A 72,089-nucleotide genomic window follows, 5' to 3' on the forward strand; every position below is an offset into this window, starting at 1 on the left:
CACGAATTATCGTCCCTTTCGCTCTAGGACGCATATTTAAGGAGATATGGCCAAAAGAAGTTTTTCATATAAAAATTTAAATTTTTTTAGGTTTTGAGTGGATTTTTCAATTTTTTGAGGGTGGTCACGAATTATCGTCCTTTTCGCTCTAGGACGCTTAGTTTAGGAGATATGGCCAAAAGAAGTTTTTCATATAAAAATTTAAATTTTTTTAGGTTTTGGGTAGATTTTTCAATTTTTTGAGGGTGGTCACGAATTATCGTCCTTTTCGCTCTAGGACGCATATTTAAGGAGATATGGCCAAAAGAAGTTTTTCATATAAAAATTTAAATTTTTTTAGGATTTTGGTAGATTTTTTAATTTTATTGAGGGTGGTCACGAATTATCGTCCTTTTCGCTCTAGGACGCTTAGTTTAGGAGATATGGCCAAAAGAAGTTTTTCATATAAAAATTTCAATTCTCTTAGGATTTGGGTAGATTTTTCAATTTTTTGAGGGTGGTCACGAATTATCGTCCTTTTCGCTCTAGGACGCATATTTAAGGAGATATGGCCAAACGAAGTTTTTCATATAAAAATTTCAATTTTTTTAGGATTTGGGTGGATTTTTCAATTTTTTGAGGGTGGTCACGAATTGTCGTCCTTTTCGCTCTAGGACGCTTAGTTTAGGAGATATGGCCAAAAGAAGTTTTTCATATAAAAATTTCAATTCTCTTAGGATTTGGGTAGATTTTTCAATTTTTTGGGGGTGGTCACAAATTATCGTCCTTTTCGCTCTAGGACGCATATTTAAGGAGATATGGCCAAAAGAAGTTTTTCATATAAAAATTTCAATTTTTTTAGGTTTTGGGTGGATTTTTCAATTTTTTGAGGGTGGTAACGAATTATTGTCCTTTTTGCTCTAGGACGCTTAGTTTAGGAGATATGGCCAAAAGAAGTTTTTCATATAAAAATTTCAATTTTTTTAGGTTTTGGGTGGATTTTTCATTTTTTTTGAGGGTGGTCACGAATTATTGTCCTTTTCGCTCTAGGACGCTTAGTTTAGGAGATATGGCCAAAAGAAGTTTTTCATATAAAAATTTCATTTTTTTAGGATTTGGGTGGATTTTTCAATTTTTTGGGGGTGGTCACGAATTATCGTCCTTTTCGCTCTAGGACGCATATTTAAGGAGATATGGCCAAAAGAAGTTTTTCATATAAAAATTTCAATTTTTTTAGAATTTGGGTAGATTTTTCAATTTTTTGAGGGTGGTCACGAATTATCGTCCTTTTCGCTCTAGGACGCTTAGTTTAGGAGATATGGCCAAAAGAAGTTTTTCATATAAAAATTTAAATTTTTTTAGGTTTTGGGTGGATTTTTCAATTTTTTGAGGGTGGTCACGAATTATCGTCCTTTTCGCTCTAGGACGCTTAGTTTAGGAGATATGGCCAAAAGAAGTTTTTCATATAAAAATTTAAATTTTTTTAGGTTTTGGGTGGATTTTTCAATTTTTTGAGGGTGGTCACGAATTATCGTCCTTTTCGCTCTAGGACGCATATTTAAGGAGATATGGCCAAAAGAAGTTTTTCATATAAAAATTTAAATTTTTTTAGGATTTGGGTGGATTTTTCAATTTTTTGAGGATGGTCACGAATTATCGTCCTTTTCGCTCTAGGACGCTTAGTTTAGGAGATATGGCCAAAAGAAGTTTTTCATATAAAAATTTAAATTTTTTTAGGTTTTGGGTAGATTTTTCAATTTTTTGAGGGTGGTCACGAATTATCGTCCTTTTCGCTCTAGGACGCATATTTAAGGAGATATGGCCAAAAGAAGTTTTTCATATAAAAATTTAAATTTTTTTAGGTTTTGAGTGGATTTTTCAATTTTGAGGGTGGTCACGAATTATCGTCCTTTTCGCTCTAGGACGCATATTTAATGAGATATGGCCAAAAGAAGTTTTTCATATAAAAATTTCAATTTTTTTAGGATTTTGGTAGATTTTTTAATTTTATTGAGGGTGGTCACGAATTATCGTCCTTTTCGCTCTAGGACGCTTAGTTTAGGAGATATGGCCAAAAGAAGTTTTTCATATAAAAATTTCAATTCTCTTAGGATTTGGGTAGATTTTTCAAGTTTTTGAGTGTGGTCACGAATTGTCGTCCTTTTCGCTCTAGGACGCATATTTAAGGAGATATGGCCAAAAGAAGTTTTTCATATAAAAATTTAAATTTTTTTAGGTTTTGAGTGGATTTTTCAATTTTGAGGGTGGTCACGAATTATCGTCCTTTTCGCTCTAGGACGCATATTTAATGAGATATGGCCAAAAGAAGTTTTTCATATAAAAATTTCAATTTTTTTAGGATTTTGGTAGATTTTTTAATTTTATTGAGGGTGGTCACGAATTATCGTCCTTTTCGCTCTAGGACGCATATTTAAGGAGATATGGCCAAACGAAGTTTTTCATATAAAAATTTCAATTTTTTTAGGATTTGGGTGGATTTTTCAATTTTTTGAGTGTGGTCACGAATTGTCGTCCTTTTCGCTCTAGGACGCTTAGTTTAGGAGATATGGCCAAAAGAAGTTTTTCATATAAAAATTTCAATTTTTTAGGTTTTGGGCGGATTTTTCAATTTTTTAAGGGTGGTCACGAATTATTGTCCTTTTCGCTCTAGGACGCTTAGTTTAGGAGATATGGCCAAAAGAAGTTTCTCATATAAAAATTTCAATTTTTTTAGGTTTTGGGCGGATTTTTCAATTTTTTAAGGGTGGTCACGAATTATTGTCCTTTTCGCTCTAGGACGCATATTTAAGGAGATATGGCCAAAAGAAGTTTTTCATATAAAAATTTAAATTTTTTTAGGATTTGGGTAGATTTTTCAATTTTTTGAGGGTGGTCACGAATTATCGTCCTTTTCGCTCTAGGATGCTTAGTTTAGGAGATATGGCCAAAAGAAGTTTTTCATATAAAAATTTCAATTTTTTTAGGTTTTGGGTGGATTTTTCAATTTTTTGAGGGTGGTCACGAATTATCGTCCTTTTCGCTCTACGACGCATATTTAAGGAGATATGGCCAAAAGAAGTTTTTCATATAAAAATTTCAATTTTTTTAGGATTTGGGTAGATTTTTCAATTTTTTGAGGGTGGTCACGAATTATCGTCCTTTTCGCTCTAGGACGCTTAGTTTAGGAGATATGGCCAAAAGAAGTTTTTCATATAAAAATTTCATTTTTTTAGGTTTTGGGTGGATTTTTTTAATTTTTTGAGGGTGGTCACGAATTATCGTCCTTTTCGCTCTAGGACGCATATTTAAGGAGATATTGCCAAAAGAACTTTTCATATAAAAATTTCAATTTTTTTAGGATTTGGGTAGATTTTTCAATTTTTTGAGGGTGGTCACGAATTATCGTCCTTTTCGCTCTAGGACGCTTAGTTTAGGAGATATGGCCAAAAGAAGTTTTTCATATAAAAATTTAAATTTTTTTTAGGTTTTGGGTAGATTTTTCAATTTTTTGAGGGTGGTCACGAATTATCGTCCTTTTCGCTCTAGGACGCATATTTAAGGAGATATGGCCAAAAGAAGTTTTTCATATAAAAATTTCATTTTTTTTAGGTTTTGGGTGGATTTTTCAATTTTTTGAGGGTGGTCACGAATTATCGTCCTTTTCGCTGTAGGACGCTTAGTTTAGGAGATATGGCCAAAAGAAGTTTTTCATATAAAAATTTACATTTTTTTAGGTTTTGGGTGGATTTTTCAATTTTTTGAGGATGGTCACGAATTATTGTCCTTTTCGCTCTAGGATGCTTAGTTTAGGAGATACGGCCAAAAGAAGTTTTTCATATAAAAATTTCAATTTTTTTAGGTTTTGGGTGGATTTTTCAATTTTTTGAGGGTGGTCACGAATTATTGTCCTTTTCGCTCTAGGACGCTTAGTTTAGGAGATATGGCCAAAAGAAAATTTTCATATAAAAATTTCAATTTTTTTAGGATTTGGGTAGATTTTTCAATTTTTTGAGGGTGGTCACGAATTATCGTCCTTTTCGCTCTAGGACGCATATTTAAGGAGATATGGCCAAAAGAAGTTTTTCATATAAAAATTTCAATTTTTTTAGGATTTGGGTAGATTTTTCAATTTTTTGAGGGAGGTCACGAATTATCGTCCTTTTCGCTCTGGGACGCTTAGTTTAGGAGATATGGCCAAAAGAAGTTTTTCATATAAAAATTTCAATTTTTTTAGGTTTTGGGTGGATTTTTCAATTTTTTGAGGGTGGTCACGAATTATCGTCCTTTTCGCTGTAGGACGCTTAGTTTAGGAGATATGGCCAAAAGAAGTTTTTCATATAAAAATTTCAATTTTCTTAGAATTTGGGTAGATTTTTCAATTTTTTGAGGGTGGTCACGAATTATCGTCCTTTTCGCTCTAGGACGCATATTTAAGGAGATATGGCCAAAAGAAGTTTTTCATATAAAAATTTCAATTTTTTTAGGTTTTGGGTGGATTTTTCAATTTTTTGAGGGTGGTCACGAATTATCGTCCTTTTCGCTGTAGGACGCTTAGTTTAGGAGATATGGCCAAAAGAAGTTTTTCATATAAAAATTTCAATTTTCTTAGGATTTGGGTAGATTTTTCAATTTTTTGAAGGTGGTCACGAATTATCGTCCTTTTCGCTCTAGGACGCATATTTAAGGAGATATGGCCAAAAAAAGTTTTTAATATAAAAATTTCAATTTTTTTAGGTTTTGGGTGGATTTTTCAATTTTTTGAGGGTGGTCACGAATTATCGTCCTTTTCGCTCTAGGACGCTTAGTTTAGGAGATATGGCCAAAAGAAGTTTTTCATATAAAAATTTCAATTTTTTTAGGTTTTGGGTGGATTTTTCAATTTTTTGAGGGTGGTAACGAATTATTGTCCTTTTCGCTCTAGGACGCTTAGTTTAGGAGATATGGCCAAAAGAAGTTTTTCATATAAAAATTTCAATTTTTTTAGGTTTTGGGTGGATTTTTCAATTTTTTTAGGGTGGTCACGAATTATTGTCCTTTTCGCTCTAGGACGCTTAGTTTAGGAGATATGGCCAAAAGAAGTTTTTCATATAAAAATTTCATTTTTTTAGGATTTGGGTGGATTTTTCAATTTTTTGGGGGTGGTCACGAATTATCGTCCTTTTCGCTCTAGGACGCATATTTAAGGAGATATGGCCAAAAGAAGTTTTTCATATAAAAATTTCAATTTTTTTAGGATTTGGGTAGATTTTTCAATTTTTTGAGGGTGGTCACGAATTATCGTCCTTTTCGCTCTAGGACGCTTAGTTTAGGAGATATGGCCCAAAGAAGTTTTTCATATAAAAATTTAAATTTTTTTAGGTTTTTTGGTGGATTTTTCAATTTTTTGAGGGTGGTCACGAATTATCGTCCTTTTCGCTCTAGGACGCTTAGTTTAGGAGATATGGCCAAAAGAAGTTTTTCATATAAAAATTTAAATTTTTTTAGGTTTTGGGTGGATTTTTCAATTTTTTGAGGGTGGTCACGAATTATCGTCCTTTTCGCTCTAGGACGCTTAGTTTAGGAGATATGGCCAAAAGAAATTTTTCATATAAAAATTTCAATTTTTTTAGGTTTTGGGTAGATTTTTCAATTTTTTGAGGGTGGTCACGAATTATCGTCCTTTTCGCTCTAGGACGCATATTTAAGGAGATATGGCCAAAAGAAGTTTTTCATATAAAAATTTAAATTTTTTTAGGTTTTGGGTGGATTTTTCAATTTTGAGGGTGGTCACGAATTATCGTCCTTTTCGCTCTAGGACGCATATTTAATGAGATATGGCCAAAAGAAGTTTTTCATATAAAAATTTCAATTTTTTTAGGATTTTGGTAGATTTTTTAATTTTATTGAGGGTGGTCACGAATTATCGTCCTTTTCGCTCTAGGACGCTTAGTTTAGGAGATATGGCCAAAAGAAGTTTTTCATATAAAAATTTCAATTCTCTTAGGATTTGGGTAGATTTTTCAATTTTTTGAGGGTGGTCACGAATTATCGTCCTTTTCGCTCTAGGACGCATATTTAAGGAGATATGGCCAAACGAAGTTTTTCATATAAAAATTTCAATTTTTTTAGGATTTGGGTGGATTTTTCAATTTTTTGAGGGTGGTCACGAATTGTCGTCCTTTTCGCTCTAGGACGCATATTTAATGAGATATATTTAATGAGATATGTCACGAATTATCGTCCTTTTCGCTCTAGGACGCTTAGTTTAGGAGATATGGCCAAAAGAAGTTTTTCATATAAAAATTTCAATTCTCTTAGGATTTGGGTAGATTTTTCAATTTTTTGAGGGTGGTCACGAATTATCGTCCTTTTCGCTCTAGGACGCATATTTAAGGAGATATGGCCAAACGAAGTTTTTCATATAAAAATTTCAATTTTTTTAGGATTTGGGTGGATTTTTCAATTTTTTGAGGGTGGTCACGAATTGTCGTCCTTTTCGCTCTAGGACGCTTAGTTTAGGAGATATGGCCAAAAGAAGTTTTTCATATAAAAATTTCAATTTTTTTAGGTTTTGGGCGGATTTTTCAATTTTTTAAGGGTGGTCACGAATTATTGTCCTTTTCGCTCTAGGACGCTTAGTTTAGGAGATATGGCCAAAAGAAGTTTCTCATATAAAAATTTCAATTTTTTTAGGTTTTGGGCGGATTTTTCAATTTTTTAAGGGTGGTCACGAATTATTGTCCTTTTCGCTCTAGGACGCATATTTAAGGAGATATGGCCAAAAGAAGTTTTTCATATAAAAATTTAAATTTTTTTAGGATTTGGGTAGATTTTTCAATTTTTTGAGGGTGGTCACGAATTATCGTCCTTTTCGCTCTAGGATGCTTAGTTTAGGAGATATGGCCAAAAGAAGTTTTTCATATAAAAATTTCAATTTTTTTAGGTTTTGGGTGGATTTTTCAATTTTTTGAGGGTGGTCACGAATTATCGTCCTTTTCGCTCTAGGACGCATATTTAAGGAGATATGGCCAAAAGAAGTTTTTCATATAAAAATTTCAATTTTTTTAGGATTTGGGTAGATTTTTCAATTTTTTGAGGGTGGTCACGAATTATCGTCCTTTTCGCTCTAGGACGCTTAGTTTAGGAGATATGGCCAAAAGAAGTTTTTCATATAAAAATTTCATTTTTTTAGGTTTTGGGTGGATTTTTTTAATTTTTTGAGGGTGGTCACGAATTATCGTCCTTTTCGCTCTAGGACGCATATTTAAGGAGATATTGCCAAAAGAAGTTTTTCATATAAAAATTTCAATTTTTTTAGGATTTGGGTAGATTTTTCAATTTTTTGAGGGTGGTCACGAATTATCGTCCTTTTCGCTCTAGGACGCTTAGTTTAGGATATGGCCAAAAGAAGTTTTTGATATAAAAATTTAAATTTTTTAGGTTTTGGGTAGATTTTTCAATTTTTTGAGGGTGGTCACGAATTATCGTCCTTTTCGCTCTAGGACGCTTAGTTTAGGAGATATGGCCAAAAGAAGTTTTTCATATAAAAATTTCAATTTTTTTAGGTTTTGGGTGGATTTTTCAATTTTTTGAGGGTGGTCACGAATTATCGTCCTTTTCGCTCTAGGACGCTTAGTTTAGGAGATATGGCCAAAAGAAGTTTTTCATATAAAAATTTAAATTTTTTTAGGTTTTGGGTGGATTTTTCAATTTTTTGAGGGTGGTCACGAATTATCGTCCTTTTCGCTCTAGGACGCATATTTAAGGAGATATGGCCAAAAGAAGTTTTTCATATAAAAATTTCAATTTTTTTAGGATTTGGGTAGATTTTTCAATTTTTTGAGGGTGGTCACGAATTATCGTCCTTTTCGCTCTAGGACGCTTTGTTTAGGAGATATGGCCAAAAGAAGTTTTTCATATAAAAATTTAAATTTTTTTAGGTTTTGGGTAGATTTTTCAATTTTTTGAGGGTGGTCACGAATTATCGTCCTTTTCGCTCTAGGACGCATATTTAAGGAGATATGGCCAAAAGAAGTTTTTCATATAAAAATTTCATTTTTTTAGGTTTTGGGTGGATTTTTCAATTTTTTGAGGGTGGTCACGAATTATCGTCCTTTTCGCTCTAGGACGCTTAGTTTAGGAGATATGGCCAAAAGAAGTTTTTCATATAAAAATTTAAATTTTTTTAGGTTTTGGGTAGATTTTTCAATTTTTTGAGGGTGGTCACGAATTATCGTCCTTTTCGCTCTAGGACGCATATTTAAGGAGATATGGCCAAAAGAAGTTTTTCATATAAAAATTTCATTTTTTTTAGGTTTTGGGTGGATTTTTCAATTTTTTGAGGGTGGTCACGAATTATCGTCCTTTTCGCTCTAGGACGCTTAGTTTAGGAGATATGGCCAAAAGAAGTTTTTCATATAAAAATTTAAATTTTTTTAGGTTTTGGGTGGATTTTTCAATTTTTTGAGGGTGGTCACGAATTATTGTCCTTTTCGCTCTAGGATGCTTAGTTTAGGAGATACGGCCAAAAGAAGTTTTTCATATAAAAATTTCAATTTTTTTAGGTTTTGGGTGGATTTTTCAATTTTTTGAGGGTGGTCACGAATTATTGTCCTTTTCGCTCTAGGACGCTTAGTTTAGGAGATATGGCCAAAAGAAAATTTTCATATAAAAATTTCAATTTTTTTAGGATTTGGGTAGATTTTTCAATTTTTTGAGGGTGGTCACGAATTATCGTCCTTTTCGCTCTAGGACGCATATTTAAGGAGATATGGCCAAAAGAAGTTTTTCATATAAAAATTTCAATTTTTTTAGGATTTGGGTAGATTTTTCAATTTTTTGAGGGTGGTCACGAATTATCGTCCTTTTCGCTCTGGGACGCTTAGTTTAGGAGATATGGCCAAAAGAAGTTTTTCATATAAAAATTTCAATTTTTTTAGGTTTTGGGTGGATTTTTCAATTTTTTGAGGATGGTCACGAATTATCGTCCTTTTCGCTGTAGGACGCTTAGTTTAGGAGATATGGCCAAAAGAAGTTTTTCATATAAAAATTTCAATTTTCTTAGAATTTGGGTAGATTTTTCAATTTTTTGAGGGTGGTCACGAATTATCGTCCTTTTCGCTCTAGGACGCATATTTAAGGAGATATGGCCAAAAGAAGTTTTTCATATAAAAATTTCAATTTTTTTAGGTTTTGGGTGGATTTTTCAATTTTTTGAGGGTGGTCACGAATTATCGTCCTTTTCGCTGTAGGACGCTTAGTTTAGGATATATGGCCAAAAGAAGTTTTTCATATAAAAATTTCAATTTTCTTAGGATTTGGGTAGATTTTTCAATTTTTTGAAGGTGGTCACGAATTATCGTCCTTTTCGCTCTAGGACGCATATTTAAGGAGATATGGCCAAAAAAAAGTTTTTAATATAAAAATTTCAATTTTTTTAGGTTTTGGGTGGATTTTTCAATTTTTTGAGGGTGGTCACGAATTATCGTCCTTTTCGCTCTAGGACGCTTAGTTTAGGAGATATGGCCAAAAGAAGTTTTTCATATAAAAATTTCAATTTTTTTAGGTTTTGGGTGGATTTTTCAATTTTTTGAGGGTGGTAACGAATTATTGTCCTTTTCGCTCTAGGACGCTTAGTTTAGGAGATATGGCCAAAAGAAGTTTTTCATATAAAAATTTCAATTTTTTTAGGTTTTGGGTGGATTTTTCAATTTTTTAGGGTGGTCACGAATTATTGTCCTTTTCGCTCTAGGACGCTTAGTTTAGGAGATATGGCCAAAAGAAGTTTTTCATATAAAAATTTCATTTTTTTATGATTTGGGTGGATTTTTCAATTTTTTGGGGGTGGTCACGAATTATCGTCCTTTTCGCTCTAGGACGCATATTTAAGGAGATATGGCCAAAAGAAGTTTTTCATATAAAAATTTCAATTTTTTTAGGATTTGGGTAGATTTTTCAATTTTTTGAGGGTGGTCACGAATTATCGTCCTTTTCGCTCTAGGACGCTTAGTTTAGGAGATATGGCCAAAAGAAGTTTTTCATATAAAAATTTAAATTTTTTTAGGTTTTGGGTGGATTTTTCAATTTTTTGAGGGTGGTCACGAATTATCGTCCTTTTCGCTCTAGGACGCTTAGTTTAGGAGATATGGCCAAAAGAAGTTTTTCATATAAAAATTTAAATTTTTTTAGGTTTTGGGTGGATTTTTCAATTTTTTGAGGGTGGTCACGAATTATCGTCCTTTTCGCTCTAGGACGCATATTTAAGGAGATATGGCCAAAAGAAGTTTTTCATATAAAAATTTAAATTTTTTTAGGTTTTGGGTGGATTTTTCAATTTTTTGAGGGTGGTCACGAATTATCGTCCTTTTCGCTCTAGGACGCTTAGTTTAGGAGATATGGCCAAAAGAAGTTTTTCATATAAAAATTTAAATTTTTTTAGGTTTTGGGTAGATTTTTCAATTTTTTGAGGGTGGTCACGAATTATCGTCCTTTTCGCTCTAGGACGCATATTTAAGGAGATATGGCCAAAAGAAGTTTTTCATATAAAAATTTAAATTTTTTTAGGTTTTGGGTGGATTTTTCAATTTTGAGGGTGGTCACGAATTATCGTCCTTTTCGCTCTAGGACGCATATTTAATGAGATATGGCCAAAAGAAGTTTTTCATATAAAAATTTCAATTTTTTTAGGATTTTGGTAGATTTTTTAATTTTATTGAGGGTGGTCACGAATTATCGTCCTTTTCGCTCTAGGACGCATATTTAATGAGATATGGCCAAAAGAAGTTTTTCATATAAAAATTTCAATTCTCTTAGGATTTGGGTAGATTTTTCAATTTTTTGAGGGTGGTCACGAATTATCGTCCTTTTCGCTCTAGGACGCATATTTAAGGAGATATGGCCAAACGAAGTTTTTCATATAAAAATTTCAATTTTTTTAGGATTTGGGTGGATTTTTCAATTTTTTGAGGGTGGTCACGAATTGTCGTCCTTTTCGCTCTAGGACGCTTAGTTTAGGAGATATGGCCAAAAGAAGTTTTTCATATAAAAATTTCAATTTTTTTAGGTTTTGGGCGGATTTTTCAATTTTTTAAGGGTGCTCACGAATTATTGTCCTTTTCGCTCTAGGACGCTTAGTTTAGGAGATATGGCCAAAAGATGTTTCTCATATAAAAATTTCAATTTTTTTAGGTTTTGGGCGGATTTTTCAATTTTTTAAGGGTGGTCACGAATTATTGTCCTTTTCGCTCTAGGACGCATATTTAAGGAGATATGGCCAAAAGAAGTTTTTCATATAAAAATTTAAATTTTTTTAGGTTTTGGGTGGATTTTTCAATTATTTGAGGGTGGTCACGAATTATCGTCCTTTTCGCTCTAGGATGCTTAGTTTAGGAGATATGGCCAAAAGAAGTTTTTCATATAAAAATTTCAATTTTTTTAGGTTTTGGGTGGATTTTTCAATTTTTTGAGGGTGGTCACGAATTATCGTCCTTTTCGCTCTAGGACGCATATTTAAGGAGATATGGCCAAAAGAAGTTTTTCATATAAAAATTTCAATTTTTTTAGGATTTGGGTAGATTTTTCAATTTTTTGAGGGTGGTCACGAATTATCGTCCTTTTCGCTCTAGGACGCTTAGTTTAGGAGATATGGCCAAAAGAAGTTTTTCATATAAAAATTTCATTTTTTTAGGTTTTGGGTGGATTTTTTTAATTTTTTGAGGGTGGTCACGAATTATCGTCCTTTTCGCTCTAGGACGCATATTTAAGGAGATATTGCCAAAAGAAGTTTTTCATATAAAAATTTAAATTTTTTTAGGATTTGGGTAGATTTTTCAATTTTTTGAGGGTGGTCACGAATTATCGTCCTTTTCGCTCTAGGACGCTTAGTTTAGGATATGGCCAAAAGAAGTTTTTGATATAAAAATTTAAATTTTTTAGGTTTTGGGTAGATTTTTCAATTTTTTGAGGGTGGTCACGTATTATCGTCCTTTTCGCTCTAGGACGCATATTTAAGGAGATATGGCCAAAAGAAGTTTTTCATATAAAAATTTCAATTTTTTTAGGTTTTGGGTGGATTTTTCAATTTTTTGAGGGTGGTCACGAATTATCGTCCTTTTCGCTCTAGGACGCTTAGTTTAGGAGATATGGCCAAAAGAAGTTTTTCATATAAAAATTTCAATTTTTTTAGGTTTTGGGTGGATTTTTCAATTTTTTTGAGGGTGGTAACGAATTATTGTCCTTTTCGCTCTAGGACGCTTAGTTTAGGAGATATGGCCAAAAGAAGTTTTTCATATAAAAATTTCAATTTTTTTAGGTTTTGGGTGGATTTTTCATTTTTTTTGAGGGTGGTCACGAATTATTGTCCTTTTCGCTCTAGGACGCTTAGTTTAGGAGATATGGCCAAAAGAAGTTTTTCATATAAAAATTTCATTTTTTTAGGATTTGGGTGGATTTTTCAATTTTTTGGGGTTGGTCACGAATTATCGTCCTTTTCGCTCTAGGCCAAAAGAAGTTTTTCATATAAAAATTTCAATTTTTTTAAGATTTGGGTAGATTTTTCAATTTTTTGAGGGTGGTCACGAATTATCGTCCTTTTCGCTCTAGGACGCTTAGTTTAGGAGATATGGCCAAAAGAAGTTTTTCATATAAAAATTTAAATTTTTTTAGGTTTTGGGTGGATTTTTCAATTTTTTGAGGTCACGAATTATCGTCCTTTTCGCTCTAGGACGCATATTTAAGGAGATATGGCCAAAAGAAGTTTTTCATATAAAAATTTCAATTTTTTTAGGATTTTGGTAGATTTTTCAATTTTTTGAGGGTGGTCACGAATTATCGTCCTTTTCGCTCTAGGACGCATATTTAAGGAGATATGGCCAAAAGAAGTTTTTCATATAAAAATTTAAATTTTTTTAGGATTTGGGTAGATTTTTCAATTTTTTGAGGGTGGTCACGAATTATCGTCCTTTTCGCTCTAGGACGCATATTTAAGGAGATATGGCCAAAAGAAGTTTTTCATATAAAAATTTTAATTTTTTTAGGTTTTGGGTGGATTTTTCAATTTTTTGAGGGTGGTCACGAATTATCGTCCTTTTCGCTCTAGGACGCTTAGTTTAGGAGATATGGCCAAAAGAAGTTTTTCATATAAAAATTTAAATTTTTTTAGGTTTTGGGTAGATTTTTCAATTTTTTGAGGGTGGTCACGAATTATCGTCCTTTTCGCTCTAGGACGCATATTTAAGGAGATATGGCCAAAAGAAGTTTTTCATATAAAAATTTCATTTTTTTTAGGTTTTGGGTGGATTTTTCAATTTTTTTGAGGGTGGTCACGAATTATCGTCCTTTTCGCTCTAGGACGCTTAGTTTAGGAGATATGGCCAAAAGAAGTTTTTCATATAAAAATTTAAATTTGTTTAGGTTTTGGGTGGATTTTTCAATTTTTTGAGGGTGGTCACGAATTATTGTCCTTTTCGCTCTAGGATGCTTAGTTTAGGAGATACGGCCAAAAGAAGTTTTTCATATAAAAATTTCAATTTTTTTAGGTTTTGGGTGGATTTTTCAATTTTTTGAGGGTGGTCACGAATTATTGTCCTTTTCGCTCTAGGACGCTTAGTTTAGGAGATATGGCCAAAAGAAAATTTTCATATAAAAATTTCAATTTTTTTAGGATTTGGGTAGATTTTTCAATTTTTTGAGGGTGGTCACGAATTATCGTCCTTTTCGCTCTAGGACGCATATTTAAGGAGATATGGCCAAAAGAAGTTTTTAAATTTAAAAGGTTTTGGGTAGATTTTTCAATTTTTTGAGGGTGGTCACGAATTATCGTCCTTTTCGCTCTAGGACGCATATTTAAGGAGATATGGCCAAAAGAAGTTTTTCATATAAAAATATCAATTTTTTTAGGTTTTGGGTGGATTTTTCAATTTTTTGAGGGTGGTGACGAATTATCGTCCTTTTCGCTCTAGGACGCTTAGTTTAGGAGATATGGCCAAAAGAAGTTTTTCATATAAAAATTTCAATTTTTTTAGGTTTTGGGTGGATTTTTCATTTTTTTTGAGGGTGGTCACGAATTATCGTCCTTTTCGCTCTAGGACGCATATTTAAGGAGATATGGCCAAAAGAAGTTTTTCATATAAAAATTTCAATTTTTTTAGGTTTTGGGTGGATTTTTCAATTTTTTGAGGGTGGTCACGAATTGTCGTCCTTTTCGCTCTAGGACGCTTAGTTTAGGAGATATGGCCAAAAGAAGTTTTTCATATAAAAATTTCAATTTTTTTAGGTTTTGGGCGGATTTTTCAATTTTTTAAGGGTGCTCACGAATTATTGTCCTTTTCGCTCTAGGACGCTTAGTTTAGGAGATATGGCCAAAAGATGTTTCTCATATAAAAATTTCAATTTTTTTAGGTTTTGGGCGGATTTTTCAATTTTTTAAGGGTGGTCACGAATTATTGTCCTTTTCGCTCTAGGACGCATATTTAAGGAGATATGGCCAAAAGAAGTTTTTCATATAAAAATTTAAATTTTTTTAGGTTTTGGGTGGATTTTTCAATTATTTGAGGGTGGTCACGAATTATCGTCCTTTTCGCTCTAGGATGCTTAGTTTAGGAGATATGGCCAAAAGAAGTTTTTCATATAAAAATTTCAATTTTTTTAGGTTTTGGGTGGATTTTTCAATTTTTTGAGGGTGGTCACGAATTATCGTCCTTTTCGCTCTAGGACGCATATTTAAGGAGATATGGCCAAAAGAAGTTTTTCATATAAAAATTTCAATTTTTTTAGGATTTGGGTAGATTTTTCAATTTTTTGAGGGTGGTCACGAATTATCGTCCTTTTCGCTCTAGGACGCTTAGTTTAGGAGATATGGCCAAAAGAAGTTTTTCATATAAAAATTTCATTTTTTTAGGTTTTGGGTGGATTTTTTTAATTTTTTGAGGGTGGTCACGAATTATCGTCCTTTTCGCTCTAGGACGCATATTTAAGGAGATATTGCCAAAAGAAGTTTTTCATATAAAAATTTAAATTTTTTTAGGATTTGGGTAGATTTTTCAATTTTTTGAGGGTGGTCACGAATTATCGTCCTTTTCGCTCTAGGACGCTTAGTTTAGGATATGGCCAAAAGAAGTTTTTGATATAAAAATTTAAATTTTTTAGGTTTTGGGTAGATTTTTCAATTTTTTGAGGGTGGTCACGTATTATCGTCCTTTTCGCTCTAGGACGCATATTTAAGGAGATATGGCCAAAAGAAGTTTTTCATATAAAAATTTCAATTTTTTTAGGTTTTGGGTGGATTTTTCAATTTTTTGAGGGTGGTCACGAATTATCGTCCTTTTCGCTCTAGGACGCTTAGTTTAGGAGATATGGCCAAAAGAAGTTTTTCATATAAAAATTTCAATTTTTTTAGGTTTTGGGTGGATTTTTCAATTTTTTGAGGGTGGTAACGAATTATTGTCCTTTTCGCTCTAGGACGCTTAGTTTAGGAGATATGGCCAAAAGAAGTTTTTCATATAAAAATTTCAATTTTTTTAGGTTTTGGGTGGATTTTTCATTTTTTTTGAGGGTGGTCACGAATTATTGTCCTTTTCGCTCTAGGACGCTTAGTTTAGGAGATATGGCCAAAAGAAGTTTTTCATATAAAAATTTCATTTTTTTAGGATTTGGGTGGATTTTTCAATTTTTTGGGGTTGGTCACGAATTATCGTCCTTTTCGCTCTAGGCCAAAAGAAGTTTTTCATATAAAAATTTCAATTTTTTTAAGATTTGGGTAGATTTTTCAATTTTTTGAGGGTGGTCACGAATTATCGTCCTTTTCGCTCTAGGACGCTTAGTTTAGGAGATATGGCCAAAAGAAGTTTTTCATATAAAAATTTAAATTTTTTTAGGTTTTGGGTGGATTTTTCAATTTTTTGAGGTCACGAATTATCGTCCTTTTCGCTCTAGGACGCATATTTAAGGAGATATGGCCAAAAGAAGTTTTTCATATAAAAATTTCAATTTTTTTAGGATTTGGGTAGATTTTTCAATTTTTTGAGGGTGGTCACGAATTATCGTCCTTTTCGCTCTAGGACGCATATTTAAGGAGATATGGCCAAAAGAAGTTTTTCATATAAAAATTTAAATTTTTTTAGGATTTGGGTAGATTTTTCAATTTTTTGAGGGTGGTCACGAATTATCGTCCTTTTCGCTCTAGGACGCATATTTAAGGAGATATGGCCAAAAGAAGTTTTTCATATAAAAATTTTAATTTTTTTAGGTTTTGGGTGGATTTTTCAATTTTTTGAGGGTGGTCACGAATTATCGTCCTTTTCGCTCTAGGACGCTTAGTTTAGGAGATATGGCCAAAAGAAGTTTTTCATATAAAAATTTAAATTTTTTTAGGTTTTGGGTAGATTTTTCAATTTTTTGAGGGTGGTCACGAATTATCGTCCTTTTCGCTCTAGGACGCATATTTAAGGAGATATGGCCAAAAGAAGTTTTTCATATAAAAATTTCATTTTTTTTAGGTTTTGGGTGGATTTTTCAATTTTTTTGAGGGTGGTCACGAATTATCGTCCTTTTCGCTCTAGGACGCTTAGTTTAGGAGATATGGCCAAAAGAAGTTTTTCATATAAAAATTTAAATTTGTTTAGGTTTTGGGTGGATTTTTCAATTTTTTGAGGGTGGTCACGAATTATTGTCCTTTTCGCTCTAGGATGCTTAGTTTAGGAGATACGGCCAAAAGAAGTTTTTCATATAAAAATTTCAATTTTTTTAGGTTTTGGGTGGATTTTTCAATTTTTTGAGGGTGGTCACGAATTATTGTCCTTTTCGCTCTAGGACGCTTAGTTTAGGAGATATGGCCAAAAGAAAATTTTCATATAAAAATTTCAATTTTTTTAGGATTTGGGTAGATTTTTCAATTTTTTGAGGGTGGTCACGAATTATCGTCCTTTTCGCTCTAGGACGCATATTTAAGGAGATATGGCCAAAAGAAGTTTTTCATATAAAAATATCAATTTTTTTAGGTTTTGGGTGGATTTTTCAATTTTTTGAGGGTGGTGACGAATTATCGTCCTTTTCGCTCTAGGACGCTTAGTTTAGGAGATATGGCCAAAAGAAGTTTTTCATATAAAAATTTCAATTTTTTTAGGTTTTGGGTGGATTTTTCAATTTTTTGAGGGTGGTCACGAATTATCGTCCTTTTCGCTGTAGGACGCTTAGTTTAGGAGATATGGCCAAAAGAAGTTTTTCATATAAAAATTTCAATTTTCTTAGGATTTGGGTAGATTTTTCAATTTTTTGAAGGTGGTCACGAATTATCGTCCTTTTCGCTCTAGGACGCATATTTAAGGAGATATGGCCAAAAAAAAGTTTTTAATATAAAAATTTCAATTTTTTTAGGTTTTGGGTGGATTTTTCAATTTTTTGAGGGTGGTCACGAATTATCGTCCTTTTCGCTCTAGGACGCTTAGTTTAGGAGATATGGCCAAAAGAAGTTTTTCATATAAAAATTTCAATTTTTTTAGGTTTTGGGTGGATTTTTCAATTTTTTGAGGGTGGTAACGAATTATTGTCCTTTTCGCTCTAGGACGCTTAGTTTAGGAGATATGGCCAAAAGAAGTTTTTCATATAAAAATTTCAATTTTTTTAGGTTTTGGGTGGATTTTTCAATTTTTTTAGGGTGGTCACGAATTATTGTCCTTTTCGCTCTAGGACGCTTAGTTTAGGAGATATGGCCAAAAGAAGTTTTTCATATAAAAATTTCATTTTTTTAGGATTTGGGTGGATTTTTCAATTTTTTGGGGATGGTCACGAATTATCGTCCTTTTCGCTCTAGGACGCATATTTAAGGAGATATGGCCAAAAGAAGTTTTTCATATAAAAATTTCAATTTTTTTAGGATTTGGGTAGATTTTTCAATTTTTTGAGGGTGGTCACGAATTATCGTCCTTTTCGCTCTAGGACGCTTAGTTTAGGAGATATGGCCAAAAGAAGTTTTTCATATAAAAATTTAAATTTTTTTAGGTTTTGGGTGGATTTTTCAATTTTTTGAGGGTGGTCACGAATTATCGTCCTTTTCGCTCTAGGACGCTTAGTTTAGGAGATATGGCCAAAAGAAGTTTTTCATATAAAAATTTAAATTTTTTTAGGTTTTGGGTGGATTTTTCAATTTTTTGAGGGTGGTCACGAATTATCGTCCTTTTCGCTCTAGGACGCATATTTAAGGAGATATGGCCAAAAGAAGTTTTTCATATAAAAATTTAAATTTTTTTAGGTTTTGGGTGGATTTTTCAATTTTTTGAGGGTGGTCACGAATTATCGTCCTTTTCGCTCTAGGACGCTTAGTTTAGGAGATATGGCCAAAAGAAGTTTTTCATATAAAAATTTAAATTTTTTTAGGTTTTGGGTAGATTTTTCAATTTTTTGAGGGTGGTCACGAATTATCGTCCTTTTCGCTCTAGGACGCATATTTAAGGAGATATGGCCAAAAGAAGTTTTTCATATAAAAATTTAAATTTTTTTAGGTTTTGGGTGGATTTTTCAATTTTGAGGGTGGTCACGAATTATCGTCCTTTTCGCTCTAGGACGCATATTTAATGAGATGTGGCCAAAAGAAGTTTTTCATATAAAAATTTCAATTTTTTTAGGATTTTGGTAGATTTTTTAATTTTATTGAGGGTGGTCACGAATTATCGTCCTGTTCGCTCTAGGTCGCTTAGTTTAGGAGATATGGCCAAAAGAAGTTTTTCATATAAAAATTTCAATTCTCTTAGGATTTGGGTAGATTTTTAAATTTTTTGAGGGTGGTCACGAATTATCGTCCTTTTCGCTCTAGGACGCATATTTAAGGAGATATGGCCAAACGAAGTTTTTCATATAAAAATTTCAATTTTTTTAGGATTTGGGTGGATTTTTCAATTTTTTGAGGGTGGTCACGAATTGTCGTCCTTTTCGCTCTAGGACGCTTAGTTTAGGAGATATGGCCAAAAGAAGTTTTTCATATAAAAATTTCAATTTTTTTAGGTTTTGGGCGGATTTTTCAATTTTTTAAGGGTGGTCACGAATTATTGTCCTTTTCGCTCTAGGACGCTTAGTTTAGGAGATATGGCCAAAAGAAGTTTCTCATATAAAAATTTCAATTTTTTTAGGTTTTGGGCGGATTTTTCAATTTTTTAAGGGTGGTCACGAATTATTGTCCTTTTCGCTCTAGGACGCATATTTAAGGAGATATGGCCAAAAGAAGTTTTTCATATAAAAATTTAAATTTTTTTAGGATTTGGGTAGATTTTTCAATTTTTTGAGGGTGGTCACGAATTATCGTCCTTTTCGCTCTAGGATGCTTAGTTTAGGAGATATGGCCAAAAGAAGTTTTTCATATAAAAATTTCAATTTTTTTAGGTTTTGGGTGGATTTTTCAATTTTTTGAGGGTGGTCACGAATTATCGTCCTTTTCGCTCTAGGACGCATATTTAAGGAGATATGGCCAAAAGAAGTTTTTCATATAAAAATTTCAATTTTTTTAGGATTTGGGTAGATTTTTCAATTTTTTGAGGGTGGTCACGAATTATCGTCCTTTTCGCTCTAGGACGCTTAGTTTAGGAGATATGGCCAAAAGAAGTTTTTCATATAAAAATTTCATTTTTTTAGGTTTTGGGTGGATTTTTTTAATTTTTTGAGGGTGGTCACGAATTATCGTCCTTTTCGCTCTAGGACGCATATTTAAGGAGATATTGCCAAAAGAAGTTTTTCATATAAAAATTTCAATTTTTTTAGGATTTGGGTAGATTTTTCAATTTTTTGAGGGTGGTCACGAATTATCGTCCTTTTCGCTCTAGGACGCTTAGTTTAGGATATGGCCAAAAGAAGTTTTTGGATATAAAAATTTAAATTTTTTAGGTTTTGGGTAGATTTTTCAATTTTTTGAGGGTGGTCACGAATTATCGTCCTTTTCGCTCTAGGACGCATATTTAAGGAGATATGGCCAAAAGAAGTTTTTCATATAAAAATTTCAATTTTTTTAGGTTTTGGGTGGATTTTTCAATTTTTTGAGGGTGGTAACGAATTATTGTCCTTTTCGCTCTAGGACGCTTAGTTTAGGAGATATGGCCAAAAGAAGTTTTTCATATAAAAATTTCAATTTTTTTAGGTTTTGGGTGGATTTTTCATTTTTTTTGAGGGTGGTCACGAATTATTGTCCTTTTCGCTCTAGGACGCTTAGTTTAGGAGATATGGCCAAAAGAAGTTTTTCATATAAAAATTTCATTTTTTTAGGATTTGGGTGGATTTTTCAATTTTTTGGGGTTGGTCACGAATTATCGTCCTTTTCGCTCTAGGCCAAAAGAAGTTTTTCATATAAAAATTTCAATTTTTTTAGGATTTGGGTAGATTTCTCAATTTTTTGAGGGTGGTCACGAATTATCGTCCTTTTCGCTCTAGGACGCTTAGTTTAGGAGATATGGCCAAAAGAAGTTTTTCATATAAAAATTTAAATTTTTTTAGGTTTTGGGTGGATTTTTCAATTTTTTGAGGGTGGTCACGAATTATCGTCCTTTTCGCTCTAGGACGCATATTTAAGGAGATATGGCCAAAAGAAGTTTTTCATATAAAAATTTCAATTTTTTTAGGATTTGGGTAGATTTTTCAATTTTTTGAGGGTGGTCACGAATTATCGTCCTTTTCGCTCTAGGACGCATATTTAAGGAGATATGGCCAAAAGAAGTTTTTCATATAAAAATTTAAATTTTTTTAGGATTTGGGTAGATTTTTCAATTTTTTGAGGGTGGTCACGAATTATCGTCCTTTTCGCTCTAGGACGCATATTTAAGGAGATATGGCCAAAAGAAGTTTTTCATATAAAAATTTTAATTTTTTTAGGTTTTGGGTGGATTTTTCAATTTTTTGAGGGTGGTCACGAATTATCGTCCTTTTCGCTCTAGGACGCTTAGTTTAGGAGATATGGCCAAAAGAAGTTTTTCATATAAAAATTTAAATTTTTTTAGGTTTTGGGTAGATTTTTCAATTTTTTGAGGGTGGTCACGAATTATCGTCCTTTTCGCTCTAGGACGCATATTTAAGGAGATATGGCCAAAAGAAGTTTTTCATATAAAAATTTCATTTTTTTTAGGTTTTGGGTGGATTTTTCAATTTTTTGAGGGTGGTCACGAATTATCGTCCTTTTCGCTCTAGGACGCTTAGTTTAGGAGATATGGCCAAAAGAAGTTTTTCATATAAAAATTTCAATTTTTTTAGGTTTTGGGTGGATTTTTCATTTTTTTTGAGGGTGGTCACGAATTATTGTCCTTTTCGCTCTAGGACGCTTAGTTTAGGAGATATGGCCAAAAGAAGTTTTTCATATAAAAATTTCATTTTTTTAGGATTTGGGTGGATTTTTCAATTTTTTGGGGTTGGTCACGAATTATCGTCCTTTTCGCTCTAGGCCAAAAGAAGTTTTTCATATAAAAATTTCAATTTTTTTAGGATTTGGGTAGATTTCTCAATTTTTTGAGGGTGGTCACGAATTATCGTCCTTTTCGCTCTAGGATGCTTAGTTTAGGAGATACGGCCAAAAGAAGTTTTTCATATAAAAATTTCAATTTTTTTAGGTTTTGGGTGGATTTTTCAATTTTTTGAGGGTGGTCACGAATTATTGTCCTTTTCGCTCTAGGACGCTTAGTTTAGGAGATATGGCCAAAAGAAAATTTTCATATAAAAATTTCAATTTTTTTAGGATTTGGGTAGATTTTTCAATTTTTTGAGGGTGGTCACGAATTATCGTCCTTTTCGCTCTAGGACGCATATTTAAGGAGATATGGCCAAAAGAAGTTTTTCATATAAAAATTTCAATTTTTTTAGGATTTGGGTAGATTTTTCAATTTTTTGAGGGTGGTCACGAATTATCGTCCTTTTCGCTCTGGGACGCTTAGTTTAGGAGATATGGCCAAAAGAAGTTTTTCATATAAAAATTTCAATTTTTTTAGGTTTTGGGTGGATTTTTCAATTTTTTGAGGGTGGTCACGAATTATCGTCCTTTTCGCTGTAGGACGCTTAGTTTAGGAGATATGGCCAAAAGAAGTTTTTCATATAAAAATTTCAATTTTCTTAGAATTTGGGTAGATTTTTCAATTTTTTGAGGGTGGTCACGAATTATCGTCCTTTTCGCTCTAGGACGCATATTTAAGGAGATATGGCCAAAAGAAGTTTTTCATATAAAAATTTCAATTTTTTTAGGTTTTGGGTGGATTTTTCAATTTTTTGAGGGTGGTCACGAATTATCGTCCTTTTCGCTGTAGGACGCTTAGTTTAGGAGATATGGCCAAAAGAAGTTTTTCATATAAAAATTTAAACTTTTTTAGGTTTTGGGTGGATTTTTCAATTTTTTGAAGGTGGTCACGAATTATCGTCCTTTTCGCTCTAGGACGCATATTTAAGGAGATATGGCCAAAAAAAAGTTTTTAATATAAAAATTTCAATTTTTTTAGGTTTTGGGTGGATTTTTCAATTTTTTGAGGGTGGTCACGAATTATCGTCCTTTTCGCTCTAGGACGCTTAGTTTAGGAGATATGGCCAAAAGAAGTTTTTCATATAAAAATTTCAATTTTTTTAGGTTTTGGGTGGATTTTTCAATTTTTTGAGGGTGGTAACGAATTATTGTCCTTTTCGCTCTAGGACGCTTAGTTTAGGAGATATGGCCAAAAGAAGTTTTTCATATAAAAATTTCAATTTTTTTAGGTTTTGGGTGGATTTTTCAATTTTTTTAGGGTGGTCACGAATTATCGTCCTTTTCGCTCTAGGACGCATATTTAAGGAGATATGGCCAAAAGAAGTTTTTCATATAAAAATTTAAATTTTTTTAGGATTTGGGTAGATTTTTCAATTTTTTGAGGGTGGTCACGAATTATCGTCCTTTTCGCTCTAGGACGCATATTTAAGGAGATATGGCCAAAAGAAGTTTTTCATATAAAAATTTTAATTTTTTTAGGTTTTGGGTGGATTTTTCAATTTTTTGAGGGTGGTCACGAATTATCGTCCTTTTCGCTCTAGGACGCTTAGTTTAGGAGATATGGCCAAAAGAAGTTTTTCATATAAAAATTTAAATTTTTTTAGGTTTTGGGTAGATTTTTCAATTTTTTGAGGGTGGTCACGAATTATCGTCCTTTTCGCTCTAGGACGCATATTTAAGGAGATATGGCCAAAAGAAGTTTTTCATATAAAAATTTCATTTTTTTTAGGTTTTGGGTGGATTTTTCAATTTTTTGAGGGTGGTCACGAATTATCGTCCTTTTCGCTCTAGGACGCTTAGTTTAGGAGATATGGCCAAAAGAAGTTTTTCATATAAAAATTTCAATTTTTTTAGGTTTTGGGTGGATTTTTCATTTTTTTTGAGGGTGGTCACGAATTATTGTCCTTTTCGCTCTAGGACGCTTAGTTTAGGAGATATGGCCAAAAGAAGTTTTTCATATAAAAATTTCATTTTTTTAGGATTTGGGTGGATTTTTCAATTTTTTGGGGTTGGTCACGAATTATCGTCCTTTTCGCTCTAGGCCAAAAGAAGTTTTTCATATAAAAATTTCAATTTTTTTAGGATTTGGGTAGATTTCTCAATTTTTTGAGGGTGGTCACGAATTATCGTCCTTTTCGCTCTAGGATGCTTAGTTTAGGAGATACGGCCAAAAGAAGTTTTTCATATAAAAATTTCAATTTTTTTAGGTTTTGGGTGGATTTTTCAATTTTTTGAGGGTGGTCACGAATTATTGTCCTTTTCGCTCTAGGACGCTTAGTTTAGGAGATATGGCCAAAAGAAAATTTTCATATAAAAATTTCAATTTTTTTAGGATTTGGGTAGATTTTTCAATTTTTTGAGGGTGGTCACGAATTATCGTCCTTTTCGCTCTAGGACGCATATTTAAGGAGATATGGCCAAAAGAAGTTTTTCATATAAAAATTTCAATTTTTTTAGGATTTGGGTAGATTTTTCAATTTTTTGAGGGTGGTCACGAATTATCGTCCTTTTCGCTCTGGGACGCTTAGTTTAGGAGATATGGCCAAAAGAAGTTTTTCATATAAAAATTTCAATTTTTTTAGGTTTTGGGTGGATTTTTCAATTTTTTGAGGGTGGTCACGAATTATCGTCCTTTTCGCTGTAGGACGCTTAGTTTAGGAGATATGGCCAAAAGAAGTTTTTCATATAAAAATTTCAATTTTCTTAGAATTTGGGTAGATTTTTCAATTTTTTGAGGGTGGTCACGAATTATCGTCCTTTTCGCTCTAGGACGCATATTTAAGGAGATATGGCCAAAAGAAGTTTTTCATATAAAAATTTCAATTTTTTTAGGTTTTGGGTGGATTTTTCAATTTTTTGAGGGTGGTCACGAATTATCGTCCTTTTCGCTGTAGGACGCTTAGTTTAGGAGATATGGCCAAAAGAAGTTTTTCATATAAAAATTTAAACTTTTTTAGGTTTTGGGTGGATTTTTCAATTTTTTGAAGGTGGTCACGAATTATCGTCCTTTTCGCTCTAGGACGCATATTTAAGGAGATATGGCCAAAAAAAAGTTTTTAATATAAAAATTTCAATTTTTTTAGGTTTTGGGTGGATTTTTCAATTTTTTGAGGGTGGTCACGAATTATCGTCCTTTTCGCTCTAGGACGCTTAGTTTAGGAGATATGGCCAAAAGAAGTTTTTCATATAAAAATTTCAATTTTTTTAGGTTTTGGGTGGATTTTTCAATTTTTTGAGGGTGGTAACGAATTATTGTCCTTTTCGCTCTAGGACGCTTAGTTTAGGAGATATGGCCAAAAGAAGTTTTTCATATAAAAATTTCAATTTTTTTAGGTTTTGGGTGGATTTTTCAATTTTTTTAGGGTGGTCACGAATTATTGTCCTTTTCGCTCTAGGACGCTTAGTTTAGGAGATATGGCCAAAAGAAGTTTTTCATATAAAAATTTCATTTTTTTAGGATTTGGGTGGATTTTTCAATTTTTTGGGGGTGGTCACGAAATATCGTCCTTTTCGCTCTAGGACGCATATTTAAGGAGATATGGCCAAAAGAAGTTTTTCATATAAAAATTTCAATTTTTTTAGGATTTGGGTAGATTTTTCAATTTTTTGAGGGTGGTCACGAATTATCGTCCTTTTCGCTCTAGGACGTTTAGGAGATATGGCCAAAAGAAGTTTTTCATATAAAAATTTAAATTTTTTTAGGTTTTGGGTGGATTTTTCAATTTTTTGAGGGTGGTCACGAATTATCGTCCTTTTCGCTCTAGGACGCATATTTAAGGAGATATGGCCAAAAGAAGTTTTTCATATAAAAATTTCAATTTTTTTAGGATTTGGGTAGATTTTTCAATTTTTTGAGGGTGGTCACGAATTATCGTCCTTTTCGCTCTAGGACGCTTAGTTTAGGAGATATGGCCAAAAGAAGTTTTTCATACAAAAATTTCATTTTTTTAGGTTTTGGGTGGATTTTTTTAATTTTTTGAGGGTGGTCACGAATTATCGTCCTTTTCGCTCTAGGACGCATATTTAAGGAGATATTGCCAAAAGAAGTTTTTCATATAAAAATTTCAATTTTTTTAGGATTTGGGTAGATTTTTCAATTTTTTGAGGGTGGTAACGAATTATTGTCCTTTTCGCTCTAGGACGCTTAGTTTAGGATATGGCCAAAAGAAGTTTTTGATATAAAAATTTCATTTTTTTTAGGTTTTGGGTGGATTTTTCAATTTTTTGAGGGTGGTCACGAATTATCGTCCTTTTCGCTCTAGGACGCTTAGTTTAGGAGATATGGCCAAAAGAAGTTTTTCATATAAAAATTTCAATTTTTTTAGGTTTTGGGTGGATTTTTCATTTTTTTTGAGGGTGGTCACGAATTATTGTCCTTTTCGCTCTAGGACGCTTAGTTTAGGAGATATGGCCAAAAGAAGTTTTTCATATAAAAATTTCAATTTTTTTAGGTTTTGGGTGGATTTTTCAATTTTTTGAGGGTGGTAACGAATTATTGTCCTTTTCGCTCTAGGACGCTTAGTTTAGGAGATATGGCCAAAAGAAGTTTTTCATATAAAAATTTCAATTTTTTTAGGTTTTGGGTGGATTTTTCATTTTTTTTGAGGGTGGTCACGAATTATTGTCCTTTTCGCTCTAGGACGCTTAGTTTAGGAGATATGGCCAAAAGAAGTTTTTCATATAAAAATTTCATTTTTTTAGGATTTGGGTGGATTTTTCAATTTTTTGGGGTTGGTCACGAATTATCGTCCTTTTCGCTCTAGGCCAAAAGAAGTTTTTCATATAAAAATTTCAATTTTTTTAGGATTTGGGTAGATTTTTCAATTTTTTGAGGGTGGTCACGAATTATCGTCCTTTTCGCTCTAGGACGCTTAGTTTAGGAGATATGGCCAAAAGAAGTTTTTCATATAAAAATTTAAATTTTTTTAGGTTTTGGGTGGATTTTTCAATTTTTTGAGGGTGGTCACGAATTATCGTCCTTTTCGCTCTAGGACGCATATTTAAGGAGATATGGCCAAAAGAAGTTTTTCATATAAAAATTTCAATTTTTTTAGGATTTGGGTAGATTTTTCAATTTTTTGAGGGTGGTCACGAATTATCGTCCTTTTCGCTCTAGGACGCATATTTAAGGAGATATGGCCAAAAGAAGTTTTTCATATAAAAATTTAAATTTTTTTAGGATTTGGGTAGATTTTTCAATTTTTTGAGGGTGGTCACGAATTATCGTCCTTTTCGCTCTAGGACGCATATTTAAGGAGATATGGCCAAAAGAAGTTTTTCATATAAAAATTTTAATTTTTTTAGGTTTTGGGTGGATTTTTCAATTTTTTGAGGGTGGTCACGAATTATCGTCCTTTTCGCTCTAGGACGCTTAGTTTAGGAGATATGGCCAAAAGAAGTTTTTCATATAAAAATTTAAATTTTTTTAGGTTTTGGGTAGATTTTTCAATTTTTTGAGGGTGGTCACGAATTATCGTCCTTTTCGCTCTAGGACGCATATTTAAGGAGATATGGCCAAAAGAAGTTTTTCATATAAAAATTTCATTTTTTTAGGTTTTGGGTGGATTTTTCAATTTTTTGAGGGTGGTCACGAATTATCGTCCTTTTCGCTCTAGGACGCTTAGTTTAGGAGATATGGCCAAAAGAAGTTTTTCATATAAAAATTTAAATTTTTTTAGGTTTTGGGTGGATTTTTCAATTTTTTGAGGGTGGTCACGAATTATTGTCCTTTTCGCTCTAGGATGCTTAGTTTAGGAGATACGGCCAAAAGAAGTTTTTCATATAAAAATTTCAATTTTTTTAGGTTTTGGGTGGATTTTTCAATTTTTTGAGGGTGGTCACGAATTATTGTCCTTTTCGCTCTAGGACGCTTAGTTTAGGAGATATGGCCAAAAGAAAATTTTCATATAAAAATTTCAATTTTTTTAGGATTTGGGTAGATTTTTCAATTTTTTGAGGGTGGTCACGAATTATCGACCTTTTCGCTCTAGGACGCATATTTAAGGAGATATGGCCAAAAGAAGTTTTTCATATAAAAATTTCAATTTTTTTAGGATTTGGGTAGATTTTTCAATTTTTTGAGGGTGGTCACGAATTATCGTCCTTTTCGCTCTGGGACGCTTAGTTTAGGAGATATGGCCAAAAGAAGTTTTTCATATAAAAATTTCAATTTTTTTAGGTTTTGGGTGGATTTTTCAATTTTTTGAGGGTGGTCACGAATTATCGTCCTTTTCGCTGTAGGACGCTTAGTTTAGGAGATATGGCCAAAAGAAGTTGTTCATATAAAAATTTCAATTTTCTTAGAATTTGGGTAGATTTTTCAATTTTTTGAGGGTGGTCACGAATTATCGTCCTTTTCGCTCTAGGACGCATTTTTAAGGAGATATGGCCAAAAGAAGTTTTTCATATAAAAATTTCAATTTTTTTAGGTTTTGGGTGGATTTTTCAATTTTTTGAGGGTGGTCACGAATTATCGTCCTTTTCGCTGTAGGACGCTTAGTTTAGGAGATATGGCCAAAAGAAGTTTTTCATATAAAAATTTCAATTTTCTTAGGATTTGGGTAGATTTTTCAATTTTTTGAAGGTGGTCACGAATTATCGTCCTTTTCGCTCTAGGACGCATATTTAAGGAGATATGGCCAAAAAAAAAGTTTTTAATATAAAAATTTCAATTTTTTTAGGTTTTGGGTGGATTTTTCAATTTTTTGAGGGTGGTCACGAATTATCGTCCTTTTCGCTCTAGGACGCTTAGTTTAGGAGATATGGCCAAAAGAAGTTTTTCATATAAAAATTTCAATTTTTTTAGGATTTGGGTAGATTTTTCAATTTTTTGAGGGTGGTAACGAATTATCGTCCTTTTCGCTCTAGGACGCTTAGTTTAGGAGATATGGCCAAAAGAAGTTTTTCATATAAAAATTTAAATTTTTTTAGGTTTTGGGTGGATTTTTCAATTTTTTGAGGGTGGTCACGAATTATCGTCCTTTTCGCTCTAGGACGCTTAGTTTAGGAGATATGGCCAAAAGAAGTTTTTCATATAAAAATTTAAATTTTTTTAGGTTTTGGGTAGATTTTTAAATTTTTTGAGGGTGGTCACGAATTATCGTCCTTTTCGCTCTAGGACGCATATTTAAGGAGATATGGCCAAAAGAAGTTTTTCATATAAAAATTTAAATTTTTTTAGGTTTTGGGTGGATTTTTCAATTTTGAGGGTGGTCACGAATTATCGTCCTTTTCGCTCTAGGACGCATATTTAATGAGATATGGCCAAAAGAAGTTTTTCATATAAAAATTTCAATTTTTTTAGGATTTTGGTAGATTTTTTAATTTTATTGAGGGTGGTCACGAATTATCGTCCTTTTCGCTCTAGGACGCTTAGTTTAGGAGATATGGCCAAAAGAAGTTTTTCATATAAAAATTTCAATTCTCTTAGGATTTGGGTAGATTTTTCAATTTTTTGAGGGTGGTCACGAATTATCGTCCTTTTCGCTCTAGGACGCATATTTAAGGAGATATGGCCAAACGAAGTTTTTCATATAAAAATTTCAATTTTTTTAGGATTTGGGTGGATTTTTCAATTTTTTGAGGGTGGTCACGAATTGTCGTCCTTTTCGCTCTAGGACGCTTAGTTTAGGAGATATGGCCAAAAGAAGTTTTTCATATAAAAATTTCAATTTTTTTAGGTTTTGGGCGGATTTTTCAATTTTTTAAGGGTGGTCACGAATTATTGTCCTTTTCGCTCTAGGACGCTTAGTTTAGGAGATATGGCCAAAAGAAGTTTCTCATATAAAAATTTCAATTTTTTTAGGTTTTGGGCGGATTTTTCAATTTTTTAAGGGTGGTCACGAATTATTGTCCTTTTCGCTCTAGGACGCATATTTAAGGAGATATGGCCAAAAGAAGTTTTTCATATAAAAATTTAAATTTTTTTAGGATTTGGGTAGATTTTTCAATTTTTTGAGGGTGGTCACGAATTATCGTCCTTTTCGCTCTAGGATGCTTAGTTTAGGAGATATGGCCAAAAGAAGTTTTTCATATAAAAATTTCAATTTTTTTAGGTTTGGGTGGATTTTTCAATTTTTTGAGGGTGGTCACGAATTATCGTCCTTTTCGCTCTAGGACGCATATTTAAGGAGATATGGCCAAAAGAAGTTTTTCATATAAAAATTTAAATTTTTTTAGGATTTGGGTAGATTTTTCAATTTTTTGAGGGTGGTCACGAATTATCGTCCTTTTCGCTCCAGGACGCATATTTAAGGAGATATTGCCAAAAGAAGTTTTTCATATAAAAATTTCAATTTTTTTAGGATTTGGGTAGATTTTTCAATTTTTTGAGGGTGGTCACGAATTATCGTCCTTTTCGCTCTAGGACGCTTAGTTTAGGAGATATGGCCAAAAGAAGTTTTTCATATAAAAATTTCAATTTTTTTAGGTTTTGGGTGGATTTTTCAATTTTTTGAGGGTGGTAACGAATTATCGTCCTTTTCGCTCTAGGACGCTTAGTTTAGGAGATATGGCCAAAAGAAGTTTTTCATATAAAAATTTCATTTTATTAGGATTTGGGTGGATTTTTCAATTTTTTTAGGTTGGTCACGAATTATCGTCCTTTTCGCTCTAGGCCAAAAGAAGTTTTTCATATAAAAATTTCAATTTTTTTAGGATTTGGGTAGATTTTTCAATTTTTTGAGGGTGGTCACGAATTATCGTCCTTTTCGCTCTAGGACGCTTAGTTTAGGAGATATGGCCAAAAGAAGTTTTTCATATAAAAAGTTAAATTTTTTTAGGTTTTGGGTGGATTTTTCAATTTTTTTAGGGTGGTCACGAATTATCGTCCTTTTCGCTCTAGGACGCATATTTAAGGAGATATGGCCAAAAGAAGTTTTTCATATAAAAATTTCAATTTTTTTAGGATTTGGGTAGATTTTTCAATTTTTTGAGGGTGGTCACGAATTATCGTCCTTTTCGCTCTAGGACGCATATTTTTAAGGAGATATGGCCAAAAGAAGTTTTTCATATAAAAATTTAAATTTTTTTAGGATTTGGGTGGATTTTTCAATTTTTTGATGGTGGTCACGAATTATCGTCCTTTTCGCTCTAGGACGCATATTTAAGGAGATATGGCCAAAAGAAGTTTTTCATATAAAAATTTCAATTTTTTTAGGATTTGGGTGGATTTTTCAATTTTTTGATGGTGGTCACGAATTATCGTCCTTTTCGTTCTAAGACGCATATTTAAGGAGATATGGCCAAAAAAAGTTTTTCATATAAAAATTTCAATTTTTTTTAGGATTTGGGTAGATTTTTCAATTTTTTGAGGGTGGTCACGAATTATCGTCCTTTTCGCTCTAGGACGCATATTTAAGGAGATATGGCCAAAAGAAGTTTTTCATATAAAAATTTCAATTTTTTTAGGATTTGGGTGGATTTTTCAATTTTTTGATGGTGGTCACGAATTATCGTCCTTTTCGCTCTAGGACGCATATTTAAGGAGATATGGCCAAAAGAAGTTTTTCATATAAAAATTTCAATTTTTTTAGGTTTTGGGTGGATTTTTCAATTTTTTGAGGGTGGTCACGAATTATCGTCCTTTTCGCTCTAGGACGCTTAGTTTAGGAGATATGACCAAAAGAAGTTTTTCATATAAAAATTTCGATTTTCTTAGGATTTGGGTAGATTTTCCAATTTTTTGAGGGTGGTCACGAATTATCGTCCTTTTCGCTCTAGGACGCATATTTAAGGAGATATGGCCAAAAGAAGTTTTTCATATAAAAATTTCAATTTTTTTAGGATTTGGATGGATTTTTCAATTTTTTGATGGTGGTCACGAATTATCGTCCTTTTCGCTCTAGGACGCTTAGTTTAGGAGATATGGCCAAAAGAAGTTTTTCATAAAAAATTTCAATTTTTTTAGGTTTTGGGTGGATTTTTCAATTTTTTGAGGGTGGTCACGAATTATCGTCCTTTTCGCTCTAGGACGCTTAGTTTAGGAGATATGGCCAAAAGAAGTTTTTCATATAAAAATTTCAATTTTCTTAGGATTTGGGTAGATTTTCCAATTTTTTGAGGGTGGTCACGAATTATCGTCCTTTTCGCTCTAGGACGCATATTTAAGGAGATATGGCCAAAAGAAGTTTTTCATATAAAAATTTCAATTTTTTTAGGATTTGGATGGATTTTTCAATTTTTTGATGGTGGTCACGAATTATCGTCCTTTTCGCTCTAGGACGCTTAGTTTAGGAGATATGGCCAAAAGAAGTTTTTCATAAAAAATTTCAATTTTTTTAGGATTTGGGTAGATTTTTCAATTTTTTGAGGGTGGTCACGAATTATCGTCCTTTTCGCTCTAGGACGCTTAGTTTAGGAGATATGGCCAAAAGAAGTTTTTCATATAAAAATTTCAATTTTTTTAGGATGTGGATAGATTTGTCAATTTTTTGAGGGTGGCTACGAATTATCGTCCTTTTCGCTCTAGGACGCATATTTAAGGAGATATGGCCAAAAGAAGTTTTTCATATAAAAATTTCAATTTTTTTAGGATTTGGGTGGATTTTTCAATTTTTTGATGGTGGTCACGAATTATCGTCCTTTTCGCTCTAGGACGCTTCGTTTAGGAGATATGGCCAAAAGAAATTTTTCATATAAAAATTTCAATTTTTTTAGGATTTGGGTAGATTTTCCAATTTTTTGTGGGTGGTCACGAATTATCGTCCTTTTCGCTCTAGGACGCATATTTAAGGAGATATGGCCAAAAGAAGTTTTTCATACAAATATTTCAATTTTTTTAGGATTTGGATGGATTTTTCAATTTTTTGATGGTGGTCACGAATTATCGTCCTTTTCGCTCTAGGACGCTTAGTTTAGGAGATATGGCCAAAAGAAGTTTTCCATATAAAAATTTAAATTTTTTTAGGATGTGGATATATTTTTCAATTTTTTGAGGGTGGTCACGAATTATCGTCCTTTTCGCTCTAGGACGCATATTTAAGGAGATATGGCCAAAAGAAGTTTTTCATATAAAAATTTCAATTTTTTGAAGGTGGTCACGAATTATCGTCCTTTTCGCTCTAGGACGCATATTTAAGGAGATATGGCCAAAAGAAGTTTTTCATATAAAAATTTAAATTTTTTTAGGTTTTGGGTGGATTTTTCAATTTTTTGAGGGTGGTCACGAATTATCGTCCTTTTCGCTCTAGGACGCATATTTAAGGAGATATGGCCAAAAGAAGTTTTTCATATAAAAATTTAAATTTTTTTAGGTTTTGGGTGGATTTTTCAATTTTTTGAGGGTGGTCACGAATTATCGTCCTTTTCGCTCTAGGACGCATATTTAAGGAGATATGGCCAAAAGAAGTTTTTCATATAAAAATTTAAATTTTTTTAGGATTTGGGTGGATTTTTCAATTTTTTGATGGTGGTCACGAATTATCGTCCTTTTCGCTCTAAGACGCATATTTAAGGAGATATGGCCAAAAAAAGTTTTTCATATAAAAATTTCAATTTTTTTTAGGATTTGGGTAGATTTTTCAATTTTTTGAGGGTGGTCACGAATTATTGTCCTTTTCGCTCTAGGACGCATATTTAAGGAGATATGGCCAAAAGAAGTTTTTCATATAAAAATTTCAATTTTTTTAGGATTTGGGTGGATTTTTCAATTTTTTGATGGTGGTCACGAATTATCGTCCTTTTCGCTCTAGGACGCATATTTAAGGAGATATGGCCAAAAGAAGTTTTTCATATAAAAATTTAAATTTTTTTAGGTTTTGGGTGGATTTTTCAATTTTTTGAGGGTGGTCACGAATTATCGTCCTTTTCGCTCTAGGACGCTTAGTTTAGGAGATATGGCCAAAAGAAGTTTTTCATATAAAAATTTCAATTTTCTTAGGATTTGGGTAGATTTTCCACTTTTTTGAGGGTGGTCACGAATTATCGTCCTTTTCGCTCTAGGACGCATATTTAAGGAGATATGGCCAAAAGAAGTTTTTCATATAAAAATTTCAATTTTTTTAGGATTTGGATGGATTTTTCAATTTTTTGATGGTGGTCACGAATTATCGTCCTTTTCGCTCTAGGACGCTTAGTTTAGGAGATATGGCCAAAAGAAGTTTTTCATATAAAAATTTCAATTTTTTTAGGATTTGGGTAGATTTTTCAATTTTTTGAGGGTGGTCACGAATTATCGTCCTTTTCGCTCTAGGACGCTTAGTTTAGGAGATATGGCCAAAAGAAGTTTTTCATATAAAAATTTCAATTTTTTTAGGATGTGGATAGATTTGTCAATTTTTTGAGGGTGGCTACGAATTATCGTCCTTTTCGCTTTAGGACGCATATTTAAGGAGATATGGCCAAAAGAAGTTTTTCATATAAAAATTTCAATTTTTTTAGGATTTGGGTGGATTTTTCAATTTTTTGATGGTGGTCACGAATTATCGTCCTTTTCGCTCTAGGACGCTTCGTTTAGGAGATATGGCCACAAGAAATTTTTCATATAAAAATTTAAATTTTTTTAGGATTTGGGTAGATTTTCCAATTTTTTGTGGGTGGTCACGAATTATCGTCCTTTTCGCTCTAGGACGCATATTTAAGGAGATATGGCCAAAAGAAGTTTTTCATACAAATATTTCAATTTTTTAGGATTTGGATGGATTTTTCAATTTTTTGATGGTGGTCACGAATTATCGCCCTTTTCGCTCTAGGACGCATATTTAAGGAGATATGGCCAAAAGAAGTTTTTCATATAAAAATTTAAATTTTTTTAGGATTTGGGTAGATTTTTCAATTTTTTGAGGGTGGTCACGAATTATCGTCCTTTTCGCTCTAGTTTAGGAGATATGGCCAAAAGAAGTTTTTCATATAAAAATTTAAATTTTTTTAGGATGTGGATATATTTTTCAATTTTTTGAGGGTGGTCACGAATTATCGTCCTTTTCGCTCTAGGACGCATATTTAAGGAGATATGGCCAAAAGAAGTTTTTCATATAAAAATTTCAATTTTTTGAAGGTGGTCACGAATTATCGTCCTTTTCGCTCTAGGACGCATATTTAAGGAGATATGGCCAAAAGAAGTTTTTCATATAAAAATTTCAATTTTTTTAGGATTTGGGTGGATTTTTCAATTTTGTGAGGGTGGTCACGAATTATCGTCCTTTTCGCTCTAGGACGCATATTTAAGGAGATATGGCCAAAAGAAGTTTTTCATATAAAAATTTAAATTTTTTTTGGTTTTGGGTGGATTTTTCAATTTTTTGAGGGTGGTCACGAATTATCGTCGTTTTCGCTCTAGGACGCATATTTAAGAGATATGGCCAATAGAAGTTTTTCATATAAAAATTTCAATTTTTTTAGGATTTGAGTGGATTTTTCAATTTTGTGAGGGTGGTCTCGAATTATCGTCCTTTTCGCTCTAGGACGCTTAGTTTAGGAGATATGGCCAAAAGAAGTTTTTCATATAAAAATTTCAATTTTTTTTAGGATTTGGGTAGATTTTTAAATTTTTTGAGGGTGGTCACGAATTATCGTCCTTTTCGCTCTAGGACGCTTAGTTTAGGAGATATGGCCAAAAGAAGTTTTTCGTTAAAAATTTCAATTTTTTTAGGTTTTGGGTGGATTTTTCAATTTTTTGAGGGTGGTCACGAATTATCGTCCTTTTCGCTCTAGGACGCTTAGTTTAGGAGATATGGCCAAAAGAAGTTTTTCATATAAAAATTTAATTTTTTTTAGGATTTGGGTGGATTTTTCAATTTTTTGATGGTGGTCACGAATTATCGTCCTTTTCGCTCTAGGACGCTTAGTTTAGGAGATATGGCCAAAAGAAGTTTTTCATATAAAAATTTCAATTTTTTTACGTTTTGGGTGGATTTTTCAATTTTGTGAGGGTGGTCTCGAATTATCGTCTTTTTCGCTCTAGGACGCTTAGTTTAGGAGATATGGCCATTTTTTGATGGTGGTCACGAATTATCGTCCTTTTCGCTCTAGGACGCTTAGTTTAGGAGATATGGCCAAAAGAAGTTTTTCATATAAAAATTTCAATTTTTTTAGGTTTTGGGTGGATTTTTCAATTTTTTGAGGGTGGTCAAGAATTATTGTCCTTTTCGCTCTAGGACGTATATTTAAGGAGATATGGCCAAAAGAAGTTTTTCATATAAAAATTTCAATTTTTTTAGGATTTGGGTGGATTTTTCAATTTTTTGATGGTGGTCACGAATTATCGTCCTTTTCGCTCTAGGACGCTTAGTTTAGGAGATATGGCCAAAAGAAGTTTTTCATAAAAAATTTCAATTTTTTTAGGATTTGGGTGGATTTTTCAATTTTTTGATGGTGGTCACGAATTATTGTCCTTTTCGCTCTAGGACACTTAATTTAGGAGATATGGCCAAAAGAAGTTTTTCATATAAAAATTTCAATTTTTGTAGGTTTTGGGTGGATTTTTCAATTTTTTGATGGTGGTCACGAATTATCGTCCTTTTCGCTCTAGGACGCTTAGTTTAGGAGATATGGCCATTTTTTGATGGTGGTCACGAATTATCGTCCTTTTCGCTCTAGGACGCTTAGTTTAGGAGATATGGCCAAAAGAAGTTTTTCATATAAAAATTTCAATTTTTTTAGGTTTTGGGTGGATTTTTCAATTTTTTGAGGGTGGTCAAGAATTATTGTCCTTTTCGCTCTAGGACGTATATTTAAGGAGATATGGCCAAAAGAAGTTTTTCATATAAAAATTTCAATTTTTTTAGGATTTGGGTGGATTTTTCAATTTTTTGATGGTGGTCACGAATTATCGTCCTTTTCGCTCTAGGACGCTTAGTTTAGGAGATATGGCCAAAAGAAGTTTTTCATAAAAAATTTCAATTTTTTTAGGATTTGGGTGGATTTTTCAATTTTTTGATGGTGGTCACGAATTATTGTCCTTTTCGCTCTAGGACACTTAATTTAGGAGATATGGCCAAAAGAAGTTTTTCATATAAAAATTTCAATTTTTGTAGGTTTTGGGTGGATTTTTCAATTTTTTGATGGTGGTCACGAATTATCGTCCTTTTCGCTCTAGGACGCTTAGTTTAGGAGATATGGCCAAAAGAAGTTTTTCATATAAAAATTTCAATTTTTTTACGTTTTGGGTGGATTTTTCAATTTTGTGAGGGTGGTCTCGAATTATCGTCCTTTTCGCTCTAGGACGCTTAGTTTAGGAGATATGGCCAAAAGAAGTTTTTCATATAAAAATTTCAATTTTTTTAGGATGTGGATAGATTTTTCAATTTTTTGAGGGTGGTCACGAATTATCGTCCTTTTCGCTCTAGGACGCATATTTAAGGAGATATGGCCAAAAGAAGTTTTTCATATAAAAATTTCAATTTTTTTAGGTTTTGGGTGGATTTTTCAATTTTTTGAGGGTGGTCACGAATTATTGTCCTTTTCGCTCTAGGACGTATATTTAAGGAGATATGGCCAAAAGAAGTTTTTCATATAAAAATTTAATTTTTTTTAGGTTTTGGGTGGATTTTTCAATTTTGTGAGGGTGGTCTCGAATTATCGTCCTTTTCGCTCTAGGACGCTTAGTTTAGGAGATATGGCCAAAAAAAGTTTTTCATATAAAAATTTCAATTTTTTTAGGAGTTGGGTGGATTTTTCAATTTTGTGAGGGTGGTCACGAATTATCGTCCTTTTCGCTCTAGGACGCTTAGTTTAGGAGATATGGCCAAAAGAAGTTTTTCATATAAAAATTTCAATTTTTTTAGGAGTTGGGTGGATTTTTCAATTTTGTGAGGGTGGTCACGAATTATCGTCCTTTTCGCTCTAGGACGCATATTTAAGGAGATATGGCCAAAAGAAGTTTTTCATATAAAAATTTCAATTTTCTTAGGATTTGGGTAGATTTTCCAATATTTTGAGGGTGGTCACGAATTATCGTCCTTTTCGCTCTAGGACGCATATTTAAGGAGATATGGCCAAAAGAAGTTTTTCATATAAAAATTTCAATTTTTTTTAGGATTTGGGTGGATTTTTCAATTTTGTGAGGGTGGTCACGAATTATCGTCCTTTTCGCTCTAGGACGCATATTTAAGGAGATATGGCCAAAAGAAGTTTTTCATATAAAAATTTCAATTTTTTTAGGATTTGGGTGGATTTTTCAATTTTTTGAGGGTGGTCTCGAATTATCGTCCTTTTCGCTCTAGGACGCTTAGTTTAGGAGATATGGCCAAAAGAAGTTGTTCATATAAAAATTTAATTTTTTTTAGGATTTGGGTGGATTTTTCAATTTTTTGATGGTGGTCACGAATTATCGTCCTTTTCGCTCTAGGACGCATATTTAAGGAGATATGGCCAAAAAAAGTTTTTCATATAAAAATTTCAATTTTTTTAGGAGTTGGGTGGATTTTTCAATTTTTTGAAGGTGGTCACGAATTATCGTCCTTTTCGCTCTAGGACGCTTAGTTTAGGAGATATGGCCAAAAGAAGTTTTTCATATAAAAATTTAAATTTTTTTAGGATTTGGATGGATTTTTCAATTTTTTGATGGTGGTCACGAATTATCGTCCTTTTCGCTCTAGGACGCATATTTAAGGAGATATGGCCAAAAGAAGTTTTTCATATAAAAATTTCAATTTTCTTAGGATTTGGGTAGATTTTCCAATATTTTGAGGGTGGTCACGAATTATCGTCCTTTTCGCTCTAGGACGCATATTTAAGGAGATATGGCCAAATGAAGTTTTTCATATAAAAATTTCAATTTTTTTAGGATTTGGGTGGATTTTTCAATTTTGTGAGGGTGGTCACGAATTATCGTCCTTTTCGCTCTAGGACGCATATTTAAGGAGATATGGCCAAAAGAAGTTTTTCATATAAAAATTTCAATTTTTTTAGGATTTGGGTGGATTTTTCAATTTTGTGAGGGTGGTCACGAATTATTTAAGGAGATATGGCCAAAAGAAGTTTTTCATATAAAAATTTCAATTTTTTTAGGATTTGGATGGATTTTTCAATTTTTTGATGGTGGTCACGAATTATCGTCCTTTTCGCTCTAGGACGCTTAGTTTAGGAGATATGGCCAAAAGAAGTTTTTCATATAAAAATTTCAATTTTTTTAGGATTTGGGTAGATTTTTCAATTTTTTGAGGGTGGTCACGAATTATCGTCCTTTTCGCTCTAGGACGCTTAGTTTAGGAGATATGGCCAAAAGAAGTTTTTCATATAAAAATTTCAATTTTTTTAGGATTTGGGTGGATTTCTCAATTTTGTGAGGGTGGTCTCGAATTATCGTCCTTTTCGCTCTAGGACGCTTAGTTTAGGAGATATGGCCAAAAGAAGTTTTTCATATAAAAATTTAATTTTTTTTAGGATTTGGGTGGATTTTTCAATTTTTTGATGGTGGTCACGAATTATCGTCCTTTTCGCTCTAGGACGCATATTTAAGGAGATATGGCCAAAAGAAGTTTTTCATATAAAAATTTAAATTTTTTTAGGTTTTGGGTGGATTTTTCAATTTTTTGAGGGTGGTCACGAATTATCGTCCTTTTCGCTCTAGGACGCATATTTAAGGAGATATGGCCAAAAGAAGTTTTTCATATAAAAATTTAAATTTTTTTAGGTTTTGGGTGGATTTTTCAATTTTTTGAGGGTGGTCACGAATTATTGTCCTTTTCGCTCTAGGACGCATATTTAAGGAGATATGGCCAAAAGAAGTTTTTCATATAAAAATTTCAATTTTTTTAGGATTTGGGTGGATTTTTCAATTTTTTGATGGTGGTCACGAATTATCGTCCTTTTCGCTCTAAGACGCATATTTAAGGAGATATGGCCAAAAGAAGTTTTTCATATAAAAATTTAAATTTTTTTAGGTTTTGGGTGGATTTTTCAATTTTTTGAGGGTGGTCACGAATTATCGTCCTTTTCGCTCTAGGACGCATATTTAAGGAGATATGGCCAAAAGAAGTTTTTCATATAAAAATTTAAATTTTTTTAGGATTTGGGTGGATTTTTCAATTTTTTGATGGTGGTCACGAATTATCGTCCTTTTCGCTCTAAGACGCATATTTAAGGAGATATGGCCAAAAAAAGTTTTTCATATAAAAATTTCAATTTTTTTTAGGATTTGGGTAGATTTTTCAATTTTTTGAGGGTGGTCACGAATTATCGTCCTTTTCGCTCTAGGACGCATATTTAAGGAGATATGGCCAAAAGAAGTTTTTCATATAAAAATTTCAATTTTTTTAGGATTTGGGTGGATTTTTCAATTTTTTGATGGTGGTCACGAATTATCGTCCTTTTCGCTCTAGGACGCATATTTAAGGAGATATGGCCAAAAGAAGTTTTTCATATAAAAATTTCAATTTTTTTAGGTTTTGGGTGGATTTTTCAATTTTTTGAGGGTGGTCACGAATTATCGTCCTTTTCGCTCTAGGACGCTTAGTTTAGGAGATATGACCAAAAGAAGTTTTTCATATAAAAATTTCGATTTTCTTAGGATTTGGGTAGATTTTCCAATTTTTTGAGGGTGGTCACGAATTATCGTCCTTTTCGCTCTAGGACGCATATTTAAGGAGATATGGCCAAAAGAAGTTTTTCATATAAAAATTTCAATTTTTTTAGGTTTTGGGTGGATTTTTCAATTTTTTGAGGGTGGTCACGAATTATCGTCCTTTTCGCTCTAGGACGCTTAGTTTAGGAGATATGGCCAAAAGAAGTTTTTCATATAAAAATTTCAATTTTCTTAGGATTTGGGTAGATTTTCCAATTTTTTGAGGGTGGTCACGAATTATCGTCCTTTTCGCTCTAGGACGCATATTTAAGGAGATATGGCCAAAAGAAGTTTTTCATATAAAAATTTCAATTTTTTTAGGATTTGGATGGATTTTTCAATTTTTTGATGGTGGTCACGAATTATCGTCCTTTTCGCTCTAGGACGCTTAGTTTAGGAGATATGGCCAAAAGAAGTTTTTCATAAAAAATTTCAATTTTTTTAGGATTTGGGTAGATTTTTCAATTTTTTGAGGGTGGTCACGAATTATCGTCCTTTTCGCTCTAGGACGCTTAGTTTAGGAGATATGGCCAAAAGAAGTTTTTCATATAAAAATTTCAATTTTTTTAGGATGTGGATAGATTTGTCAATTTTTTGAGGGTGGCTACGAATTATCGTCCTTTTCGCTCTAGGACGCATATTTAAGGAGATATGGCCAAAAGAAGTTTTTCATATAAAAATTTCAATTTTTTTAGGATTTGGGTGGATTTTTCAATTTTTTGATGGTGGTCACGAATTATCGTCCTTTTCGCTCTAGGACGCTTCGTTTAGGAGATATGGCCAAAAGAAATTTTTCATATAAAAATTTCAATTTTTTTAGGATTTGGGTAGATTTTCCAATTTTTTGTGGGTGGTCACGAATTATCGTCCTTTTCGCTCTAGGACGCATATTTAAGGAGATATGGCCAAAAGAAGTTTTTCATACAAATATTTCAATTTTTTTAGGATTTGGATGGATTTTTCAATTTTTTGATGGTGGTCACGAATTATCGTCCTTTTGGCTCTAGGACGCTTAGTTTAGGAGATATGGCCAAAAGAAGTTTTCCATATAAAAATTTAAATTTTGTTAGGATGTGGATATATTTTTCAATTTTTTGAGGGTGGTCACGAATTATCGTCCTTTTCGCTCTAGGACGCATATTTAAGGAGATATGGCCAAAAGAAGTTTTTCATATAAAAATTTCAATTTTTTGAAGGTGGTCACGAATTATCGTCCTTTTCGCTCTAGGACGCATATTTAAGGAGATATGGCCAAAAGAAGTTTTTCATATAAAAATTTAAATTTTTTTAGGTTTTGGGTGGATTTTTCAATTTTTTGAGGGTGGTCACGAATTATCGTCCTTTTCGCTCTAGGACGCATATTTAAGGAGATATGGCCAAAAGAAGTTTTTCATATAAAAATTTAAATTTTTTTAGGTTTTGGGTGGATTTTTCAATTTTTTGAGGGTGGTCACGAATTATCGTCCTTTTCGCTCTAGGACGCATATTTAAGGAGATATGGCCAAAAGAAGTTTTTCATATAAAAATTTAAATTTTTTTAGGATTTGGGTGGATTTTTCAATTTTTTGATGGTGGTCACGAATTATCGTCCTTTTCGCTCTAAGACGCATATTTAAGGAGATATGGCCAAAAAAAGTTTTTCATATAAAAATTTCAATTTTTTTTAGGATTTGGGTAGATTTTTCAATTTTTTGAGGGTGGTCACGAATTATCGTCCTTTTCGCTCTAGGACGCATATTTAAGGAGATATGGCCAAAAGAAGTTTTTCATATAAAAATTTCAATTTTTTAGGTTTTGGGTGGATTTTTCAATTTTTTGAGGGTGGTCACGAATTATCGTCCTTTTCGCTCTAGGACGCTTAGTTTAGGAGATATGGCCAAAAGAAGTTTTTCATATAAAAATTTCAATTTTCTTAGGATTTGGGTAGATTTTCCAATTTTTTGAGGGTGGTCACGAATTATCGTCCTTTTCGCTCTAGGACGCATATTTAAGGAGATATGGCCAAAAGAAGTTTTTCATATAAAAATTTCAATTTTTTTAGGATTTGGATGGATTTTTAAATTTTTTGATGGTGGTCACGAATTATCGTCCTTTTCGCTCTAGGACGCTTAGTTTAGGAGATATGGCCAAAAGAAGTTTTTCATAAAAAATTTCAATTTTTTTAGGATTTGGGTAGATTTTTCAATTTTTTGAGGGTGGTCACGAATTATCGTCCTTTTCGCTCTAGGACGCTTAGTTTAGGAGATATGGCCAAAAGAAGTTTTTCATATAAAAATTTCAATTTTTTAGGATGTGGATAGATTTGTCAATTTTTTGAGGGTGGCTACGAATTATCGTCCTTTTCGCTTTAGGACGCATATTTAAGGAGATATGGCCAAAAGAAGTTTTTCATATAAAAATTTCAATTTTTTTAGGATTTGGGTGGATTTTTCAATTTTTTGATGGTGGTCACGAATTATCGTCCTTTTCGCTCTAGGACGCTTCGTTTAGGAGATATGGCCACAAGAAATTTTTCATATAAAAATTTAAATTTTTTTAGGATTTGGGTAGATTTTCCAATTTTTTGTGGGTGGTCACGAATTATCGTCCTTTTCGCTCTAGGACGCATATTTAAGGAGATATGGCCAAAAGAAGTTTTTCATACAAATATTTCAATTTTTTTAGGATTTGGATGGATTTTTCAATTTTTTGATGGTGGTCACGAATTATCGCCCTTTTCGCTCTAGGACGCATATTTAAGGAGATATGGCCAAAAGAAGTTTTTCATATAAAAATTTAAATTTTTTTAGGATTTGGGTAGATTTTTCAATTTTTTGAGGGTGGTCACGAATTATCGTCCTTTTCGCTCTAGGACGCTTAGTTTAGGAGATATGGCCAAAAGAAGTTTTTCATATAAAAATTTAAATTTTTTTAGGATGTGGATATATTTTTCAATTTTTTGAGGGTGGTCACGAATTATCGTCCTTTTCGCTCTAGGACGCATATTTAAGGAGATATGGCCAAAAGAAGTTTTTCATATAAAAATTTCAATTTTTTGAAGGTGGTCACGAATTATCGTCCTTTTCGCTCTAGGACGCATATTTAAGGAGATATGGCCAAAAGAAGTTTTTCATATAAAAATTTCAATTTTTTTAGGATTTGGGTGGATTTTTCAATTTTGTGAGGGTGGTCACGAATTATCGTCTTTTTCGCTCTAGGACGCATATTTAAGGAGATATGGCCAAAAGAAGTTTTTCATATAAAAATTTAAATTTTTTTTGGTTTTGGGTGGATTTTTCAATTTTTTGAGGGTGGTCACGAATTATCGTCCTTTTCGCTCTAGGACGCATATTTAAGGAGATATGGCCAAAAGAAGTTTTTCATATAAAAATTTAAATTTTTTTAGGATTTGAGTGGATTTTTCAATTTTGTGAGGGTGGTCTCGAATTATCGTCCTTTTCGCTCTAGGACGCTTAGTTTAGGAGATATGGCCAAAAGAAGTTTTTCATATAAAAATTTCAATTTTTTTAGGTTTTGGGTGGATTTTTCAATTTTTTGAGGGTGGTCACGAATTATCGTCCTTTTCGCTCTAGGACGCTTAGTTTAGGAGATATGGCCAAAAGAAGTTTTTCATATAAAAATTTAATTTTTTTTAGGATTTGGGTGGATTTTTCAATTTTTTGATGGTGGTCACGAATTATCGTCCTTTTCGCTCTAGGACGCTTAGTTTAGGAGATATGGCCAAAAGAAGTTTTTCATATAAAAATTTCAATTTTTTTACGTTTTGGGTGGATTTTTCAATTTTGTGAGGGTGGTCTCGAATTATCGTCTTTTTCGCTCTAGGACGCTTAGTTTAGGAGATATGGCCAAAAGAAGTTTTTCATATAAAAATTTAATTTTTTTTAGGATTTGGGTGGATTTTTCAATTTTTTGATGGTGGTCACGAATTATCGTCCTTTTCGCTCTAGGACGCTTAGTTTAGGAGATATGGCCAAAAGAAGTTTTTCATATAAAAATTTCAATTTTTTTAGGTTTTGGGTGGATTTTTCAATTTTTTGAGGGTGGTCACGAATTATTGTCCTTTTCGCTCTAGGACGTATATTTAAGGAGATATGGCCAAAAGAAGTTTTTCATATAAAAATTTCAATTTTTTTAGGATTTGGGTGGATTTTTCAATTTTTTGATGGTGGTCACGAATTATCGTCCTTTTCGCTCTAGGACGCTTAGTTTAGGAGATATGGCCAAAAGAAGTTTTTCATAAAAAATTTCAATTTTTTTAGGATTTGGGTGGATTTTTCAATTTTTTGATGGTGGTCACGAATTATTGTCCTTTTCGCTCTAGGACACTTAATTTAGGAGATATGGCCAAAAGAAGTTTTTCATATAAAAATTTCAATTTTTGTAGGTTTTGGGTGGATTTTTCAATTTTTTGATGGTGGTCACGAATTATCGTCCTTTTCGCTCTAGGACGCTTAGTTTAGGAGATATGGCCAAAAGAAGTTTTTCATATAAAAATTTCAATTTTTTTACGTTTTGGGTGGATTTTTCAATTTTGTGAGGGTGGTCTCGAATTATCGTCCTTTTCGCTCTAGGACGCTTAGTTTAGGAGATATGGCCAAAAGAAGTTTTTCATATAAAAATTTCAATTTTTTTAGGATGTGGATAGATGTTTCAATTTTTTGAGGGTGGTCACGAATTATCGTCCTTTTCGCTCTAGGACGCATATTTAAGGAAATATGGCCAAAAGAAGTTTTTCATATAAAAATTTCATTTTTATTAGGTTTTGGGTGGATTTTTCAATTTTTTGAGGGTGGTCTCGAATTATCGTCCTTTTCGCTCTAGGACGCTTAGTTTAGGAGATATGGCCAAAAGAAGTTTTTCATATAAAAATTTCAATTTTTTTAGGATGTGGATAGATTTTTCAATTTTTTGATGGTGGTCACGAATTATCGTCCTTTTCGCTCTAGGACGCATATTTAAGGAGATATGGCCAAAAGAAGTTTTTCATATAAAAATTTCATTTTTTTTAGGTTTTGGGTGGATTTTTCAATTTTTTGAGGGTGGTCACGAATTATCGTCCTTTTCGCTCTAGGACGCTTAGTTTAGGAGATATGGCCAAAAGAAGTTTTTCATATAAAAATTTCAATTTTCTTAGGATTTGGGTAGATATTCCAATTTTTTGAGGGTGGTCACGAATTATCGTCCTTTTCGCTCTAGGACGCATATTTAAGGAGATATGGCCAAAAGAAGTTTTTCATATAAACATTTCAATTTTTTTTAGGATTTGGATGGATTTTTCAATTTTTTGATGGTGGTCACGAATTATCGTCCTTTTCGCTCTAGGACGCATATTTAAGGAGATATGGCCAAAAGAAGTTTTTCATATAAAAATTTCAATTTTTTAAGGATTTGGGTAAATTTTTAAATTTTTTGCGGGTGGTCACGAATTATCGTCCTTTTCGCTCTAGGACGCTTAGTTTAGGAGATATGGCCAAAAGAAGTTTTTCATATAAAAATTTCAATTTTTTTAGGATGTGGATAGATTTTTCAATTTTTTGAGGGTGGTCACGAATTATCGTCCTTTTCGCTCTAGGACGCATATTTAAGGAGATATGGCCAAAAGAAGTTTTTCATATAAAAATTTAAATTTTTTTAGGATTTGGGTAGATTTTTCAATTTGTTGAAGGTGGTCACGAATTATCGTCCTTTTCGCTCTAGGACGCTTAGTTTAGGAGATATGGCCAAAAGAAGTTTTTCATATAAAAATTTCAATTTTTTGAGGATTTGGGTGGATTTTTCAATTTTGTGAGGGTGGTCACGAATTATCGTCCTTTTCGCTCTAGGACGCATATTTAAGGAGATATGGCCAAAAGAAGTTTTTCATATAAAAATTTAAATTTTTTTAGGTTTTGGGTGGATTTTTCAATTTTTTGAGGGTGGTCACGAATTATCGTCCTTTTCGCTCTAGGACGCTTAGTTTAGGAGATATGGCCAAAAGAAGTTTTTCATATGAAAATTTAATTTTTTTTAGGATTTGGGTGGATTTTTCAATTTTTTGATGGTGGTCACGAATTATCGTCCTTTTCGCTCTAGGACGCTTAGTTTAGGAGAAAAGAAGTTTTTCATATAAAAATTTAAATTTTTGTAGGTTTTGGGTGGATTTTTCAATTTTTTGAGGGTGGTCACGAATTATTGTCCTTTTCGATCTAGGACGCTTAGTTTAGGAGATATGGCCAAAAGAAGTTTTTCATATAAAAATTTCAATTTTTTTAGGATTTGGATGGATTTTTCAATTTTTTGATGGTGGTCACGAATTATCGTCTTTTTCGCTCTAGGACGCTTAGTTTAGGAGATATGGCCAAAAGAAGTTTTTCATATAAAAATTTCAATTTTTTTAGGTTTTGGGTGGATTTTTCAATTTTTTGATAGTGGTCACGAATTATCGTCCTTTTCGCTCTAGGACACATAGTTTAGGAGATATGGCCAAAAGAAGTTTTTCATATAAAAATTTCAATTTTTGTAGGTTTTGGGTGGATTTTTCAATTTTCTGAGGGTGGTCACGAATTATTGTCCTTTTCGCTCTAGGACGTATATTTAAGGAGATATGGCCAAAAGAAGTTTTTCATATAAAAATTTCAATTTTTTTAGGATTTGGGTAGATTTTTCAATTTTTTGAGGGTGGTCACGAATTATCGTCCTTTTCGCTCTAGGACGCATATTTAAGGAGATATGCCCAAAAGAAGTTTTTCATATAAAAATTTCAATTTTTTTAGGTTTTGGGTGGATTTTTCAATTTTTTGAGGGTGGTCACGAATTATAAAAATTTCAATTTTTTGAAGGTGGTCACGAATTATCGTCCTTTTCGCTCTAGGACGCATATTTAAGGAGATATGGCCAAAAGAAGTTTTTCATATAAAAATTTAAATTTTTTAGGTTTTGGGTGGATTTTTCAATTTTTTGAGGGTGGTCACGAATTATCGTCCTTTTCGCTCTAGGACGCATATTTAAGGTGATATGGCCAAAAGAAGTTTTTCATATAAAAATTTCAATTTTTTTAGGATTTGGGTGGATTTTTCCATTTTGTGAGGGTGGTCTCGAATTATCGTCCTTTTCGCTCTAGGACGCTTAGTTTAGGAGATATGGCCAAAAGAAGTTTTTCATATAAAAATTTCAATTTTTTTAGGTTTTGGGTGGATTTTTCAATTTTTTGAGGGTGGTCACGAATTATTGTCCTTTTCGCTCTAGGGCGCTTAGTTTAGGAGATATGGCCAAAAGAAGTTTTTCCTATAAAAATTTCAATTTTCTTAGGATTTGGGTAGATTTTCCAATATTTTGAGGGTGGTCACGAATTATCGTCCTTTTCGCTCTAGGACGCATATTTAAGGAGATATGGCCAAAAGAAGTTTTTCATATAAAAATTTCAATTTTTTTAGGAGTTGGGTGGATTTTTCAATTTTGTGAGGGTGGTCACGAATTATCGTCCTGTTCGCTCTAGGACGCATATTTAAGGAGACATGGCCAAAAGAAGTTTTTCATATAAAAATTTCAATTTTTTTAGGATTTGGGTGGATTTTTCAATTTTGTGAAGGTGGTCTCGAATTATCGTCCTTTTCGCTCTAGGACGCTTAGTTTAGGAGATATGGCCAAAAGAAGTTTTTCATATAAAAATTTCAATTTTTTTTAGGATTTGGGTAGATTTTTCAATTTTTTGAGGGTGGTCACGAATTATCGTCCTATTCGCTCTAAGACGCATATTTAAGGAGATATGGCCAAAAAAAGTTTTTCATATAAAAATTTCAATTTTTTTTAGGATTTGGGTAGATTTTTCAATTTTTTGAGGGTGGTCACGAATTATCGTCCTTTTCGCTCTAGGACGCATATTTAAGGAGATATGGCCAAAAGAAGTTTTTCATATAAAAATTTAAATTTTTTTAGGATTTGGGTGGATTTTTCAATTTTTTGATGGTGGTCACGAATTATCGTCCTTTTCGCTCTAGGACGCTTAGTTTAGGAGATATGGCCAAAAGAAGTTTTTCATAAAAAATTTCAATTTTTTTAGGATTTGGGTGGATTTTTCAATTTTTTGATGGTGGTCACGAATTATTGTCCTTTTCGCTCTAGGACACTTAATTTAGGAGATATGGCCAAAAGAAGTTTTTCATATAAAAATTTCAATTTTTGTAGGTTTTGGGTGGATTTTTCAATTTTTTGAGGGTGGTCACGAATTATCGTCCTTTTCGCTCTAGGACGCTTAGTTTAGGAGATATGGCCAAAAGAAGTTTTTCATATAAAAATTTCAATTTTTTTACGTTTTGGGTGGATTTTTCAATTTTGTGAGGGTGGTCTCGAATTATCGTCTTTTTCGCTCTAGGACGCTTAGTTTAGGAGATATGGCCAAAAGAAGTTTTTCATATAAAAATTTAATTTTTTTTAGGATTTGGGTGGATTTTTCAATTTTTTGATGGTGGTCACGAATTATCGTCCTTTTCGCTCTAGGACGCTTAGTTTAGGAGATATGGCCAAAAGAAGTTTTTCATATAAAAATTTCAATTTTTTTAGGTTTTGGGTGGATTTTTCAATTTTTTGAGGGTGGTCACGAATTATTGTCCTTTTCGCTCTAGGACGTATATTTAAGGAGATATGGCCAAAAGAAGTTTTTCATATAAAAATTTCAATTTTTTTAGGATTTGGGTGGATTTTTCAATTTTTTGATGGTGGTCACGAATTATCGTCCTTTTCGCTCTAGGACGCTTAGTTTAGGAGATATGGCCAAAAGAAGTTTTTCATAAAAAATTTCAATTTTTTTAGGATTTGGGTGGATTTTTCAATTTTTTGATGGTGGTCACGAATTATTGTCCTTTTCGCTCTAGGACACTTAATTTAGGAGATATGGCCAAAAGAAGTTTTTCATATAAAAATTTCAATTTTTGTAGGTTTTGGGTGGATTTTTCAATTTTTTGATGGTGGTCACGAATTATCGTCCTTTTCGCTCTAGGACGCTTAGTTTAGGAGATATGGCCAAAAGAAGTTTTTCATATAAAAATTTCAATTTTTTTACGTTTTGGGTGGATTTTTCAATTTTGTGAGGGTGGTCTCGAATTATCGTCCTTTTCGCTCTAGGACGCTTAGTTTAGGAGATATGGCCAAAAGAAGTTTTTCATATAAAAATTTCAATTTTTTTAGGATGTGGATAGATTTTTCAATTTTTTGAGGGTGGTCACGAATTATCGTCCTTTTCGCTCTAGGACGCATATTTAAGGAAATATGGCCAAAAGAAGTTTTTCATATAAAAATTTCATTTTTTTAGGATTTGGGTGGATTTTTCAATTTTTTGATGGTGGTCACGAATTATCGTCCTTTTCGCTCTAGGACGCATATTTAAGGAGATATGGCCAAAAGAAGTTTTTCATATAAAAATTTCAATTTTTTTAGGTTTTGGGTGGATTTTTCAATTTTTTGAGGGTGGTCACGAATTATCGTCCTTTTCGCTCTAGGACGCTTAGTTTAGGAGATATGGCCAAAAGAAGTTTTTCATATAAAAATTTCAATTTTCTTAGGATTTGGGTAGATATTCCAATTTTTTGAGGGTGGTCACGAATTATCGTCCTTTTCGCTCTAGGACGCATATTTAAGGAGATATGGCCAAAAGAAGTTTTTCATATAAACATTTCAATTTTTTTAGGATTTGGATGGATTTTTCAATTTTTTGATGGTGGTCACGAATTATCGCCCTTTTCGCTCTAGGACGCATATTTAAGGAGATATGGCCAAAAGAAGTTTTTCATATAAAAATTTAATTTTTTTTAGGATTTGGGTGGATTTTTCAATTTTTTGATGGTGGTCACGAATTATCGTCCTTTTCGCTCTAGGACGCATATTTAAGGAGATATGGCCAAAAGAAGTTTTTCATATAAAAATTTCAATTTTTTTAGGATTTGGATGGATTTTTCAATTATTTGATGGTGGTCACGAATTATCGTCCTTTTCGCTCTAGGACGCATATTTAAGGAGATATGGCCAAAAGAAGTTTTTCATATAAAAATTTCAATTTTTTTAGGATTTGGGTAGATTTTTCAATTTTTTGAGGGTGGTCACGAATTATCGTCCTTTTCGCTCTAGGACGCTTAGTTTAGGAGATATGGCCAAAAGAAGTTTTTCATATAAAAATTTCAATTTTTTTAGGTTTTGGGTGGATTTTTCAATTTTTTGAGGGTGGTCACGAATTATTGTCCTTTTCGCTCTAGGACGCTTAGTTTAGGAGATATGGCCAAAAGAAGTTTTTCATATAAAAATTTCAATTTTTTTAGGATTTGGGTGGATTTTTCAATTTTTTGATGGTGGTCACGAATTATCGTCCTTTTCGCTCTAGGACGCGTAGTTTAGGAGATATGGCCAAAAGAAGTTTTTCATATAAAAATTTCAATTTTTGTAGGTTTTGGGTGGATTTTTCAATTTTTTGATGGTGGTCACGAATTATCGTCCTTTTCGCTCTAGGACGCATATTTAAGGAGATATGGCCAAAAGAAGTTTTTCATATAAAAATTTCAATTTTTTTTAGGATTTGGGTGGATTTTTCAATTTTTTGATGGTGGTCACGAATTATTGTCCTTTTCGCTCTAGGACATTTAATTTAGGAGATATGGCCAAAAGAAGTTTTTCATATAAAAATTTCAATTTTTGTAGGTTTTGGGTGGATTTTTCAATTTTTTGAGGGTGGTCACGAATTATCGTCCTTTTCGCTCTAGGACGCATATTTAAGGAGATATGGCCAAAAGAAGTTTTTCATATAAAAATTTCAATTTTTTTAGGATTTGGATGGATTTTTCAATTATTTGATGGTGGTCACGAATTATCGTCCTTTTCGCTCTACGACGCATATTTAAGGAGATATGGCCAAAAGAAGTTTTTCATATAAAAATTTCAATTTTTTTAGGATTTGGGTAGATTTTTCAATTTTTTGAGGGTGGTCACGAATTATCGTCCTTTTCGCTCTAGGACGCTTAGTTTAGGAGATATGGCCAAAAGAAGTTTTTCATATAAAAATTTCAATTTTTTTAGGATGTGGATAGATTTTTCAATTTTGTGAGGGTGGTCACGAATTATCGTCCTTTTCGCTCTAGGACGCATATTTAAGGAGATATGGCCAAAAGAAGTTTTTCATATAAAAATTTCATTTTTTTAGGATTTGGGTGGATTTTTCAATTTTTTGATGGTGGTCACGAATTATCGTCCTTTTCGCTCTAGGACGCATATTTAAGGAGATATGGCCAAAAGAAGTTTTTCATATAAAAATTTCAATTTTTTTAGGTTTTGGGTGGATTTTTCAATTTTTTGAGGGTGGTCACGAATTATCGTCCTTTTCGCTCTAGGACGCTTAGTTTAGGAGATAGGCCAAAAGAAGTTTTTCATATAAAAATTTCGATTTTCTTAGGATTTGGGTAGATTTTCCAATTTTTTGAGGGTGGTCACGAATTATCGTCCTTTTCGCTCTAGGACGCATATTTAAGGAGATATGGCCAAAAGAAGTTTTTCATATAAACATTCAATTTTTTTAGGATTTGGATGGATTTTTCAATTTTTTGATGGTGGTCACGAATTATCGTCCTTTTCGCTCTAGGACGCATATTTAAGGAGATATGGCCAAAAGAAGTTTTTCATATAAAAATTTCAATTTTTTTAGGATTTGGGTAGATTTTTCAATTTTTTGAGGGTGGTCACGAATTATCGTCCTTTTCGCTCTAGGACGCTTAGTTTAGGAGATATGGCCAAAAGAAGTTTTTCATATAAAAATTTCAATTTTTTTTAGGATGTGGATAGATTTTTCAATTTTTTGAGGGTGGTCACGAATTATCGTCCTTTTCGCTCTAGGACGCATATTTAAGGAGATATGGCCAAAAGAAGTTTTTCATATAAAAATTTAAATTTTTTTAGGATTTGGGTAGATTTTTCAATTTTTTGAAGGTGGTCACGAATTATCGTCCTTTTCGCTCTAGGACGCTTAGTTTAGGAGATATGGCCAACAGAAGTTTTTCATATAAAAATTTCAATTTTTTTAGGATTTGGGTGGATTTTTCAATTTTGTGAGGGTGGTCACGAATTATCGTCCTTTTCGCTCTAGGACGCATATTTAAGGAGATATGGCCAAAAGAAGTTTTTCATATAAAAATTAAAATTTTTTTAGGTTTTGGGTAGATTTTTCAATTTTTTGAGGGTGGTCACGAATTATCGTCCTTTTCGCTCTAGGACGCATATTTAAGGAGATATGGCCAAAAGAAGTTTTTCATATAAAAATGTCAATTTTTTTAGGATTTGGGTGGATTTTTCAATTTTGTGAGGGTGGTCTCGAATTATCGTCCTTTTCGCTCTAGGACGCTTAGTTTAGGAGATATGGCCAAAAGAAGTTTTTCATATGAAAATTTAATTTTTTTTAGGATTTGGGTGGATTTTTCAATTTTTTGATGGTGGTCACGAATAATCGTCCTTTTCGCTCTAGGACGCTTAGTTTAGGAGATATGGCCAAAAGAAGTTTTTCATATAAAAATTTAAATTTTTGTAGGTTTTGGGTGGATTTTTCAATTTTTTGAGGGTGGTCACGAATTATTGTCCTTTTCGATCTAGGACGCTTAGTTTAGGAGATATGGCCAAAAGAAGTTTTTCATATAAAAATTTCAATTTTTTTAGGATTTGGGTGGATTTTTCAATTTTTTGATGGTGGTCACGAATTATCGTCCTTTTCGCTCTAGGACGCTTAGTTTAGGAGATATGGCCAAAGGTAGTTTTTCATATAAAAATTTCAATTTTTTTAGGTTTTGGGTGGATTTTTCAATTTTTTGATAGTGGTCACGAATTATCGTCCTTTTCGCTCTAGGACACATAGTTTAGGAGATATGGCCAAAAGAAGTTTTTCATATAAAAATTTCAATTTTTGTAGGTTTTGGGTGGATTTTTCAATTTTCTGAGGGTGGTCACGAATTATTGTCCTTTTCGCTCTAGGACGTATATTTAAGGAGATATGGCCAAAAGAAGTTTTTCATATAAAAATTTCAATTTTTTTAGGATTTGGGTAGATTTTTCAATTTTTTGAGGGTGGTCACGAATTATCGTCCTTTTCGCTCTAGGACGCATATTTAAGGAGATATGGCCAAAAGAAGTTTTTCATATAAAAATTTCAATTTTTGTAGGTTTTGGGTGGATTTTTCAATTTTTTGAGGGTGGTCACGAATTATCGTCCTTTTCGCTCTAGGACGCTTAGTTTAGGAGATATGGCCAAAAGAAGTTTTTCATATAAAAATTTCAATTTTCTTAGGATTTGGGTAGATTTTTCAATTTTTTGAGGGTGGTCACGAATTATCGTCCTTTTCGCTCTAGGACGCATATTTAAGGAGATATGGCCAAAAGAAGTTTTTCATATAAAAATTTCAATTTTTTTAGGTTTTGGGTGGATTTTTCAATTTTTTGAGGGTGGTCACGAATTATCGTCCTTTTCGCTCTAGGACGCTTAGTTTAGGAGATATGGCCAAAAGAAGTTTTTCATATAAAAATTTCAATTTTCTTAGGATTTGGGTAGATTTTCCAATTTTTTGAGGGTGGTCACGAATTATCGTCCTTTTCGCTCTAGGACGCATATTTAAGGAGATATGGCCAAAAGAAGTTTTTCATATAAAAATTTAATTTTTTTTAGGGTTTGGGTAGATTTTTCAATTTTTTGAGGGTGGTCACGAATTATCGTCCTTTTCGCTCTAGGACGCTTAGTTTAGGAGATATGGCCAAAAGAAGTTTTTCATATAAAAATTTAATTTTTTTTTAAGATTTGGGTGGATTTTTCAATTTTTTGATGGTGGTCACGAATTATCGTCCTTTTCGCTCTAGGACGCTTAGTTTAGGAGATATGGCCAAAAGAAGTTTTTCATATAAAAATTTAAATTTTTTTAGGTTTTGGGTGGATTTTTCAATTTTTTGAGGGTGGTCACGAATTATTGTCCTTTTCGCTCTAGGACGCTTAGTTTAGGAGATATGGCCAAAAGAAGTTTTTCATATAAAAATTTCAATTTTTTTAGGATTTGGGTGGATTTTTCAATTTTTTGATGGCGGTCACGAATTATCGTCCTTTTCGCTCTAGGACGCTTAGTTTAGGAGATATGGCCAAAAGAAGTTTTTCATATAAAAATTTCAATTTTTTAGGATTTGGGTGGATTTTTCAATTTTGTGAGGGTGGTCACGAATTATCGTCCTTTTCGCTCTAGGACGCATATTTAAGGAGATATGGCCAAAAGAAGTTTTTCATATAAAAATTCCAATTTTTTAGGATTTGGGTGGATTTTTCAATTTTGTGAGGGTGGTCACGAATTATCGTCCTTTTCGCTCTAGGACGCATATTTAAGGAGATATGGCCAAAAGAAGTTTTTCATATAAAAATTTCATTTTTTTTAGGGTTTGGGTAGATTTTTCAATTTTTTGAGGGTGGTCACGAATTATCGTCCTTTTCGCTCTAGGACGCTTAGTTTAGGAGATATGGCCAAAAGAAGTTTTTCATATAAAAATTTCAATTTTCTTAGGATTTGGGTAGATTTTCCAATTTTTTGAGGGTGGTCACGAATTATCGTCCTTTTCGCTCTAGGACGCATATTTAAGGAGATATGGCCAAAAGAAGTTTTTCATATAAAAATTTCAATTTTTTAGGATTTGGGTGGATTTTTCAATTTTGTGAGGGTGGTCACGAATTATCGTCCTTTTCGCTCTAGGACGCTTAGTTTAGGAAATATGGCCAAAAGAAGTTTTTCATATAAAAATTTCATTTTTTTTAGGGTTTGGGTAGATTTTTCAATTTTTTGAGGGTGGTCACGAATTATCGTCCTTTTCGCTCTAGGACGCTTAGTTTAGGAGATATGGCCAAAAGAAGTTTTTCATATAAAAATTTCAATTTTTGTAGGTTTTGGATGGATTTTTCAATTTTTTGATGGTGGTCACGAATTATCGTCCTTTTCGCTCTAGGACGCATATTTAAGGAGATATGGCCAAAAGAAGTTTTTCATATAAAAATTTCAATTTTTTTAGGATGTGGATAGATTTGTCAATTTTTTGAGGGTGGTTACGAATTATCGTCCTTTTCGCTCTAGGACGCATATTTAAGGAGATATGGCCAAAAGAAGTTTTTCATATAAAAATTTCAATTTTTTTAGGATTTGGGTGGATTTTTCAATTTTTTGATGGTGGTCACGAATTATCGTCCTTTTCGCTCTAGGACGCATATTTAAGGAGATATGGCCAAAAGAAGTTTTTCATATAAAAATTTCAATTTTTTTAGGATTTGGGTAGATTTTTCAATTTTTTGAAGGTGGTCACGAATTATCGTCCTTTTCGCTCTAGGACGCTTAGTTTAGGAGATATGGCCAAAAGAAGTTTTTCATATAAAAATTTCAATTTTTTTAGGATTTGGGTGGATTTTTCAATTTTGTGAGGGTGGTCACGAATTATCGTCCTTTTCGCTCTAGGACGCATATTTAAGGAGATATGGCCAAAAGAAGTTTTTCATATAAAAATTTAAATTTTTTTAGGTTTTGGGTGGATTTTTAAATTTTTTGAGGGTGGTCACGAATTATCGTCCTTTTCGTTCTAGGACGCATATTTAAGGAGATATGGCCAAAAGAAGTTTTTCATATAAAAATTTAAATTTTTTTAGGATTTGGATGGATTTTTCAATTTTTTGATGGTGGTCACGAATTATCGTCCTTTTCGCTCTAGGGCGCATATTTAAGGAGATATGGCCAAAAGAAGTTTTTCATATAAAAATTTCAATTTTTTTAGGATTTGGGTAGATTTTTCAATTTTTTGAGGGTGGTCACGAATTATCGTCCTTTTCGCTCTAGGACGCTTAGTTTAGGAGATATGGCCAAAAGAAGTTTTTCATATAAAAATTTCAATTTTTTTAGGATTTGGGTAGATTTTTCAATTTTGTGAGGGTGGTCTCGAATTATCGTCCTTTTCGCTCTAGGACGCTTAGTTTAGGAGATATGGCCAAAAGAAGTTTTTCATATAAAAATTTCAATTTTTTTAGGATTTGGGTGGATTTCTCAATTTTGTGAGGGTGGTCTCGAATTATCGTCCTTTTCGCTCTAGGACGCTTAGTTTAGGAGATATGGCCAAAAGAAGTTTTTCATATAAAAATTTAATTTTTTTTAGGATTTGGGTGGATTTTTCAATTTTTTGATGGTGGTCACGAATTATCGTCCTTTTCGCTCTAGGACGCATATTTAAGGAGATATGGCCAAAAGAAGTTTTTCATATAAAAATTTCAATTTTTTTAGGTTTTGGGTGGATTTTTCAATTTTTTGAGGGTGGTCACGAATTATCGTCCTTTTCGCTCTAGGACGCTTAGTTTAGGAGATATGGCCAAAAGAAGTTTTTCATATAAAAATTTCAATTTTCTTAGGATTTGGGTAGATTTTCCAATTTTTTGAGGGTGGTCACGAATTATCGTCCTTTTCGCTCTAGGACGCATATTTAAGGAGATATGGCCAAAAGAAGTTTTTCATATAAAAATTTAATTTTTTTTAGGGTTTGGGTAGATTTTTCAATTTTTTGAGGGTGGTCACGAATTATCGTCCTTTTCGCTCTAGGACGCTTAGTTTAGGAGATATGGCCAAAAGAAGTTTTTCATATAAAAATTTAATTTTTTTTTAAGATTTGGGTGGATTTTTCAATTTTTTGATGGTGGTCACGAATTATCGTCCTTTTCGCTCTAGGACGCTTAGTTTAGGAGATATGGCCAAAAGAAGTTTTTCATATAAAAATTTAAATTTTTTTAGGTTTTGGGTGGATTTTTCAATTTTTTGAGGGTGGTCACGAATTATTGTCCTTTTCGCTCTAGGACGCTTAGTTTAGGAGATATGGCCAAAAGAAGTTTTTCATATAAAAATTTCAATTTTTTTAGGATTTGGGTGGATTTTTCAATTTTTTGATGGCGGTCACGAATTATCGTCCTTTTCGCTCTAGGACGCTTAGTTTAGGAGATATGGCCAAAAGAAGTTTTTCATATAAAAATTTCAATTTTTTAGGATTTGGGTGGATTTTTCAATTTTGTGAGGGTGGTCACGAATTATCGTCCTTTTCGCTCTAGGACGCATATTTAAGGAGATATGGCCAAAAGAAGTTTTTCATATAAAAATTCCAATTTTTTAGGATTTGGGTGGATTTTTCAATTTTGTGAGGGTGGTCACGAATTATCGTCCTTTTCGCTCTAGGACGCATATTTAAGGAGATATGGCCAAAAGAAGTTTTTCATATAAAAATTTCATTTTTTTTAGGGTTTGGGTAGATTTTTCAATTTTTTGAGGGTGGTCACGAATTATCGTCCTTTTCGCTCTAGGACGCTTAGTTTAGGAGATATGGCCAAAAGAAGTTTTTCATATAAAAATTTCAATTTTCTTAGGATTTGGGTAGATTTTCCAATTTTTTGAGGGTGGTCACGAATTATCGTCCTTTTCGCTCTAGGACGCATATTTAAGGAGATATGGCCAAAAGAAGTTTTTCATATAAAAATTTCAATTTTTTAGGATTTGGGTGGATTTTTCAATTTTGTGAGGGTGGTCACGAATTATCGTCCTTTTCGCTCTAGGACGCTTAGTTTAGGAAATATGGCCAAAAGAAGTTTTTCATATAAAAATTTCATTTTTTTTAGGGTTTGGGTAGATTTTTCAATTTTTTGAGGGTGGTCACGAATTATCGTCCTTTTCGCTCTAGGACGCTTAGTTTAGGAGATATGGCCAAAAGAAGTTTTTCATATAAAAATTTCAATTTTTGTAGGTTTTGGATGGATTTTTCAATTTTTTGATGGTGGTCACGAATTATCGTCCTTTTCGCTCTAGGACGCATATTTAAGGAGATATGGCCAAAAGAAGTTTTTCATATAAAAATTTCAATTTTTTTAGGATGTGGATAGATTTGTCAATTTTTTGAGGGTGGTTACGAATTATCGTCCTTTTCGCTCTAGGACGCATATTTAAGGAGATATGGCCAAAAGAAGTTTTTCATATAAAAATTTCAATTTTTTTAGGATTTGGGTGGATTTTTCAATTTTTTGATGGTGGTCACGAATTATCGTCCTTTTCGCTCTAGGACGCATATTTAAGGAGATATGGCCAAAAGAAGTTTTTCATATAAAAATTTCAATTTTTTTAGGATTTGGGTAGATTTTTCAATTTTTTGAAGGTGGTCACGAATTATCGTCCTTTTCGCTCTAGGACGCTTAGTTTAGGAGATATGGCCAAAAGAAGTTTTTCATATAAAAATTTCAATTTTTTTAGGATTTGGGTGGATTTTTCAATTTTGTGAGGGTGGTCACGAATTATCGTCCTTTTCGCTCTAGGACGCATATTTAAGGAGATATGGCCAAAAGAAGTTTTTCATATAAAAATTTAAATTTTTTTAGGTTTTGGGTGGATTTTTAAATTTTTTGAGGGTGGTCACGAATTATCGTCCTTTTCGTTCTAGGACGCATATTTAAGGAGATATGGCCAAAAGAAGTTTTTCATATAAAAATTTAAATTTTTTTAGGATTTGGATGGATTTTTCAATTTTTTGATGGTGGTCACGAATTATCGTCCTTTTCGCTCTAGGGCGCATATTTAAGGAGATATGGCCAAAAGAAGTTTTTCATATAAAAATTTCAATTTTTTTAGGATTTGGGTAGATTTTTCAATTTTTTGAGGGTGGTCACGAATTATCGTCCTTTTCGCTCTAGGACGCTTAGTTTAGGAGATATGGCCAAAAGAAGTTTTTCATATAAAAATTTCAATTTTTTTAGGATTTGGGTAGATTTTTCAATTTTGTGAGGGTGGTCTCGAATTATCGTCCTTTTCGCTCTAGGACGCTTAGTTTAGGAGATATGGCCAAAAGAAGTTTTTCATATAAAAATTTCAATTTTTTTAGGATTTGGGTGGATTTCTCAATTTTGTGAGGGTGGTCTCGAATTATCGTCCTTTTCGCTCTAGGACGCTTAGTTTAGGAGATATGGCCAAAAGAAGTTTTTCATATAAAAATTTAATTTTTTTTAGGATTTGGGTGGATTTTTCAATTTTTTGATGGTGGTCACGAATTATCGTCCTTTTCGCTCTAGGACGCATATTTAAGGAGATATGGCCAAAAGAAGTTTTTCATATAAAAATTTAAATTTTTTTAGGTTTTGGGTGGATTTTTCAATTTTTTGAGGGTGGTCACGAATTATCGTCCTTTTCGCTCTAGGACGCATATTTAAGGAGATATGGCCAAAAGAAGTTTTTCATATAAAAATTTCAATTTTTTTAGGTTTTGGGTGGATTTTTCAATTTTTTGAGGGTGGTCACGAATTATCGTCCTTTTCGCTCTAGGACGCATATTTAAGGAGATATGGCCAAAAGAAGTTTTTCATATAAAAATTTCAATTTTTTTAGGATTTGGGTGGATTTTTCAATTTTTTGATGGTGGTCACGAATTATCGTCCTTTTCGCTCTAAGACGCATATTTAAGGAGATATGGCCAAAAGAAGTTTTTCATATAAAAATTTAAATTTTTTTAGGTTTTGGGTGGATTTTTCAATTTTTTGAGGGTGGTCACGAATTATCGTCCTTTTCGCTCTAGGACGCATATTTAAGGAGATATGGCCTAAAGAAGTTTTTCATATAAAAATTTAAATTTTTTTAGGATTTGGGTGGATTTTTCAATTTTTTGATGGTGGTCACGAATTATCGTCCTTTTCGTTCTAAGACGCATATTTAAGGAGATATGGCCAAAAAAAGTTTTTCATATAAAAATTTCAATTTTTTTTAGGATTTGGGTAGATTTTTCAATTTTTTGAGGGTGGTCACGAATTATCGTCCTTTTCGCTCTAGGACGCATATTTAAGGAGATATGGCCAAAAGAAGTTTTTCATATAAAAATTTCAATTTTTTTAGGATTTGGGTGGATTTTTCAATTTTTTGATGGTGGTCACGAATTATCGTCCTTTTCGCTCTAGGACGCATATTTAAGGAGATATGGCCAAAAGAAGTTTTTCATATAAAAATTTCAATTTTTTTAGGATTTGGGTGGATTTTTCAATTTTTTGATGGTGGTCACGAATTATCGTCCTTTTCGCTCTAGGACGCATATTTAAGGAGATATGGCCAAAAGAAGTTTTTCATATAAAAATTTCAATTTTTTTAGGATTTGGGTAGATTTTTCAATTTTTTGAAGGTGGTCACGAATTATCGTCCTTTTCGCTCTAGGACGCTTAGTTTAGGAGATATGGCCAAAAGAAGTTTTTCATATAAAAATTTCAATTTTTTTAGGATTTGGGTGGATTTTTCAATTTTGTGAGGGTGGTCACGAATTATCGTCCTTTTCGCTCTAGGACGCATATTTAAGGAGATATGGCCAAAAGAAGTTTTTCATATAAAAATTTAAATTTTTTTAGGTTTTGGGTGGATTTTTAAATTTTTTGAGGGTGGTCACGAATTATCGTCCTTTTCGTTCTAGGACGCATATTTAAGGAGATATGGCCAAAAGAAGTTTTTCATATAAAAATTTAAATTTTTTTAGGATTTGGATGGATTTTTCAATTTTTTGATGGTGGTCACGAATTATCGTCCTTTTCGCTCTAGGGCGCATATTTAAGGAGATATGGCCAAAAGAAGTTTTTCATATAAAAATTTCAATTTTTTTAGGATTTGGATGGATTTTTCAATTTTTTGATGGTGGTCACGAATTATCGTCCTTTTCGCTCTAGGACGCTTAGTTTAGGAGATATGGCCAAAAGAAGTTTTTCATAAAAAATTTCAATTTTTTTAGGTTTTGGGTGGATTTTTCAATTTTTTGAGGGTGGTCACGAATTATCGTCCTTTTCGCTCTAGGACGCTTAGTTTAGGAGATATGACCAAAAGAAGTTTTTCATATAAAAATTTCGATTTTCTTAGGATTTGGGTAGATTTTCCAATTTTTTGAGGGTGGTCACGAATTATCGTCCTTTTCGCTCTAGGACGCATATTTAAGGAGATATGGCCAAAAGAAGTTTTTCATATAAAAATTTCAATTTTTTTAGGATTTGGATGGATTTTTCAATTTTTTGATGGTGGTCACGAATTATCGTCCTTTTCGCTCTAGGACGCTTAGTTTAGGAGATATGGCCAAAAGAAGTTTTTCATAAAAAATTTCAATTTTTTTAGGTTTTGGGTGGATTTTTCAATTTTTTGAGGGTGGTCACGAATTATCGTCCTTTTCGCTCTAGGACGCTTAGTTTAGGAGATATGGCCAAAAGAAGTTTTTCATATAAAAATTTCAATTTTCTTAGGATTTGGGTAGATTTTCCAATTTTTTGAGGGTGGTCACGAATTATCGTCCTTTTCGCTCTAGGACGCATATTTAAGGAGATATGGCCAAAAGAAGTTTTTCATATAAAAATTTCAATTTTTTTAGGATTTGGATGGATTTTTCAATTTTTTGATGGTGGTCACGAATTATCGTCCTTTTCGCTCTAGGACGCTTAGTTTAGGAGATATGGCCAAAAGAAGTTTTTCATAAAAAATTTCAATTTTTTTAGGATTTGGGTAGATTTTTCAATTTTTTGAGGGTGGTCACGAATTATCGTCCTTTTCGCTCTAGGACGCTTAGTTTAGGAGATATGGCCAAAAGAAGTTTTTCATATAAAAATTTCAATTTTTTTAGGATGTGGATAGATTTGTCAATTTTTTGAGGGTGGCTACGAATTATCGTCCTTTTCGCTCTAGGACGCATATTTAAGGAGATATGGCCAAAAGAAGTTTTTCATATAAAAATTTCAATTTTTTTAGGATTTGGGTGGATTTTTCAATTTTTTGATGGTGGTCACGAATTATCGTCCTTTTCGCTCTAGGACGCTTCGTTTAGGAGATATGGCCAAAAGAAATTTTTCATATAAAAATTTCAATTTTTTTAGGATTTGGGTAGATTTTCCAATTTTTTGTGGGTGGTCACGAATTATCGTCCTTTTCGCTCTAGGACGCATATTTAAGGAGATATGGCCAAAAGAAGTTTTTCATACAAATATTTCAATTTTTTTAGGATTTGGATGGATTTTTCAATTTTTTGATGGTGGTCACGAATTATCGTCCTTTTCGCTCTAGGACGCTTAGTTTAGGAGATATGGCCAAAAGAAGTTTTCCATATAAAAATTTAAATTTTTTTAGGATGTGGATATATTTTTCAATTTTTTGAGGGTGGTCACGAATTATCGTCCTTTTCGCTCTAGGACGCATATTTAAGGAGATATGGCCAAAAGAAGTTTTTCATATAAAAATTTCAATTTTTTGAAGGTGGTCACGAATTATCGTCCTTTTCGCTCTAGGACGCATATTTAAGGAGATATGGCCAAAAGAAGTTTTTCATATAAAAATTTAAATTTTTTTAGGTTTTGGGTGGATTTTTCAATTTTTTGAGGGTGGTCACGAATTATCGTCCTTTTCGCTCTAGGACGCATATTTAAGGAGATATGGCCAAAAGAAGTTTTTCATATAAAAATTTAAATTTTTTTAGGTTTTGGGTGGATTTTTCAATTTTTTGAGGGTGGTCACGAATTATCGTCCTTTTCGCTCTAGGACGCATATTTAAGGAGATATGGCCAAAAGAAGTTTTTCATATAAAAATTTAAATTTTTTTAGGATTTGGGTGGATTTTTCAATTTTTTGATGGTGGTCACGAATTATCGTCCTTTTCGCTCTAAGACGCATATTTAAGGAGATATGGCCAAAAAAAGTTTTTCATATAAAAATTTCAATTTTTTTTAGGATTTGGGTAGATTTTTCAATTTTTTGAGGGTGGTCACGAATTATTGTCCTTTTCGCTCTAGGACGCATATTTAAGGAGATATGGCCAAAAGAAGTTTTTCATATAAAAATTTCAATTTTTTTAGGATTTGGGTGGATTTTTCAATTTTTTGATGGTGGTCACGAATTATCGTCCTTTTCGCTCTAGGACGCATATTTAAGGAGATATGGCCAAAAGAAGTTTTTCATATAAAAATTTAAATTTTTTTAGGTTTTGGGTGGATTTTTCAATTTTTTGAGGGTGGTCACGAATTATCGTCCTTTTCGCTCTAGGACGCTTAGTTTAGGAGATATGGCCAAAAGAAGTTTTTCATATAAAAATTTCAATTTTCTTAGGATTTGGGTAGATTTTCCACTTTTTTGAGGGTGGTCACGAATTATCGTCCTTTTCGCTCTAGGACGCATATTTAAGGAGATATGGCCAAAAGAAGTTTTTCATATAAAAATTTCAATTTTTTTAGGATTTGGATGGATTTTTCAATTTTTTGATGGTGGTCACGAATTATCGTCCTTTTCGCTCTAGGACGCTTAGTTTAGGAGATATGGCCAAAAGAAGTTTTTCATATAAAAATTTCAATTTTTTTAGGATTTGGGTAGATTTTTCAATTTTTTGAGGGTGGTCACGAATTATCGTCCTTTTCGCTCTAGGACGCTTAGTTTAGGAGATATGGCCAAAAGAAGTTTTTCATATAAAAATTTCAATTTTTTTAGGATGTGGATAGATTTGTCAATTTTTTGAGGGTGGCTACGAATTATCGTCCTTTTCGCTTTAGGACGCATATTTAAGGAGATATGGCCAAAAGAAGTTTTTCATATAAAAATTTCAATTTTTTTAGGATTTGGGTGGATTTTTCAATTTTTTGATGGTGGTCACGAATTATCGTCCTTTTCGCTCTAGGACGCTTCGTTTAGGAGATATGGCCACAAGAAATTTTTCATATAAAAATTTAAATTTTTTTAGGATTTGGGTAGATTTTCCAATTTTTTGTGGGTGGTCACGAATTATCGTCCTTTTCGCTCTAGGACGCATATTTAAGGAGATATGGCCAAAAGAAGTTTTTCATACAAATATTTCAATTTTTTAGGATTTGGATGGATTTTTCAATTTTTTGATGGTGGTCACGAATTATCGCCCTTTTCGCTCTAGGACGCATATTTAAGGAGATATGGCTAAAAGAAGTTTTTCATATAAAAATTTAAATTTTTTTAGGATTTGGGTAGATTTTTCAATTTTTTGAGGGTGGTCACGAATTATCGTCCTTTTCGCTCTAGTTTAGGAGATATGGCCAAAAGAAGTTTTTCATATAAAAATTTAAATTTTTTTAGGATGTGGATATATTTTTCAATTTTTTGAGGGTGGTCACGAATTATCGTCCTTTTCGCTCTAGGACGCATATTTAAGGAGATATGGCCAAAAGAAGTTTTTCATATAAAAATTTCAATTTTTTGAAGGTGGTCACGAATTATCGTCCTTTTCGCTCTAGGACGCATATTTAAGGAGATATGGCCAAAAGAAGTTTTTCATATAAAAATTTCAATTTTTTTAGGATTTGGGTGGATTTTTCAATTTTGTGAGGGTGGTCACGAATTATCGTCCTTTTCGCTCTAGGACGCATATTTAAGGAGATATGGCCAAAAGAAGTTTTTCATATAAAAATTTAAATTTTTTTTGGTTTTGGGTGGATTTTTCAATTTTTTGAGGGTGGTCACGAATTATCGTCGTTTTCGCTCTAGGACGCATATTTAAGAGATATGGCCAATAGAAGTTTTTCATATAAAAATTTCAATTTTTTTAGGATTTGAGTGGATTTTTCAATTTTGTGAGGGTGGTCTCGAATTATCGTCCTTTTCGCTCTAGGACGCTTAGTTTAGGAGATATGGCCAAAAGAAGTTTTTCATATAAAAATTTCAATTTTTTTTAGGATTTGGGTAGATTTTTCAATTTTTTGAGGGTGGTCACGAATTATCGTCCTTTTCGCTCTAGGACGCTTAGTTTAGGAGATATGGCCAAAAGAAGTTTTTCATTAAAAATTTCAATTTTTTTAGGTTTTGGGTGGATTTTTCAATTTTTTGAGGGTGGTCACGAATTATCGTCCTTTTCGCTCTAGGACGCTTAGTTTAGGAGATATGGCCAAAAGAAGTTTTTCATATAAAAATTTAATTTTTTTTAGGATTTGGGTGGATTTTTCAATTTTTTGATGGTGGTCACGAATTATCGTCTATTTCGCTCTAGGACGCTTAGTTTAGGAGATATGGCCAAAAGAAGTTTTTCATATAAAAATTTCAATTTTTTTACGTTTTGGGTGGATTTTTCAATTTTGTGAGGGTGGTCTCGAATTATCGTCTTTTTCGCTCTAGGACGCTTAGTTTAGGAGATATGGCCATTTTTTGATGGTGGTCACGAATTATCGTCCTTTTCGCTCTAGGACGCTTAGTTTAGGAGATATGGCCAAAAGAAGTTTTTCATATAAAAATTTCAATTTTTTTAGGTTTTGGGTGGATTTTTCAATTTTTTGAGGGTGGTCACGAATTATCGTCCTTTTCGCTCTAGGACGCTTAGTTTAGGAGATATGGCCAAAAGAAGTTTTTCATAAAAAATTTCAATTTTTTTTGGATTTGGGTGGATTTTTCAATTTTTTGATGGTGGTCACGAATTATTGTCCTTTTCGCTCTAGGACACTTAATTTAGGAGATATGGCCAAAAGAAGTTTTTCATATAAAAATTTCAATTTTTGTAGGTTTTGGGTGGATTTTTCAATTTTTTGATGGTGGTCACGAATTATCGTCCTTTTCGCTCTAGGACGCTTAGTTTAGGAGATATGGCCAAAAGAAGTTTTTCATATAAAAATTTCAATTTTTGTAGGTTTTGGGTGGATTTTTCAATTTTTTGATGGTGGTCACGAATTATCGTCCTTTTCGCTCTAGGACGCTTAGTTTAGGAGATATGGCCAAAAGAAGTTTTTCATATAAAAATTTCAATTTTTTTACGTTTTGGGTGGATTTTTCAATTTTGTGAGGGTGGTCTCGAATTATCGTCCTTTTCGCTCTAGGACGCTTAGTTTAGGAGATATGGCCAAAAGAAGTTTTTCATATAAAAATTTCAATTTTTTTAGGATGTGGATAGATTTTTCAATTTTTTGAGGGTGGTCACGAATTATCGTCCTTTTCGCTCTAGGACGCATATTTAAGGAAATATGGCCAAAAGAAGTTTTTCATATAAAAATTTCATTTTTTTTAGGTTTTGGGTGGATTTTTCAATTTTTTGAGGGTGGTCAAGAATTATTGTCCTTTTCGCTCTAGGACGTATATTTAAGGAGATATGGCCAAAAGAAGTTTTTCATATAAAAATTTCAATTTTTTTAGGATTTGAGTAGATTTTTCAATTTTTTGATGGTGGTCACGAATTATCGTCCTTTTCGCTCTAGGACGCTTAGTTTAGGAGATATGGCCAAAAGAAGTTTTTCATAAAAAATTTCAATTTTTTTAGGATTTGGGTGGATTTTTCAATTTTTTGATGGTGGTCACGAATTATTGTCCTTTTCGCTCTAGGACACTTAATTTAGGAGATATGGCCAAAAGAAGTTTTTCATATAAAAATTTCAATTTTTGTAGGTTTTGGGTGGATTTTTCAATTTTTTGATGGTGGTCACGAATTATCGTCCTTTTCGCTCTAGGACGCTTAGTTTAGGAGATATGGCCAAAAGAAGTTTTTCATATAAAAATTTCAATTTTTTTACGTTTTGGGTGGATTTTTCAATTTTGTGAGGGTGGTCTCGAATTATCGTCCTTTTCGCTCTAGGACGCTTAGTTTAGGAGATATGGCCAAAAGAAGTTTTTCATATAAAAATTTCAATTTTTTTAGGATGTGGATAGATTTTTCAATTTTTTGAGGGTGGTCACGAATTATCGTCCTTTTCGCTCTAGGACGCATATTTAAGGAAATATGGCCAAAAGAAGTTTTTCATATAAAAATTTCATTTTTTTTAGGTTTTGGGTGGATTTTTCAATTTTTTGAGGGTGGTCACGAATTATCGTCCTTTTCGCTCTAGGACGCTTAGTTTAGGAGATATGGCCAAAAGAAGTTTTTCATATAAAAATTTCAATTTTTTTAGGATGTGGATAGATTTTTCAATTTTTTGATGGTGGTCACGAATTATCGTCCTTTTCGCTCTAGGACGCATATTTAAGGAGATATGGCCAAAAGAAGTTTTTCATATAAAAATTTCAATTTTTTTAGGTTTTGGGTGGATTTTTCAATTTTTTGAGGGTGGTCACGAATTATTGTCCTTTTCGCTCTAGGACGTATATTTAAGGAGATATGGCCAAAAGAAGTTTTTCATATAAAAATTTAATTTTTTTTAGGTTTTGGGTGGATTTTTCAATTTTGTGAGGGTGGTCTCGAATTATCGTCCTTTTCGCTCTAGGACGCTTAGTTTAGGAGATATGGCCAAAAAAAGTTTTTCATATAAAAATTTCAATTTTTTTAGGAGTTGGGTGGATTTTTCAATTTTGTGAGGGTGGTCACGAATTATCGTCCTTTTCGCTCTAGGACGCTTAGTTTAGGAGATATGGCCAAAAGAAGTTTTTCATATAAAAATTTCAATTTTTTTAGGAGTTGGGTGGATTTTTCAATTTTGTGAGGGTGGTCACGAATTATCGTCCTTTTCGCTCTAGGACGCATATTTAAGGAGATATGGCCAAAAGAAGTTTTTCATATAAAAATTTCAATTTTCTTAGGATTTGGGTAGATTTTCCAATATTTTGAGGGTGGTCACGAATTATCGTCCTTTTCGCTCTAGGACGCATATTTAAGGAGATATGGCCAAAAGAAGTTTTTCATATAAAAATTTCAATTTTTTTTAGGATTTGGGTGGATTTTTCAATTTTGTGAGGGTGGTCACGAATTATCGTCCTTTTCGCTCTAGGACGCATATTTAAGGAGATATGGCCAAAAGAAGTTTTTCATATAAAAATTTCAATTTTTTTAGGATTTGGGTGGATTTTTCAATTTTGTGAGGGTGGTCTCGAATTATCGTCCTTTTCGCTCTAGGACGCTTAGTTTAGGAGATATGGCCAAAAGAAGTTGTTCATATAAAAATTTAATTTTTTTTAGGATTTGGGTGGATTTTTCAATTTTTTGATGGTGGTCACGAATTATCGTCCTTTTCGCTCTAGGACGCATATTTAAGGAGATATGGCCAAAAAAAGTTTTTCATATAAAAATTTCAATTTTTTTAGGAGTTGGGTGGATTTTTCAATTTTTTGAAGGTGGTCACGAATTATCGTCCTTTTCGCTCTAGGACGCTTAGTTTAGGAGATATGGCCAAAAGAAGTTTTTCATATAAAAATTTAAATTTTTTTAGGATTTGGATGGATTTTTCAATTTTTTGATGGTGGTCACGAATTATCGTCCTTTTCGCTCTAGGACGCATATTTAAGGAGATATGGCCAAAAGAAGTTTTTCATATAAAAATTTCAATTTTCTTAGGATTTGGGTAGATTTTCCAATATTTTGAGGGTGGTCACGAATTATCGTCCTTTTCGCTCTAGGACGCATATTTAAGGAGATATGGCCAAATGAAGTTTTTCATATAAAAATTTCAATTTTTTTAGGATTTGGGTGGATTTTTCAATTTTGTGAGGGTGGTCACGAATTATCGTCCTTTTCGCTCTAGGACGCATATTTAAGGAGATATGGCCAAAAGAAGTTTTTCATATAAAAATTTCAATTTTTTTAGGATTTGGGTGGATTTTTCAATTTTGTGAGGGTGGTCACGAATTATTTAAGGAGATATGGCCAAAAGAAGTTTTTCATATAAAAATTTCAATTTTTTTAGGATTTGGATGGATTTTTCAATTTTTTGATGGTGGTCACGAATTATCGTCCTTTTCGCTCTAGGACGCTTAGTTTAGGAGATATGGCCAAAAGAAGTTTTTCATATAAAAATTTCAATTTTTTTAGGATTTGGGTAGATTTTTCAATTTTTTGAGGGTGGTCACGAATTATCGTCCTTTTCGCTCTAGGACGCTTAGTTTAGGAGATATGGCCAAAAGAAGTTTTTCATATAAAAATTTCAATTTTTTTAGGATTTGGGTGGATTTCTCAATTTTGTGAGGGTGGTCTCGAATTATCGTCCTTTTCGCTCTAGGACGCTTAGTTTAGGAGATATGGCCAAAAGAAGTTTTTCATATAAAAATTTAATTTTTTTTAGGATTTGGGTGGATTTTTCAATTTTTTGATGGTGGTCACGAATTATCGTCCTTTTCGCTCTAGGACGCATATTTAAGGAGATATGGCCAAAAGAAGTTTTTCATATAAAAATTTAAATTTTTTTAGGTTTTGGGTGGATTTTTCAATTTTTTGAGGGTGGTCACGAATTATCGTCCTTTTCGCTCTAGGACGCATATTTAAGGAGATATGGCCAAAAGAAGTTTTTCATATAAAAATTTAAATTTTTTTAGGTTTTGGGTGGATTTTTCAATTTTTTGAGGGTGGTCACGAATTATTGTCCTTTTCGCTCTAGGACGCATATTTAAGGAGATATGGCCAAAAGAAGTTTTTCATATAAAAATTTCAATTTTTTTAGGATTTGGGTGGATTTTTCAATTTTTTGATGGTGGTCACGAATTATCGTCCTTTTCGCTCTAAGACGCATATTTAAGGAGATATGGCCAAAAGAAGTTTTTCATATAAAAATTTAAATTTTTTTAGGTTTTGGGTGGATTTTTCAATTTTTTGAGGGTGGTCACGAATTATCGTCCTTTTCGCTCTAGGACGCATATTTAAGGAGATATGGCCAAAAGAAGTTTTTCATATAAAAATTTAAATTTTTTTAGGATTTGGGTGGATTTTTCAATTTTTTGATGGTGGTCACGAATTATCGTCCTTTTCGCTCTAAGACGCATATTTAAGGAGATATGGCCAAAAAAAGTTTTTCATATAAAAATTTCAATTTTTTTTAGGATTTGGGTAGATTTTTCAATTTTTTGAGGGTGGTCACGAATTATCGTCCTTTTCGCTCTAGGACGCATATTTAAGGAGATATGGCCAAAAGAAGTTTTTCATATAAAAATTTCAATTTTTTTAGGATTTGGGTGGATTTTTCAATTTTTTGATGGTGGTCACGAATTATCGTCCTTTTCGCTCTAGGACGCATATTTAAGGAGATATGGCCAAAAGAAGTTTTTCATATAAAAATTTCAATTTTTTTAGGTTTTGGGTGGATTTTTCAATTTTTTGAGGGTGGTCACGAATTATCGTCCTTTTCGCTCTAGGACGCTTAGTTTAGGAGATATGACCAAAAGAAGTTTTTCATATAAAAATTTCGATTTTCTTAGGATTTGGGTAGATTTTCCAATTTTTTGAGGGTGGTCACGAATTATCGTCCTTTTCGCTCTAGGACGCATATTTAAGGAGATATGGCCAAAAGAAGTTTTTCATATAAAAATTTCAATTTTTTTAGGTTTTGGGTGGATTTTTCAATTTTTTGAGGGTGGTCACGAATTATCGTCCTTTTCGCTCTAGGACGCTTAGTTTAGGAGATATGGCCAAAAGAAGTTTTTCATATAAAAATTTCAATTTTCTTAGGATTTGGGTAGATTTTCCAATTTTTTGAGGGTGGTCACGAATTATCGTCCTTTTCGCTCTAGGACGCATATTTAAGGAGATATGGCCAAAAGAAGTTTTTCATATAAAAATTTCAATTTTTTTAGGATTTGGATGGATTTTTCAATTTTTTGATGGTGGTCACGAATTATCGTCCTTTTCGCTCTAGGACGCTTAGTTTAGGAGATATGGCCAAAAGAAGTTTTTCATAAAAAATTTCAATTTTTTTAGGATTTGGGTAGATTTTTCAATTTTTTGAGGGTGGTCACGAATTATCGTCCTTTTCGCTCTAGGACGCTTAGTTTAGGAGATATGGCCAAAAGAAGTTTTTCATATAAAAATTTCAATTTTTTTAGGATGTGGATAGATTTGTCAATTTTTTGAGGGTGGCTACGAATTATCGTCCTTTTCGCTCTAGGACGCATATTTAAGGAGATATGGCCAAAAGGAGTTTTTCATATAAAAATTTCAATTTTTTTAGGATTTGGGTGGATTTTTCAATTTTTTGATGGTGGTCACGAATTATCGTCCTTTTCGCTCTAGGACGCTTCGTTTAGGAGATATGGCCAAAAGAAATTTTTCATATAAAAATTTCAATTTTTTTAGGATTTGGGTAGATTTTCCAATTTTTTGTGGGTGGTCACGAATTATCGTCCTTTTCGCTCTAGGACGCATATTTAAGGAGATATGGCCAAAAGAAGTTTTTCATACAAATATTTCAATTTTTTTAGGATTTGGATGGATTTTTCAATTTTTTGATGGTGGTCACGAATTATCGTCCTTTTGGCTCTAGGACGCTTAGTTTAGGAGATATGGCCAAAAGAAGTTTTCCATATAAAAATTTAAATTTTGTTAGGATGTGGATATATTTTTCAATTTTTTGAGGGTGGTCACGAATTATCGTCCTTTTCGCTCTAGGACGCATATTTAAGGAGATATGGCCAAAAGAAGTTTTTCATATAAAAATTTCAATTTTTTGAAGGTGGTCACGAATTATCGTCCTTTTCGCTCTAGGACGCATATTTAAGGAGATATGGCCAAAAGAAGTTTTTCATATAAAAATTTAAATTTTTTTAGGTTTTGGGTGGATTTTTCAATTTTTTGAGGGTGGTCACGAATTATCGTCCTTTTCGCTCTAGGACGCATATTTAAGGAGATATGGCCAAAAGAAGTTTTTCATATAAAAATTTAAATTTTTTTAGGTTTTGGGTGGATTTTTCAATTTTTTGAGGGTGGTCACGAATTATCGTCCTTTTCGCTCTAGGACGCATATTTAAGGAGATATGGCCAAAAGAAGTTTTTCATATAAAAATTTAAATTTTTTTAGGATTTGGGTGGATTTTTCAATTTTTTGATGGTGGTCACGAATTATCGTCCTTTTCGCTCTAAGACGCATATTTAAGGAGATATGGCCAAAAAAAGTTTTTCATATAAAAATTTCAATTTTTTTTAGGATTTGGGTAGATTTTTCAATTTTTTGAGGGTGGTCACGAATTATCGTCCTTTTCGCTCTAGGACGCATATTTAAGGAGATATGGCCAAAAGAAGTTTTTCATATAAAAATTTCAATTTTTTAGGTTTTGGGTGGATTTTTCAATTTTTTGAGGGTGGTCACGAATTATCGTCCTTTTCGCTCTAGGACGCTTAGTTTAGGAGATATGGCCAAAAGAAGTTTTTCATATAAAAATTTCAATTTTCTTAGGATTTGGGTAGATTTTCCAATTTTTTGAGGGTGGTCACGAATTATCGTCCTTTTCGCTCTAG

This window comes from Haematobia irritans, chromosome 5, assembly GCF_050003625.1.
Source record: "Haematobia irritans isolate KBUSLIRL chromosome 5, ASM5000362v1, whole genome shotgun sequence".
NCBI lineage: Eukaryota > Metazoa > Arthropoda > Insecta > Diptera > Muscidae > Haematobia > Haematobia irritans.